At 36.0% G+C, this 72089-nt stretch overlaps 4 protein-coding genes and 2 pseudogenes across 10 annotated transcripts; 1 reads left to right on the plus strand and 5 right to left on the minus strand.

Moving 5' to 3' along the window:
* Positions 1-619: 619 nt before the first annotated feature.
* Positions 620-5205, minus strand: LOC148863717 (auxin-responsive protein IAA32-like). 6 transcript variants are annotated; one of them, XM_088981449.1, is made up of 5 exons: positions 3351-5205; positions 2002-3242; positions 1430-1663; positions 1229-1333; positions 620-818 (listed from the first exon to the last, which is right to left on the minus strand). In XM_088981449.1, the coding sequence occupies exons 2-5, from the start codon at positions 2126-2128 to the stop codon at positions 799-801; spliced, it is 486 nt and encodes a 161-aa protein (XP_088837575.1). In that variant the 5' UTR covers positions 2129-3242; positions 3351-5205; the 3' UTR covers positions 620-798. The 6 variants fall into 6 exon arrangements, with proteins under 6 accessions (XP_088837575.1, XP_088837572.1, XP_088837574.1 ...); XM_088981446.1 differs by having other exon boundaries at positions 620-841; XM_088981448.1 differs by having other exon boundaries at positions 1229-1337.
* On the minus strand, positions 2320-10094 carry LOC148863718 (uncharacterized; annotated as a pseudogene).
* A 17134-nt stretch (positions 10095-27228) lies between these two features.
* On the plus strand, positions 27229-35061 carry LOC148863719 (uncharacterized). Its single transcript, XM_088979920.1, has 5 exons — positions 27229-28063; positions 29170-29319; positions 34281-34376; positions 34504-34659; positions 34746-35061. The coding sequence occupies exons 1-5, from the start codon at positions 27509-27511 to the stop codon at positions 34878-34880; spliced, it is 1092 nt and encodes a 363-aa protein (XP_088836046.1). The 5' UTR covers positions 27229-27508; the 3' UTR covers positions 34881-35061.
* Positions 35062-37105: 2044 nt separating this feature from the next.
* On the minus strand, positions 37106-45968 carry LOC148863720 (uncharacterized). 2 transcript variants are annotated; one of them, XM_088981709.1, is made up of 11 exons: positions 45374-45960; positions 45194-45271; positions 43530-43611; positions 43266-43427; positions 42940-43160; positions 42686-42788; positions 39568-39668; positions 39288-39462; positions 37825-37995; positions 37600-37700; positions 37106-37422 (listed from the first exon to the last, which is right to left on the minus strand). In XM_088981709.1, exons 1-11 carry the CDS (start codon positions 45680-45682, stop codon positions 37339-37341), a joined length of 1587 nt encoding a protein of 528 aa, XP_088837835.1. In that variant the 5' UTR covers positions 45683-45960; the 3' UTR covers positions 37106-37338. The 2 variants fall into 2 exon arrangements, with proteins under 2 accessions (XP_088837835.1, XP_088837834.1); XM_088981708.1 differs by having other exon boundaries at positions 42940-43427; positions 45374-45968.
* Positions 45969-47435: 1467 nt separating this feature from the next.
* On the minus strand, positions 47436-60263 carry LOC148863721 (UDP-Glycosyltransferase superfamily protein). Its single transcript, XM_088978499.1, has 5 exons — positions 59989-60263; positions 59074-59916; positions 52318-52426; positions 50402-50537; positions 47436-47910 (listed from the first exon to the last, which is right to left on the minus strand). Exons 1-5 carry the CDS (start codon positions 60084-60086, stop codon positions 47795-47797), a joined length of 1302 nt encoding a protein of 433 aa, XP_088834625.1. The 5' UTR covers positions 60087-60263; the 3' UTR covers positions 47436-47794.
* An 8746-nt stretch (positions 60264-69009) lies between these two features.
* LOC148863722 (nicotinate N-methyltransferase 1 pseudogene) lies at positions 69010-70303 on the minus strand (annotated as a pseudogene).
* Positions 70304-72089: the final 1786 nt, after the last annotated feature.

Genomic DNA, 72089 nt, shown 5'->3' on the forward strand with positions numbered 1-72089 from the left:
ATTTCATTGCAAAGAACAAAAATGTACAAAGATAAGGGGATCCCTTATCTTTGTACTTGATAAAAGACCGTGATTATACATTCCATTACTCACTTGATCCATTTGCCATCAAATTCAAAATTTTCTAAGGTTTTCTCTATGAATCCATTCCAACCAGCCATATGCTTTTTTGCAACTCATGACCCCTTTTCTTCCTTTATTCTTATTGATCATTTCATGAGGAATTAAAATATTATTAATAATTCACCTTTCCAACACAAAGGCACACAGTCCGTTGTGAAGTTGAAGTACCCATTTTACAAGTAGAACGGCACCCGCATCAACGCAATGTCTTGAATTTTTACGTGGATATTTTTTTTTTGGATTCCCCTATAAAGCCAGAAAAATATGATAAAAGAAACTATTAAATTCACAGGAGATTGTAATTGGCAAAGCATTTATGGTTTCGGTATCATAGATTTCTCCTTTTTTTTATTAGGAACTGAAATCAGATTTGATTTGTTATTAAAGGATACGAACAAACTGTCAAACAAGAATTAGGCAACAGTACGTATGATAGCCCCAAATGGTTGAAACTTCCAAAATTTAAAATCTTTAATTTGTCTTGGAGAGAGAGAGATTTTAACATAACTTGATATATTAATCATATTAAGTGACGGACATAAACATGATGGTTTCATATACGACAGGAGGATTTTTTTTTCTTTTCAATACAATGAAAATATGCCTTCGTAAAAAAACAATGAAAATAGAAAGATGGAGACTTAATTTAACCCTTTCGTACAATCTTCAGCCTCTTCACACAGTCCACAAATTCCCTGTCCAGATTCATCAAAAACTCCTGTCAACAAATGCGGTGAAAATTCAACATAACGAGTACAAACTCCACAAATTAAACAATTCTAGCCGTACAATTTCGTGCTGGATTGAGCTTGCCATCACCGTCCACCTGGACCCCACATTGTTCTTCATGGACGGTGATCTTGGCGCCCTTATGCAGTTATACCCTAAACCAGTACGGCTAACAACTACCATTTCCCATTTCACATTGCAGTGTCTGGATTGTGGAGGACATTTACGTTCTGATTCTAGGCAATATGAATACAGAAATAGGTGTTCGTATTCCCATCCGCTCAAAGATTACATCCACCTTAACACAGTCTTTTGAAAGAAACCGAGAAACAATAACTGAAATTCAAACTAGCTAATGAGAAACTGAAGATCATACTTCCAGGGCAAATCACCAGCAGTCCTCCAGTTCTCATCTGAGTCTTTGTAAAACAAAGAAAACTTTGAACCATCCTCAAACAATCGCAACCCAGATGCACAGTGTCTACCTGAAACGAAAAACGAAACAAAAAAAAAAAAAGCTTCATTCCAATCATATATCTCTACGGAAGGATCATGTACTGAGATTAGTACTACTTACCAAACATGTATTCCAGTTGAATTGCAAGGCTGGAGTAACTGGTATGGTCAAGCATGCTAACTTTCCTGCCAACAACAACACCTTCCATGTTTACCTTCACATAAGCCTGTTGTTCCTTACTGAGCACTCCCTCCGCTTCATCGCTGCAATGCGTCATCATTGGACGTCCCAAGTTCGAACTTTCTGTGTGCAAATTTAGTTGCAATTGATCACCACATCCTGCACTGCTTACAACTGTTCCACACAAAGTTTTTAGTCAGCACAGTTGTTATGATTACTGGCACCTGCTGCTGCTAATAGTACTACCATTTCCAGACGCTAAACTAAAAGAGAATAACCGTGCAAAGCCACAAACCAACATTATTTGATTCTAGTTGAGATGAGCAGCTGTTTATATAGCATATACTGAATGAATTAGCCAACTAGCTTATACAAAATCCTGATGTTAATATTCCGAAACCCAAGTAAGAAAGCATTCAACCTATAAGGAAAAAAAGATATCCAAATTCCACCTCCAGAAAGTAGATATCTAAGAAGCAAATGGGTGTAAACATGAGAAAATAGCTGCCTACAATGTCCTGACGGTCCTGACAAATAGCAGGACTCTGGATGGAGAGAAGTTCCGAGACTCAAATCCAGATCAAGAATCATATTGTTCTCCTCTGCTTGATGGAAGCCAAAAGAGTTATGAGAACTCATCGGAAGAAAGCAAAAGGCTCAGCAAATTCAGAGAATGAGCGTCGTAAAAAAATCTCATAAACCATATATTTATGAGACATTTCTAGGTGCATATTTATATCGCTTTCAGCAGGCAATAAATCAGAGCTTGCGCTCAACAATGGGGGCAAGTAGGACCAACAGAATGGACGCCCACCGAGTAAGCCACCTCCTCACCCATCATCAATCATTGATGAGTGCTTATCTTTATCTGCTGCATTCAACATGCAATAACACGAGCACCACAAGAGGGATTGGCCCGACTGATATTGCCAAAAGTGGATTTTGATCCTGCAACCCATCATGGAAACAAGGATTGACATCTTAGGTTTAAAAGCAGAAGCATCCGACAAACTCTGATTATGGAAGAGACTGAAAAGACATTGTAAAGGGCTCATTTGAAGAATGAAGAATTTATTAACATGGAATAACAAGATTACTCCATGAAGTATAATACCCATAATTTAATTATTAAAATACTACAATAGTCCAAAAAATAATGGAATAGCAGCATTTTCATCCATGCCAAACAATAATTTATGACCCTGTTCCACTGTCATAGCTGTCATTAGACAAAATGACATGAACCATGTGAACTTTCCCGGGGAACAGTTCATAAGCACCAAAACTTACAAACTGCTCTGTGCAGTGACCAAGCAACAGCACTAGCAAAAAATATCAGCTATTGTAATGGATGACTGAATATAAGAACATTGAAAAGATAAAACATTAATTGACGAGTAACTCGTTTGATAGCGTCATTCAAAATTCTTGTAAAAGTAACAAGGGCCATTTATGGCGAAGTTAGGAAGACGTCTTGTCCTCGCGTGAGAACTGAGACCTAGAAGATACATTTTCCTCCAGATTTCCAATTTGAAATCGAACTGTCCTGAAGGTAGCGCAGACTGAGATTCACGCAATCTCATTATTTTGTCTCTTAACCTCTGCATAAACTCCGAATTGGCTCCGAGGCTTTCCTTGACAGAAGGAGCTGGAGCCTCCACCAGCTTATCTGCTTTTGCAGCTTCCTCAATCAGGGCAATTAGAGTCCTTAAACAATCCTTTCTAATTTCTATCATCTTCCCGATGCTCAAACCTGAAAAAAACATATATACATATTAAAATGGTAAGCCAGGTACCTTGTCCCCATTAGTGACACCCAAAGAATAGTAGAAAGGAGAAGCAACAATAAATATACATCTACCTCGAAAGAGAGAACCAAAGTAAGCAACAACATCTGGCACAAGCACTCCACTTCCTATTCTTGTTTCTTGTTCTTATTTCCTTTTTCACATTACGAAAAATTGTAGGCGGTCAAGATTAATGTAAACAAAAATAAATAAATAAATAAGCCAGTCAACAGGAAACCTTTCAACATGTCTCAGTGCAAATGCAGGAAAGGCAAAAAGAGGACATGAAACAAAGTACAAAATCATTAGCTCAATAACACTTTCTAGTTTTAAGTGGTAAGTAGGGTTTCACAATTTAATCTTTCATCTCCACAGTCATCATCACTGAATTTTAGGGGTAAAACAAATAGCTAATAAATTTGGATTAATTATCTAAGATGGCATTTTAACCCCATATAGTTGCAATAAGGCATGGATGATGATGATGATCTAAGATGATGTTTGGATAAGCTTTTTTTAATATAATTTTGTGCTTCAGGCAGCAAAAAAGAGATTAAGTGTTTGGTAAAGCATGCTTTCAAAAGCAGATTCCTTGAAAGCAAAAGCCTAACCAGAACAAAAAGCATGAAGCAAATACTAGGCTACTTCGTGTTTCAGCTGCATGCTTTCAGCCAAATATACTTTTCACAAAACACAGTAAGGCATAATCATATGCAGCTTTACCACATGTGATACAAACATGAAAGGTGCAAATGTGGCAAATATATGCCACATGGCAAAATATATACCACGTTTATGTCTAAATATATAACACATAACAGAATATATATATATATATATATATATATTATGATGTGTGGCAAAATTTATCACATGACAAAATATATTCCTAGGACTGTCAATTTGTCAGGTCTTCCTAACAGAACTGAACTGGCCAAACTGATTATATCAGTTCTGGTTCTGTGGCTTTGTCTTGATTAATAATTGGGTTGAGATCGACTCTTGCTATTCCAAACCGATTCAGACCCAAAACAATTGTGGTCTCGCGGTTTTCTTGTATTTTTTGTTATATTTTGTCATATCCAAAAGGGTATAAGATAATCTGGGTTAAAAATACTTGTTTCAGCAACATATAAGCAGTTTACTCTTTTACTGTCATTTTTATATTATGATTATATTATTAAAAATAAAGTTTAAATTATTATTATCATAGATAATTATAGATCCCAAGTATAATCAGGTCAGACACGATTGTCCACCTGATTAATAATTGGGACGGTTCTGGGTAAGAATTAATAATCGGTATGCCACATGGCAAAATTTGTGAGTTGTGACATTAATTTGTGCCACATAGCATAACTATGATTGCTTTTTACAGCCCTTCTGTGCACCACATGGCATGTCCAATTTAATGCCATGTGACATCTTAAAAAGTATAAAGACTTCCAAGACATGTGGATCTGCCATGTGGCAAGATGAGCAAGACAAGTCATTTCTATATTACAAATTTCAAAAAAAAAAGGTCGATACAAAGAATTTATGTCACATGTGGTAAAACAATCTATTGTTTAGCTTTCACTAAACAAATATGCACGAGTCCCGCTAGCATATCATAACCAAACACTTATTTGTGCTTTTACTTTCAAAATAGCTTGTTTTGAAAACAATATTTACCAAACTGTAAAAGCATATAGTAAAAGCACAAAAACAGCGCAAGGTGCCAACTGGCCGGTTGGTAAGGTCTCCCGCTAGTTGTAACGAAGACTTGAGATTGATTGAATCCTGCTTGGGTTGGGGGTCATGGGTTTGGGGGATGAACTACCCCTGTTGTGTAACCCCATGACATGAAAAGAAGAAGAAAAAGAAGAGAACGCAAAAACAGCTTATTGGTTTTGTTCTTAAAATTAAAAAAAAAAAAAAAAAAACACACAAAAGCAAATGCTTATCCAAACACAATGTAAGTCATTCCCTGGCCGGAAAATAAACAGCTCAGAAGATAAAGGTAAAAATTGCATTTTAACTTGCCTCTCGCTGGTTATTGTAAGCTCATCTTTTCCAGGATGATCACGTTTCCAACCAATTCTCTTAACCGGCAGAATGCATGCTTTGAAAGTCCGAGTTCTTTCACAGTTACATGAGTTTCCTGTTCTTGGGGTGCCACGCATCACCACCAGGAGAAAAGACAACCCTTGTTTGCCACCTCAAAATCGGCCCCTCACCAGGTGGGACATCAAAGTCCTTTTTCTTGTCTGGCACAGAGGTCTCATCGAACTGTGGGAGTCCTGCCTCCATTATTTAGCACATTCCAGAACCATCTTATCCTCAAACTCCGTGAATATATATTTGATAGGCTTCTTCAGGTTCAAGTTCTCTCCTTTCACACATATCCCCAAGCTCATTGTACTTTGCTTCCACCTTTGTTTTATTCCATCTGAAATCATAACAAATATAAAAGCAGTTTTGCAACTTCCAAGGGAACTCTACCAGAAAAGCTCATACTAAGCCAATACCAGATGACATACTGCAACAGAATCCTACCAATATTCCTAAAGATCAATTGAAATTTATGGGACAAAAATGCTTGTTATAGAGCATGAAATGACACATAAAAGCATGAAATTGTTCTGTCTATTTCTCTGCATTGTTTTAATAATAATGAGGCAGCCATTACTACTGATAGTTAAAGATTACAAGAGAGTTTCAGCTAGAGTCAAAGTATGAGCAGCCTGGTTCTTTTCTCTATTTACAAAAACAAAAAAGACTTTGGTGAACTTCTTTAACAGCTCGATGATCTTCGATTGATGAAGGCGTTCTATCTATTTAGTGGGGATGACTCGGGTTCTGCAAAAAGGATTCCAGTTGCTTGGAGTCACTATATACTGCGACCATAGCTACATTCTGGGTTGAAGCTGCCTCTAGACCTGCCACAAGGGCCCTTAGTTCTGCATTGTATGGATTGATATAAGTTTCATTTAGGTTCAAAGTACTTACATGCTTGACAATGTTGGTATTTTCTTAGAGAAACTTGCTGCTTTCAACTGCAATTCCATTTTGAATGGAAACAGTTAATTTTATTGATTGTGAGAAACTTTCTACCACAAAGCAGCTACCAAGGCAAATTGTTGCTAGCATATCACAAAAGGTGGGGCCTTTATTTCTGAATCTACAAGTAGGTGTTTGATTTTAGGACTTCAAGAGGAAGCATGAGCAGTAAGAACAAAAAAATGTGTTCATAGATCATTTCAATATGCCTAAAATGCAAGTCTAGACAACGATTGCAGCGCCTTGAGAACCTGTTGCAGAGGGAGATTCCACCAGAACAAGAGGTTTTGAAACTATGACAGGTTTAGAGTGGGTTTTTTTTTTTTTCTAACTAGGATCGGAAAGAGTTAGAAACTGTGGGGGCTTCTGAGGTGGTCATAAGTAAACTTATTTCAACTTCAGATGGCCCATGCCACTTCTCGCATTATAATGACTGGGCTTTGGGCCTATGCCACTAAAAACATTAGATTTAATATGTAATATTTAATATTTATATTCTATAACATATAATATATGTTATAATTTATATAAAATATAAAACAATTATATAAAATAAAACACACACACATGTATATAGATAGACAGAGAGAGAGAGAGGGAGAGAGAGATCTGGAAATTTGCAGGCCAGGCTGGGTCAGTCTGGAAATGATCACCCTTATTAAGGAGGTTAAATAAATAGCATTTGCGAAAAGCAGCTGATTCAGACCATGGTTCAAAATGTCCACATATTTCTTAATATTTCCACAACATAATGACATATGTACATTTTCATGGGTACCAACAAAAAAATATTACTGGAATTGATGTATTTCACACGCCACAGTACACTGTGTATTGTGTAATACACAAGATGCTATTATAACCAAGGTTCAAAATATCAAGACACCTGAATATGACTGGAACGTGTGTATCAGGGGTTTGACCAACATGCATCCTTTTTTTAGGTTTTTTTTTCAAAATTTTACAAGGGGGCGGTTTTAACAAGGCCTACCCCTGAAAATATTAAAATTTTAAAGTACTTAACATTTCATGCATCACGGTATCAGGGTTGGGACCAATATGATACGATACGCCCAATTCACCCCGATACATGACAAAAGCTTATAGAAACAGTAGTTTGGACTCACTCCATTACGTTGTTTTGACTCTGAAAGCTTATAGGACAACTTTGCAGCATATTATTTTGTCTATTAACCTTTTTCTCAGCTTTGCTTGATGGTTTGGATTTTGGAACAAGATAATAATTTAAAAGGGTGTACATTTGCTTCTTTTATCATTTTATAAACTATCATACTCTATTTTGCATATTTCACAATACTTTCACCATGTCTATAATTTTTATCATATTTCTACAAGACATTTCCAACATGTTTCCTATATTTGGATGACCAATACTTCAACCAACACCAACATTTTCGTGCTGCTAGGCATTTTCTCCTTTCCTAGCAACTAGGAAGAGGTGCTTACGATGTATCATAATAAATTCCCTTTGATCTTGCTAGTGATCATGATAAAAAATTCAAAAGAATGCAAGTTAATAGACATTGGACAGATATTGTTGCTGACATATTTATTAAAAAATGTAATCCATGAAGGAACTTATAAAAATGAAAGAGAAATTTTGTTCCATTTTGCAAGCTAGTGAACAATACGGTGTGTTAGCAAGGATCAAAATATTGACATGCACCGATACCAAAAATTGGGAATCAGTGCATATCGATAGACCGATACATTTTTTATTCTATCAGCCTCAATAATTCTCAAACAGGCTTAGAGGGATACCTTCTATCATCCCAAATGTTCAAAACCCCCAAACCCTGTGTATTTTAGTGTATCCATGACCTTGGATACAGACACATTGATATTTTGATTCTTGGGGTGTAGCTCAATTATTGGCAGCTTGAGGTACCCATTTCACACTTATCCTCAATTGCCCCAATATATTTTTTATTTTCCTGATCATATTCCCGTATTTTCAAGCGCCGTCCTAATTGCTCTCCAACCATATTGTGACTACCTTAGAATTCCCTTCAATGATGATGTGTGTGTACTGTGTAGCTCAATGGCTTTGCTTTTCTAAGACCCATCAGGGCAGCCATAACCATAAGTACTGCTCTTGTTGATTCTCCCACCTCAATTGGACCTGAGTATACCTCCATTGTATCCCTTCATTATTTCTGATCACGACTCCAATCTCTGACATCCCCGGGTCGCCTAGGCTGTAGCCATCAAAATTAATCTTCACAAAGGGCAACGGTGATGGGCTCCAAATAGCAGATTTTTGCTTCCTTCCGGTGGAGGAATCAACCACCGTTTTCCAATTTCTACAGATATCATTTATGGAAAAAGGACAATAATTCTAGAGTAACCTAGGTACGAACACCAAATTGATGTAATAGACAATGCGCAGATCAGAAAATAACAGGGATAACAGGGATAACAAACAATTTTAAAATACCGGGGAGGAGCATATATCCCAGCTGAGCATTTCCTCAAGAATCTCCTCACACTCCTTAGCATCCTTGAGGTACCCTTCTCTTGCGGTCATCCATGTTAAAGTACTCATCCTTTACCATTCTCTTCTCGACGATCTGCCTCGCATTGTACACATTGTCAATCTCTTCATCGGTGTCATACAGCTCCTCAAAATCCGATTCGAACTCTTTGTCCTTAACATCGTCCAGAGACTTCTGCCGAAGCTCCTCCATCAATCCGTCGTCGGTCTCCTCGTGATTCCCACGTAACCTTCTGGTGAGGATAGCTTCCATGATCGACGGCAGCGCCTCTTCATCCCCCTTGAAATACCTCTCTATCCGCTGACGGAGCTCTGCATAAATTGACAATGCAGTCACAGAAACCCAAGAATCAAGAACAGAAAACAAAAACTTCACTCGGTTCTTTATTACTACCTTTGTTGTTGATGTCTTCGACATCAATGGAGATCTCTTTTTCCTTTGGTTCATCGATGTCTTTCTTCTGTGCCTGGGTTAAGCTGGTTTCAGAAACAGGGGGATTTTCATTGGAAGAATCATTTTCAGATGAGAGGTGGGAGGGGGAGTGGAAGAAATAAGGTTTGGTCTGAAATTCCTAGTGAAAAGAGCACGCTAGTGTATTGAGATGTGCATTTAAGCAGATATCGTCTCATTGCTTGGGGATTTCGTTAGGGTTTAAGCGGCAATGCTCTCTCTCTCTCTCTCTCTCTCTCTCTCTCTCTCTCTCTCTCTCTAAATGCAAAAGAGAGTCGCGGGAAAGACCCAACGTTTTGAGTAACAACTAACAAGTTAGAACTTAGAACCCGTTGGCGCAGGTGGACGGCCCATTAAAGAGGGTCATGGGCCGAGTTAACAGTCTCGAGTAAGCAGGGGCCCAGACCGGTCCACAATCTGGGCCTTGGCCAAGCATCAGGCCTTCCGGGCCTAAAGGTTGCCTAGGTGGGTCCCCAGCTCACAAAGCCGAAAGCAGCCACGGCCCCACGGAAAAGCCCTCCCGAAAGGGCACTCAGGATCTCAGGCCTCGTTTTAAGGGTTTAAGCTTTGGTTGAGTTATTATAGTTGAGCTTCTTTCCACTAACTGATTGAAAAAAATAGTCACTTTTTGACCTCTCCGGATTTTTCACCAAAAAATTGCTTTCATAGAACTTTTGAGTCTTCTCCACCTTGCAAGGGCAAAAAGTAGCAATGTGAAAGCATTCCCAAAGTTAAGATTTTGGGACGGCCTAGGAATGTATGGACGAATTGGTGGAGTTCATATCTCCACCCCACAGCACATTCCCGCATCATCATCGGGAGATGTTCCCAATACACGGCGGGGATATGCTGTTGTGGGGCGGGATGTTGTGGGGAGGAGATGTGGTCTTGAATTGGTGAGCCCAAAATGAGTAAATGAGCATAAAACACTCATTTGAAACTTCATGAATAGGTGGGCTCAAGGGCCCAGATGTGAACCGGGCCAACTGGTTGGACCAGTGACATGATGACCCAATGACCATCCGTGGTCCCGGTTAGTGATCTGTTTTTATGATCAAAACAAACGAACTGCCTGGCTAACCACAGTGAGCACTTCAGTTTTGTAACAACACTAAAAGGCTCAGTTTGAAAAGAGTACTGATGCAAATATGTACAGTACAAACACATAAAATAATACAAAATATAAGATTTTTGCACTCTACATATTTGCATTTGTACTCCTTCCAAACTGAGCCAAATAAGCATTTCAGGCTTTTTTTTCGACTCCTAGTTGGTTAGATGATCCACCAGATTGGTTTTTGAACGCTTCAGGAGGCCCGTCTTGTTAATGGCAGACTAGCAGTTAGTTTCATCTTTGTATGGCAAAAGATTGCTTCTGTTTTCTTATCAAAAACATAGAAGCCCTTAGGGCCTACCAATCCCAAATGGGCTCACTGGTCAAATTTTAGTATATGAATCACAGAATACTTTTTAGCCCAATGTAACGTCCATTACCATTAAAGGACTCTTAAGAAGAAGGCCCGCCCTCGTTGAATCGAAATATGCATATGATCAGAAAGTACTGTTTGGTGCTACTGCAGTAGCCACAGATTATTCACTTTCCTGTGTCAACTTGTTGAATAACTCTATTCCAAGCAGCAAGCTCTTGGGAGACAGAAACAGCCCCCCCACCCCCACCAAAGCGGTTTTTTGATTCAGATTCTTTTCCTCTGGATCGTAACCCTGCATCTTGATGTTGACTTGCACAAACTCCATAATCCATCGATTTCGGATCTTCTGTCCATATGAATTCTATTCACGTCTATTCACATAACATCACAGTTATACATAAAGAATCTCATCTACCTACATGGTATTATACACTGGGAGATGTTCCATTGCACAGGAGTAATGTGTTGTGGATAAACGTGATCAGAGTTTTTATGTGCAGGAAAAACGAAGTCAGATCCAAAAGAGTCGAGAATAACAAAGCTTTTTGGACGCCAGTGAGTCGTCGTAATCGAATAAGCATGCTTCATTGGTACAATGTTGGGGGACTTGGGGGATGGTCCCTCGTCCCTCGACCAGCTGCTTCTCTCTCTTGTCTCAAATATCAATGCCTGCAGTCAAGGAAATTTAATTACATCGTCAGCGATGTTTCTGTGTCTTGCATTTTCTAGACGGAAATGCTTTGTCTTTCTATGATTGTTTGGCTGTGACATACTGACTTGTGATCAACTCCATCAGAAGAAGTAACGTAAGAGAGATATAGAACTTCAATGTAGCAATCTTCTGATTCTTCTCTGCTTTACACGGTTAATAAACTTTTCCCTTTAAACTTTTTTAAGGGCAACTTATTTTTCTTTGTAAAAGGTAGAAAAGTAGGATCGTTTCTCCAACTTGAAAGTAGGAAAGTGTCAAACTATGGAACTTCAAAAAGAAGAAAAAAACGTATAACTCAACACTTGGAGTAATCAGCGCTTCAGAAGGATCCCACATTTCTTACTCATTTTTCCTATCCACTTTCTACCCTGCAGTAAATTGGTGTCACACATCTCTTAACACCCCACATCCCACAACACATCCTTGCACTCCCAACGATGGCATCATCATTTTTAGTATATCATCCGGAGATATTCCCAATACATGGTGGAAATGTGCTGTGAAAAGTTGTGAGATGCCCTCTTGTGGGGCACAAATGTAAACTCTATGAGTAGAAATCCCCGTTGCTTATGCACCTTTTGTATTTCTTTTTTCCTTGTAGCACTACCTTCAAAAAAGTTTGTTCAATTAATTAACTCCACCAACTATTTCAATAAAATCCAAATCCATACTAAACCATGAAAATAATACATGAATATGTTAAAAAAAAAGAAAAAAACTAAATAATGTTTATTAAAAGTTCATTGCTCTTTTTGGCAGTAAATGCTAGTCTGGAAGTGGAAAAACTGGAAAAGAAAAAAAAAAAAAAAAGGAAAAAATCATTTCTACAACAGAAGCACAAAACCCTAAGTTAGGCTTTCTGCTTTGCGGCCTTAAAGTGTTTTGGGTTTAGAATAGCATTTTGAAAAGTAATTTTTGCCAAAGGTTCAAGACACTTTTTTCTGGCTCAATTTTATTTTCCAAATTCCATAGCACCAAAGCAAAAAGTTTATCCAAACAAAAGATAATTATTCGTACCACTGTAAATTAAATTAATTGCAAAAAATACTGGACCACTCCCAAGAGACTGAAACAGGTGAGTGAAGGAATAGCCCAACTTTTGTCTTTTCAGGAATCTGCTTCAGAATTTCAAAAGCAAAGGACGACTGGTTTCAATTCGGGTATCACTCACCACTGGGTACAAATTCTGCGCCTTTGCGACCTTGTTGGGCTCATTTCTTATTTTACGTCTTACATTACATCGTAGCAATGTCCAAGAAAATACATTACAAAATACAAAAAAAAAAAGAAAAAAAAAACAAATGCCTTTTTAGAGTTCAGTCCACTAGAATTTATAAATTAATTTTTCAAGGCTGTCGTTTATTTTGTCGATGTAAAAATATATTGATGGAATTCAACATCAATCGATTTAAGTGAATAAATTATTATAATCAAAGGTGTGATTATTAATATAAATATTTATGTCGATTTATTTTACATTGATTATTAATGTAAAACTCTACTATAAATAAAATGTTACATCAATTTTTTATATGAAATTGCACCCCACTCAAACATCGATAAATATGGACTAGGGTTAAAATTTTACACCAACCTCTATTTATATAGAAAACAAATCAGCCCAAATGTACTAATCACCCACCCACACCCCTAAACATCGTTCATTCCCCGTCAATTGAGAATCTCTCCCCTCTACGCTGATTCAACCTTATTATCTCCGAATATTCTGAGATGGACTGAACTCAAATTACCCCCAAAAACAAATAGCACCTCTGAGCCTGGGATATATATAACTTTCTGGTTCCGTGCCGACTCTGCATTCCAGCTAATGCGTTCAATCACGCATCCAACAGCCGATAGGTGGGATCCAAAAGCTAAAGTAATCAACATATAATTAATACTCACACGTGTGATTGATGTCGTATTATGATTTTTGAACCGCTGTTGATTTAGATGGTCGGACTATTCGGATCTAAGTAATCGATTCCGTTTTACTTTAAATTTGGTCTTTCGCCATTGAATTGGTTAATAATTTGTTTAATAATTTTTATTGTCTTTTATTTTAATATTTTTATTAGATAGACCTTCTATTCAAATCGGACGGTCAAATTATTGACCCAAAAATTGATGGTTAGAACAGTTTCAATTTTGGGTCAATTTTTAAATTATTGTATTGTATTGAGCATATATTTGACCATCAGACTCAATTTGAAAAAAATACAAAAAACAAATTTATACTGTTTAAAAACATATAAAATACAAGGGTTTATATTCTCTCTCTCTATATATATATATTTATAAACCTTCTAAATGGAGCTTCATTTTCAGACGCAAGGATGCAAAACAAATTAATGCAGGGACCCAGTGAGAGCTTTGTTGCATACTTTGGCCTCCACTCCCAATTTCTAAACCTCGAATTTAAAGAGTCGAGAAAAGCAAGACAATTTAGGATTTGGTTCGTGATTGGAATTGGAATTCGAATGGTTCATTCCCCCACCTGTTATGTTTACGTGAGAATTGAAATGGGATTCCTGGCGATACTTGTTGATTCATCTACAAGTCGAAATCAAAATCCAATCAATCACAAACCAACAACTCAACTCCCATACTGCACATTCAACCAGCAATCTCCAACAACCAATCAATCACAATTCAACCAACAACCTCTCAATTTTAGCAATTCACACATCCAACAGCTTCCAAACAAATTGTATGAGTATGACACGAATTTGAAAAACAGATAAAAATAAGTAAAAAAAAGAATGATCCGATACTAACCTGAGGTGATACTGGTTGTATAGCTCAAATCATAATTATAAATAAATAAATGCAAATTTTACGTCTGATTAAGATTTGTACTGCAAACAGGGCCTTAGAGGGTGCTCTCAAACATATATGGTTTTACTTTTAAATACAAAAAGAGTTGCCACATAAGCATAAACAATTAGGAGAAATCTATGGTATTGGAAAGACATAATACAAAAGGGCTCCGACCAATCAAAACCTAGTTTAGATCTCCTTATAACCACTTCTTCAAGGTACATCGCAGCAGCACATTGTAAACATCTCCCATACTTAATCTTTTAATTCATGGGAAGATGTCTCCAATGCACCGCTGCCAGTGCTATGAGGTGAATGTGGAAAGGATTCTGTGAGGTGGAAATCCAAATTCATCAAAACCACCCCATGAATTTGATAAATAACCAATCAGTTACTATTTTGTGATACTGATTAATTGGTAGGAGCTTCTCTGTTATCATAGTTGAACCCAAACAATTATCTATATTCTATAATTACATCTCCGCAGTCGGTTCCTAATTTGACGATATCCAGTGATCTCATTTGATACCATTGATGAAACCAGTTCTAGGAATTTCAACCCTATTTCAACCCTATCCAGTGGATATATACTTTTCCCTACCCCCCTCCCCTATGGGGTGGGTTTTTTTTTTTTTTCTTTTTTTTTGAATGATGAGTTTTGGGATTCTACAACCCGTACAAATATGGGTAGGATATAATATTAGGCTAAGCCCAATCCTCCCCAACCCACATATTTTTGGAAAGCATGTAAGTTTTATGTAATACATGTTGAATTTAATAATGTTTTCAATTTTATGTAAAGGGCAATTGATAGCTTGTGTTTTTACATGTCTTAATCAAATAATTGGAAATTTTGTTGTTTATTTGTGTTATTTTACTAAGTTATTGCTTATATATGAGAGGAAATAATAAGAAATTATATGTGGATTCTAAACCCAATCCGCCCCTACCCTTGAATGTAAGGCATATAAATTTTGTAATATACTACCCCCCCCTCTTGTTATAGGACTGGGTTATACACCAAAAATACCCCCATCAAAGGGAATGTGATGAGCTGATCAAAGGTGAATTCATTTTTATCTTCTATTGCGAAACCAGAAAGATATGGTATCAAAAATGCTTATGACCAATGCATGAACTTGGATCTCTTCCAAATAGAAGTAAGGATTAAAGAAATTGTATCATGTATCGTATCAGATAGTTTTTACATGGATATGGATACACTTTGGAAATGCACAGAAACAAACAAAATATATATAAATTATTGGACACTTTAGGGAAAAATACATAAATTCCATAAATATGTAAATAACACTAAGCTTAAGGTCAAAATAGTCACAAATATGATATAAATACATAAGAAATGTATACTTTAATAGTATATATGAAAAAATATATTACAATTAATAATGTATAAATATCATAAAATTTTGTTGAATAATCCATCAATAAAGAGTCAAAGGCACAAAACATATGCAACTATTGTATTTTAATTATTATATAAATTATTTTCTATTTTACTATTTTTACTTTTTAACATTAACAAAATAGTTAACTAAATACTAAATTTTCAAATGTTTGGTAAACAGCATTTTGTATTTTTGTAAACAATAAATATGTTATTATAGATATAATTTAAAATATCAATTAATAGTTTATAAAAATATATAATCTTAAAATACATCAAATCTATTAAAATTTCTAAGATACATATCATGTGAAAATTCACAATTTTATTATTCCATTGTTATAATTATTCTATTATTAATATTTTTATTTGTATAAATTTCTTGAGAGTAAAAATCATTTTTTATGTAATTGTTGATTTGATAGGTTAATTATTCCATTACTATTTATAAAATACTAATTTTGAATATTATTCCTTTTAATTTTCTGTTTTGTTAAACATAAACATATGCTATTTGTATGGATTGCATGTTGAAATAAAAGTTATTTTATTTCATTTATTATCACAACTTGTAAGTTGATTTAGTTGCTTAAGGTTGTGCTCAAAGAAGGTACTAACTGTTATGAAAAAAAAAAAAAAACTATAATTTCTAATGAAGGCATGCACCAGCTTTTGTATTGTTCATACCGGTATGTACTCACCTATACAACCCGATACAACCAAGCATGTCATGCATGACTTAGTGGATACATTATGTCTCCTTTGATTTTTGGTAAGTTATTTACTTGGGTAAATGCAATTATCTGGGTAAAATTTTCAGGAAACACTTATCTGAATAAGTTCATTTACCCATGTTCTTTTATTTCCTAGGTAAATAAGGTAATGATCATTTTAGTCACAAAAATCCATTATTAAAAAGGGCATTTTTGTCCCATTCAAGTGTTAGCAACTTTTGCCCTAGATGAAAAAGTTATTTACCCACCTAGAATATGGGTATTATTTACCCAAAAAATAAACTTTCCCTAATGGCCACATAAATCTAAAAAATGAACATGGGATTCTTAGTCAATAGAAACCAAAACCCCATTGACCAACTTTCCCCCCTCTCAGAATCTAAAAAAAAAAAAAAAAAAAACCCTATAAGTAATAGCAAATCCCGTGTTAATGTGACCCAATATAAATATAATCATATTGATACTTAAATCCTTGAATAAAAGCTATGCACATCTGAGCCGCTCATCACCTATACATTTAAGATCTATTTGGGTTACAGTCAAAATCGGAATCAAAATTGGTTAAAATAAATTTTCATTCCTAGTAGAGGGGGAGGAATAACCATTCCCATTCCCTCAAATGGAAAATGGAGATAGAATTATGACTCCGCTTAACGAAACAGTTGAATGAAAATGAATAATTTGGATTCTATTCCCGCAAACTAGATGGACTCTTATATTAAATTTTGTTTGCAGAAGATGGTATTTATTAAAATTCACGAGGGTTTTGATCCATGAAAATTGAAAACCCTTTCGGTAGAATGTCTTTTGGACGGCAGGAACCCTAATTTTTTTCGCTGTGTTGAGGGAATCCGGGGCGAGGACCAATTATTTTAGGACAAAATCCGCGACAGGGGCATTCACTACAGACCACAGTGACACTCATCAATCACCACGACAGGGGCATTCATCACTCGTCAGTTCTCACAGTGACAGGGGCATTCACCAATCACCACCCTTTTTTTCCTTCTCAAAAGTGGGTCAAGGATACAGCATCTGACACGATTCAGAATTCAGATCATATCGTCGCGCTACTGCCGACTGCAGTGGTGACGATTTCGCCAAAGTTAGTGATTTGACCGCCAGAACTGAAGGAAGACTTGAGGTCCCACAACATAGCAACATCTATGGGGAGGTCCATCCTCTAATGATGGAATCAATAAATTTCCAATTATTACATAGTAGAAAAGAAGAAGATAAATCAAGAGGTCTATTATGTTAAGTTGATTTCTGTCTTAATTCCAGATAATACGTCCTTCTGGCTACTGGCTTCTTCTCTTTCTTCTCTCCTGAAACTGGTATGGGCCTTGATTATTAGGTTTTAATCCGACAAGACCCAATTATAATTGACAGTATATTTTAATCTTTAATTTGATAACAAATCTATTTATTTTTTAAGTTGATACATCTGGACATTTTAATATGTTATTACAAGAAGAAAATGGTATTAGGAGGGTATCATTGTAATATGCATATAATTGGTTTGGTCTTTTGGTTCGAAACAATCTAAACTGATCCCAACCCAATTATAATTGGGACATATGATACAGACCCAAACCTAGGGCTGTGAATGGATTCTGAAAGTCTAAGATCCAATCTCATTATTCTGAATTTAGATGACGTGTTTATATAATTAGATTAGATTTGAATTTTGTAATCTAATCTAATTAATAACTGGATTGGATGTGGATTTGTTTTTATCCGATTTGATTAAAATTTGAGTTTAATTATATTATAATATTTATTAATTTTAATATATAAAATTTATATAATTCTATTTAAAATTATAAAAAAAATATTTTATATATTATATTATATATGAAATTATATATACAAATTGAAAAAAAGTAATTAACTTTTTAGTTTTTCTATGGACTTGAAAAATAAATAAATAGAGTTAAATTAAACCCAATTTCAATTTAAGACCATTAAGATGTGAATTCGAATCCTAAATTGTCAAATCCAATCAGATTTTTGATCCGATTTGAATGTCATTTTTCAAGAATTAGGTCAAACTCAGGTTTTGCTAAATCCGATTCAAATCCAATCCATTTATAGCCCTATCCATACCCTAAAATCAGACTTGACCTTAGGATAGGCCACCAAAGGTTTGAATCTTAAGGTTGGACTTGAGTTGACATTCGACATGACCCAACTTGCCCTAATTGCGCTCCTAGTTTAGAATAAATTGCATTTGCATCCCTAATAGGAGTATAATTATCAATTATAATTGGGTATGGTCCCACAGTCCTGATTTTAGACCCTACATCTAGTTGGGAATTGGCTCTGCACTAGGGGTGCAACTTAGGACCATCCTTGTTTTTTTGGCAATCAACTTTAAGATACAAATTTCAAGCTTGGGCTTGACTCAATTGAATTTATGAATCTTATTTTTGTATAGTTATTTTTTGTTGGGCTTCGTCAACAAATTTGTGTCTGGGCACGCTTAAATTGGGTTGGATTCAAATTGGGTCAAGCCGGGCTCAAGCTAAATGAGTTCTCAATCTAAGCCAAAAAATCAAGCCACATGTGCAAACACACTCTCGCCTAATACCATTTTTCTTGAAAATATGAATTTGGCAAATTTGATGTTTCTTAAAGAGCAAGGACACTCTCGTCTGTTGAATTGTTAGAATTAAAAAATATATATATTTATTTCTTTATTTAATTTTTCACCGAAAAAAAAAGAAATATTTGTTAGTTAGTTATATTCTTGGGAAGCAAGCAATATAAACCCTAACTAGGTGGAGGGGCCGAGGATCCTTCCATATATATCTATGGAACATATATTATTTGGCTTCTAAAAAAAATTGTTATCCGTTGTGGGTAGCAGCGATCTTTGGTGAGAATGGAGAGACAGCAAGAGGTGTAGTTTTGATGCATAGAGATCGCTTAATTGGCCGGCATTCTTCATTGAAGTTACACACCTCTTCCTACCTGTTTCTCCCCTCTCGCTTCTCTCTCATTCATATCCCCCCCGATCGACCTAGGACAATGAGGTCAGGCGTTGCATGCATGGATGAGTTCTGGGATGATATGTGAAATCATGACATCGTCAACATTCAAGACTGCTTGTGTGGTTCAATCGTCACGTACAGCAGATAATTAAAGTAGTTTCGAATGTTGGAGTTAGTGCATCCTTAAATTATATAATATATATTCATGGAAATACATAGAAGCCTTAGAATTAATAATCATTCACTTGTTTCAGATTTTTTCTTGTCGTGTAACATGGAGGGAAGTTAACATCTTATGTAATTTGTTATTACCAAATTAAAATCTGATCGATCTTTTGTTATGGCCTTCAAGTTTCAAAGAATTCCTTTCTTTTTGACGTGTGATAATGTCATTGCTCGATATCTAAAATGTGTGTGTGTGTGAGAGGCGAAACACTACTCCAATAGGTGTTTGCGCCAAAGTGTATATACTAAAATTGGTGAAATTAAGAACCCACAAACCCGTTAAGGCTTTAGAATTGATCGGAAAGATGATGGGTCTTTCTTTATGAACGACAGACAATCAAATGATGACTGGTTTGGAAGTGGAAGAAACTGCATTAATGGAGGGCATTTGCCTGGCTTCTTCTCTTGAGGGCAACGCATGCAATGTCTATTGTTCAGTTCCTGGTTGGATGATTCTAAGAAATCTCTTTGACAAATCCACATTATGAATTATACTACAGGACTCATATTTATTCATTAAGTGCATTCAATCTGGTTCAAGTCACTTACACTTCTAGCTAGGACCACTATTGAAGCTGCTTACGTACTTATGGGGAATTTGTGTCTGGGCCCGTTGAACTAGTTTTAACTGTCGGTAGCCCTATTAGGGCAGCCAACTAACAAATATGCTGTCACGAGTAAGATTCCTTGGTCCTCTATTTGTTTGGAATGACTGAACAATATAGCCCAAAAGGCAATTTCAGAGTATATATATAATGCTTGTTTCTATCCGTGCTTAGAGGTAATCAAAGACTCAAGAAGTCAACAAATCTGCTTTTGCTTTTTGTAGCTTCTAAATTCGCTAATAAACAACATTAGCCAAGGGCCAAGGCCATAAGTACCACCCCATCACATTTATCAAGAAATCCATTAAGAAAAACACAAAGAGTACAAACATACAAGACAAAAAACTATCGACCCTTTTTCTCTCTTCACCTTTTCCTTGTTAGTAAAAGAATAAGGACCTTGTGTTTACGAATCTTCTTCATTGTAGTGTTTGAAATAAAAATAAAATTCCCCATAAGTCATAACCATAAGACAACGCTTTGGGGCCTCTAAAAGCATAATTTTGGTGGCCTTGTTTTTGACTCGGGCCGGACATTCCGACCAACGCGCCGTCACCCGTTTTATGTAATTCATCCCCCCGTTTCGGGCCCACGCACTATCTATTCTTGTGAGAAGCCTCACCGACACCGACACCGACACCGACACCAAGCGCCAGTGCTGGAATCGGGTTGGGTCAAAAATCACACACAAATCACCTTGCAATGCATATACAACTGACATGGGCCTAATCCAACCAATGAGGCCAAGAGGGGGTGGTGCAAATCAAATCACAATTATAATCATGATTCCGGGCTGACATGGGTCATCCAGTGAGCCCAAATGTCCTCATCCGAATCATCACTCCAATAAGAATCATCATTTTCACCCAAACAATTTCTATTTACGCGTGACCATCCAGGATCGGGTCAAGGTCTAAAAACCGATAGATGTCGGACCCAAAAACGGTGATTTGCAAGAGTCACCGTCGATGAGGGGCTTTCGGAAGAAAGTACTTTTATAATTCTGAAGACGGGAACTATAATTAATTAAAAGTGAAGCCTACATGGTTATGTTATCAATGCCATTCAGAATGTTCTGGTTGTGAGACATTTTTGAAAACCGCGTGGAAATGAAATCATTTCATTTGTTCCCCACATCGACATCGTTTCTTTTCTTGGTAAATGTTTTCTATGTTAATCTTTCACATTAATTTATCAACTAATACCAGAAGTCAAATTCAATCTTCAGCCATAAATTGAAAGATTCACTGTATCAACAGAACCATCCTTTGGCTAGTCAAAACATTTGAATTGGGATATGTATTGCGATTCTATAGTAAGAATTGTAGCTCCAATGAGCTGATATCAAAGATTTCAATATGATAGTTTTTTGGGGGATAAGTGGACTGCAATCCACCTCAAAATTTTGAAATTGCAGCCCCTTTTAATCTATTAATAATGCCCCTATAAATCGCATCCTGCCCATAAATTTAACATCAATTTACGGGCAGGATTCAGTGTACCCCTAAAAATCTTAATTTCACCATAGGGGTTGATTGAATATAAAACCCCTTTTTTTTTAGTATTTTTGTGAATACGTTCCAATCTCTTATAGGGGCATTTTTAAATGGTATCCCACGGCCCGCACCACACTGAACCCTTTCTTCAAAATTGATGGTTATGCGAATCAAATTCATATCCCTGCTAGGACAAACCAGCTAACTATTAACTGAGCCACTCCTCAGTTGGTAGTATGATGGTTTAAATACATAACCCTACAACTAAAAAGCCTCTGATACAACTGGTTGGTAGGATCTGCTGCTGATTGTAATGGAGACTTAGAATGAATTCTGCCTGCACCTGTGTGGGGGCAGAGGGTTTGAACTACCCCCTGTTCTGCAGTCCCCTTGGAAGTTATTGGAACGAAAAAAAAAAAAAACACAAGCCTCTGATGCATCTATTTTAGCCTAGAAAGAACAGAGAACACATTTGCTGCTTGAAGCACTGCCCTGTGAGTTGTGACCCACTAATGAAACACAGACAGGTCAATAGTGGAAATAGATTCTTAATATCACCCAAACTGTTTCATTGGGGTCTGAAGGGAATCACAGCAGATGTGAATTCAGACTTCTTAAACTCTGAACAAGTGAATCCAAATTAACTACACTTGATGATGTTGTTAAGGGCTGCTGGACCAATGAAAACACTTTACATCATTTTGGAATTTTGAATGGTTGTGGGGCATATCTATTTGATGATTGACATGGGGCATTATTATTGGTTAAACAGTCCCTAATGCAGCCACCAATCACAGCTAATCCGGACTTGAACAGAGATGCCAGCTAGCTTTCTGGTAAGGTTTCTAGAGGGTTGTAGTAAAGACTCAAGATCAAATTCCGCCTTCCAGAAGAAAAAGAAAGATCCAGTCTTTCGGGGTTGGGGGAGAGCTATCCATTAGCTTGGGTGGCCAATTTAATTTTCATGTATGATGCAAATTTACAGACGTAATGTTGCTCTAACTTTTACAAACAACATTGCATACGTACGGGTATGGCACAAGACTGACAATAGTTTTTGTTCTGCAACTGTCTTCTCAGTTCTAATTAGTTTTTTTAGGATTAAAAAATTCCTCCTAATTTGTACTTTTTCAAATTTGTTTTGGAAATTATATATCGTTAACTTATAAATTAAAAATATAATTAACATAGAAATAATGTTATAAAACTTGGATCGGATTAGACAGACAGACCGTGGTTTTTAATCCAGTCCGAGTCTATAGAAATAGTGTAGATTCATAAAATTCCATGATAGATATTATTATATCGAATAAATACAAATATGATATCCGAAAATTTATGTCCAATCTAAACCAATCAGGAGGATTTTATTAAGAGTTCGTTTGGTTCATAGGAATAGGAGTTTAGAATCAGAATCGGAATGAATCATTTTGATTCCAACTGTTTAGTTGGATAGAATCGAAATTGCATTCCCATTTTTTGTGGAATGAAATTCCCTCATTTGAGAAAATGGCTCCTCCCTTGGGAATGAAATCCCATTCCAATTTATTTCAATTTCTATTCTAATTTCTATGTGAATCAAACAAACTATGGAAATCATTTCGATTCCAATTCCAGAGGATTTTGATTCAGATTCCAACTATAAACCAAACGAACCTAAAATTTAATAGTAGATTTTAATTGGTCAAAATTCTTTTAATACCATGTCTTTCCCATATCATTAGAAAATAATTAAAGTGGTAATGATAAAAGTAAATTTTAGGGAAAATTTCACTTTAGTACCCTGAATTTTGGGAGTTGTGTCAAGTTAGTATCCAAAGTTTTTAACGTGTCACTGCAATACCTAAACTTTCAAAAAAGTGTCAAGTTGGTCTCTACCCTTAATTGATCGTCAGTTATCTGTTGAAAATGTCAAAACTACCCTTTAAAAGAAGACACTATTCATTATCGTCTACCTTAAGATTGAACCGGTTGAGGTGTTTGAGATTCTAGACTAATGAAGTTATTGTATTCTACCCTTAGATCTGAAACACACTCTTGTCTAATTATTTTTTTGCTTTCAATTATTGTTTCCCTCTATCATATTTCATGTTTTTCTCTTTTTCAAGATAACCGGTTTAGTCTCAAGGTAGAAGACAATGAATAATATTTTCCTTTTTGATATTTTCAACAGATAATTGACCGGTCAGTTAATGACAGATACCAATTTAACACTTTTTAAAAATTTGAATACTGTATTTAAAAAGTTCAAATACTAACTTAACACTACCCTAAAATTCCGGGTACTAAAGTAGAATTTTCCCTAAATTTTAGGGATCGAATATATGTATGCCGTATGGGGCATGTGGCCTTTGGACAAAACTAACGGATCCGGTCTAACATGAAAGGTAAGCGGAATTTTTTGTTAAATTTGTGTTTGTTCAAGAAAAACAAAAAGTATGAAAACAAAATAACATGGTTACAACTTCCAAGTCCAAGGATTTTTCTTTGGTGTAGTAATCGAGATGGGTGTTATCTTTAATTTGTCAATTTAAGCAGCTGTCGGTAAACGATTTTTCTTTGCATTTTGATTTGTCATTTAAGCAACTAATTTGGTATACTTCTTGACCCAAGTAATTATTATGACCCGACCGGCCCGACCCTACAGAAGCCCACCCCATTTTATTGTAAGTCAAGTTATGTTTGGTATCTTTCATCTCAAACCGGGTAGGAGTAGGACGAAGATCTAACCAAATGCCTGAGCAACCAGACCTGCCTGAAGATATTAGACTTTGCAATGCAGAAGCAGGATTTCAGAAAAGTGTGGCTATGCTCCAAATTCTACAAAGTTGGCAGACTTTGGTACTTGGAACAGGGAAAATGACTTTAGCTCTCTGAGTGTTCAATTTTTCATATGCAATTTCTATGTGCTAATCTTTTAAGCTATGTTTCAGCTTTTCTTTTCCACAAAAAGCCATCTACGTCAGGTCAATTAGGATTGCAAACGGTATCTGTTTGTGCAAATTTGTATTCGAATCCAATCCGGTGTTATACAATGTCAATGCCATTTTTTGTTGTTTTATTGATAATATACGATAATTTAATTATTAATAGATTTCAATATCCAAAATCGATCTGAGTCCAATGAATATGATTCAATTGGAATATCATACATATATTACCTCCTAAATTTCCTAACTGTCTAAGATGAATTTGGAATCTTGATTTTTTTTCGTTAGGTTAGCTTTCTTTGTTTTCAGTGTAAATCCCATTGATGGAGATAAACGCCACCGGTTTAAAAGTTTACTATTTTAGTGAACTGTTAGGAGCTTTTTTATGGATAAAAAAAACTCAACCGAAAAGAAGTTTTGCATTGAAAACAAACTCGGGTAAATGTGAATTGGCCAACTGGGGGTGAAATTTTAAGTTGATTCGCATTAATGCTCCTCTCACCATCCTCACATGACATTGTAGCCATGCATTTGGAGCATCTCTCCCATGAATGAATAACAATCAATGTTTCTAAACCACTGTTGACCCTGATAATTAGACTATTTGGATCGGAAATTATTCAGCAATTGGTTTCATTTTATTTCAAATCCGGCTTTTGGCTAGAAATTGTTGAATTGGTCAATGAATTGATGAACCGTTGATCCATTCAATAGTTTTTATTTTAATTAATTTTTAATTTTTACTTTTTTTTGTTAGATAAACTGTTTATTCGAATCAACGGTTGAACTGTCAACTCAAAAACCAGTGGTTAGACCCATTCCGATTTCAAATTGGTTTTAAAAACATTGATGACAATATACATGTATGCAAGATGTTCTGTGAGGTTATAGTATGAGGAGCAAACCTAAACTCTTTCAATTCTTTCAATTAAGCTTTGTTTTGGGATTCGCAACCCAATATGACTGAATAATTAGAATTGTAGTCAAATTTCCAAAATTACAGTTTACAAATCTGGGAGCAGGATTACAAACAAAATCTAGAATTATCCTAAATTATAACAATATTATACATAAAATCTGAATCAGTATCACCACTACTACCATCACCATCATCTAAGCCTTAAGCCTTGTTCCAATTACATGAGTCCTGATTTCACCGTTCTGTATTTTTCGATGCTATATCCATTTTCGACTTATGATAGCTTAAATAATTTCTTACTGATTTGATTTAACCAACATGCAGTCTGTTCCCGAATCCCGACGCTTCAGGCGCCTTCAACTTGCAACTAATCGCTTCTTCTTCTTAAAGATACTGCGTATTGCTCTTTCAATTTATATATGAACCAAACACCTCAAATCAAGAATACCACCTCCAACAAACCATTGAATTTAGGCCCCACAGGTTAAAATTCTTACCTTTCAATGTGTATCGTTGAAGCAATTAAGGATTTCCATGGTGCCCAAGAGCTTTATTTTGTATATTGGTAAATTACTGATAAAGCTGAATTTGAAACCAAAACAACCAATCAGGAGAGGGGAATCAATCCAAAGCGTTTCGTGTGGATTTTCCTTGGTTAGAAACTTCTACCCGCCATCGCCAGGTCCCTTTTATTTACCTAACTATGGTTAGAATTTCTGTCATGACTCATTGACTCATGACTCACCTCCTATCCCCAGTCCGAGCTGTGACTGTACTGTGTATTATTAGTCACAGTTCCATGCCGAAAGCTGTCATGTGCGTGGGGTTAGAGAGGAAGCCAGACTGCTGGGTTTTTACTTTTTAGTTGAGTTTTTTTGAAGTGATTCTAAGATACCAAGAAATAATAATAATAATAATAATAATAATAATAAACAATTACATATAAATCTGATTATGTATAATAATGAGAAATAAGGACTGGAAATATAAGTGATAGGGGCCTCTATCACTAATACAGATTATACAGTATATGCTTTCCAACTAAGAATATATATATATATATAAGTCAAAGTTGAACCCTTGACATGATTACTACTACCATTCTCTCTCTGGCCCATGGAAATATGGGTTGGAGTTGGAATGCAGCATGCTTAGGTACGACTGTTTTGATCAGATGCTCCTTATTATTTTTGGGCTTTCTATACACACTTATCTAATTTAGTCCAGGACTCTAATAATGGTGGGACCCATCAAATATTGGCCATTCTCCATTACCCGCAAATCCAAATTCTCAAAGTCTCATCTATAACTATTAACTATAATGGCAGAGTTGAACTTCACTCCATAATCCACGCTACCAGTGCAGTGCGTCCAAGACTCCTCTAGAAGGCCACGTTTGTGGTTTTACATTGGCCTAAAAGTCGGTCAAAAGAAGGAAAAAAAAAAAAAAATCATTTGATATCGAAATAGTCTGTTCAGAAAATGTAAGAAAAACCCTCTCGAGTCTCGAGTTCTTCTCTTTTACAAATTAGCCAAATATTAAAGTAGTGTTTTTTCAAAGGTCCTTTTAAAAATGGCTTTTTTAGAAGTCTGTTTAGGCCAAAATGTACTGCCAAACACGACCTAAATAATCTTATAAACTTCTAATCAAGAAGAAATTTGAAAATCCACCCATGACCCCACCGAAAGAAAAAACAATGAGAAGGAAAAGCAGAAAAAAAAAAAAAAATGAAGAGGAAGAGACGGTCATGGATTATGGAAAGCAAATTCAGGATCAGTTTGAAAAGACTTTCTTTCAAAATAAAACGCAACTATCTGAAGTTATATACAAAGCTTAAGTGACGCCTCCCTATATTCTCTCTCACAAACTAATCGGACACCGAACGCTCTCCACTGTTCTCCTCCAGTCTCTCTCTCCTCTTTCTCTCTCTCTCTACTTAACTTCAATTATGGTGGTCGTTGTTGCAGAAAACCCAACAACAGCAGAGCAGATTAGATTCAGGAGACCCAAGAACCAACCCATCACAGCTCCAGGTCCAACCCCACAAATCTCTTCTACCAATCAGTGCACTCGCGGTAAAACCTCCATTTCTTCTCTATTCCTGTCCACATTCACCTCCAACAATAACAGCAAGAAGAAGGGTTCCGACATGTCTTCGGCATTGAAGGATAAAAAGAAGAGCTTTACATCTGCGACATTCAGAGGTCTTGGATGCACATCCACTTCACAGGTATCGGCACCGGAGGCTATTCGGTCTTCGGCAGATTGGCAAGCGAAGAAGGTGAGGAAAAAGAAGCAGAGGAACACACAGAGGAAGAAAAGCCATCATGTCACGGAGACAACGTCTATGGGGAATCCAACTCCTGTTGTAGTTGTCCCTGATGTTTGGTGCTCTCCTGGGATCGGTTTCGCAGCCGATGCTGCGCCAATTGATTGTGTTGTGTCGAGACGTCCTGTAGCGGGTAGAGGGAGGATTGATGGCGAGAGGATAAATCACAGAGAGGTGTGCCTTCTGTTTATGTTATTCGTGGCTTTTGTTCATATTGGGTTTTCTTTTCTTCCGCATTTCTTTATCTTTTTTTTTCCCTTGTTTTCTTTTATTTTTTATTGGTTTAAATGTTTTCAGGAGATGATATGCTTTCTGTTTTTTCTTTTTGGTAAATATTAGTAGAAACAATTAGGAACGTGCTGTTCATCTTTTTCTTCCGTTCTTTTTATTTTCCTTGTTACTTTTGGCGGATGGTTCGTATTTTCCATGGAAGAGTATGTTGATATTCTGGAAATTTTAAAATTTGAATTGGGTTTTTGGGGTTTCTTGAGATTCATGATCTTGTTTTCTGGTTGAAGTAGCTTTCTGGGATCTTCATTTTGGTGTCTTTTTATTTCCTTCTGATTCTCACGTAAGATTTACTTATTAGATAGATTACCAGTTTGAGTTTCTACATCTTTATTCAAAATGGGTTCTTGCTTGTTGGAATGATTTTCAATCATCCAGTTCTCTGGGACCTTTACTCTCTTTTCTCCCTTTATGTCATGGAGTGCTCATGAGGATCTGACTTTCCTTCTTTCTTTCCCCGTGAAGTTAGTTCTAATTTTCTGAATTGTGTTTGGGTATCCTATTTATTTGTTACTCTTCTTTTTAACTTTGTCCTTAAGGTAATTCCTTAAATCTAAATGCAAAAGTGGCACAAAAAGTCCCATAGAGACGAGAATGCCTGGTGCTAACAGTTACTAGAGCTGGTCCAACTAGAATTTAGAACGACATCCCTCCCCAGAAAAGCATCTGTAAGCACTTACATATCTGAGTTCTTTTTCCTTACCCAAAGAAAAAAAAAAGGGAAAAGAGGAAAAAATGTTTGAGCTCCTTTCTTATAGTGGACTAATGTATTAGTAGCTATTTCATCTTGTTTCTCAATCACCTCCAAGATAACTTGGTCTTGGACAAGTCTTGGATCATGCAGCTATTCCTTTCCTTTGGTTTTCAGAGATTTGTGGAACTAACTTCATGCACGTGCCATATAATTAAGTATATGCAAATGTTACAAGCATGTTCGTGCTTATATATACTTTCATGAAGGATCTGAGACTTTTATTTGGTGTCTTTGACAGCGTCCTTGTAATGCAAGGCGAACTGCGCCCCTTGAGCAAATAACTGTACTGGATTCTCCACCCACCTTTGAAATGAGATCTGGATCCGATGTATTTGGAGCTAGACACTATCGGCATTTTCGATATCGTTCTCCAGGAGGGCTTACAGAGGTGTGCTAACGTTCCTTTCTGATTAGTAATTATTGTTTAAACATAATTTCTTTCATGGCAATTGAACAGATTTCCTGTGTTAATTATGTTTAAAAGATTTACTTTTTTTTAATGGTCAATGCTCAAGACATGGTTTGGATTTTCTAGGTCTAAAGGTTTTCAAGAGTGAAGTTCAGTCATGTTGATCCCCTTGGACCAAAACAAGATTTTGTTATTTCAGCATCCAAAAATAGAATAATGTTTTTTTGAATATATGAATACCTTATATAAATACCATTGAAAACAATTAAAACCTATTAAAAATGAAATTTATTATTGAAATTTTGGTTGTACCAAAATATTTTTGAAAGGTAACATCTCAAAATATTCCAACATATCCCAAAATCTCTGCCACCTGAAATAAATCTGTATGAAATATTCATTTTTAGCATTTCTGTATAGGTGAAGCCTTTGTTTGCCTTTTGGTGACTAGAATTACACTGCTGAGTGCAAAAAGACATAGATGGGAAAAAGGAAAAATAAAGAAAACAAAAGTGTTTACAGAACAGAAAATATCCATACAAAGTATTTATAGAAGATAACAGTAAAGTAAACCATTTTTGCTACTGAAATTTTAGTGTAAATTCTTTATGCAACACATTGACCAATTGTGTCCTTGCCATATCTGGGCAGCATAGCTGGTGGCTAGATTTACACCATTGGAAGTGCAAAATTACACCCATGAATGGTAAGACAGAGCACCATGCTCCATCAAACTAAATTCTAGAAGAACTCTTATGACTTGATAACCCTAGTCAAACTGAACTGCTGCTGCAACCGAACTCTTCATAAAATGTTGTTTAACATATACATCTAAACTAATTCCTTGAGTTAAAGAAGTCCTTAAATGAGATCTGATCTTTCTATACTGGATCATCTTATTTGAACTTCTTCTTGGTAATTCAATTTTGGTAGGTCAAAACAGCTCCTACATTATTGTTTGGGTCCCTATGCTGCTATTGTTCAATATCTATAGTTACTTCTGTTGTGCTACTCCTAATTGTTAATTGACCTTTGTTTTGTTACCTTTAATGATTTATAATCACTCTGAATTGAGGATAATAATATGTTTGAGAGCCTTGAGAGTTTCTCTTCTCTAGAATGAAGAAGAAAACAAATAAATTAGTTTGATCATTTCATGTCAGCATCTTTATTTTGTGCTTTTTTCCTGGTAAGTGACCAAGTCTACCCTGTTACCTTATTAACCTTGAGCATAGATATATGTTATGCACAGTGAGCCAAGAGTCCATTAGTTGTTTATTTTAATGAGGAAGGCAAAAGTCCATTAGTTTGTCTTCTTAAGTTTTTGATTGAATTTCTTCTTAAAAGGGTTGTACAACTAATATTTTAGTTGACCAAATTAGACCCAAATTGTAGGATGATATATGTCAAATGGCTAGAGTTAATCATGCTAAAAGCTTGACGGTCACAGTGGAGTGTTATGGCAAGAAGAATGACACCCCAACTTAGTCATAGAAGTAATCTATCCAGCAAGTCAAGGCAACAAAGTATAGAATGTCAGAATCTATTATAGGTAGGATGGCACATGACTACAACCACTGGTGGCATGTGAAATCCTTTTAATGAAGAATGGAGAGGATTTAAAACTGTTAGAGAATAAAAACCTATTCGGGAGCTGTTCAACCTAAAAGCTTAAGCTGTCAGGTGAGGTCCCTGAATAGGTTTTTATTCTCTAACAAAAACATTTCAGAATCATATGGACAATCTCAAGATGTGAATGCAGAGTGATTTTCAGGTGGATTAAACTATTTCTTTTCATAGCTATGATCTATGGACATGGGAAGGAGTGGAACATATCAATACACAGAGGGTGTCAAATACAGTAAACCCCAAAAATCCAGAAGCATGGACATGGTTGTATATGTAAACATATATATACATGTCCAGACATGTATGCAAGTACGTGATAGATGTGTCCAAAAGAAATAAATGTAGTGATCACAGCTGCAGATGACACTCTTTTATGTACATATTATAAGGTTATATAATAATTATTCACTAGAAGAATGAAAACAAAATGCAAGAATCACTTAAGTAACTGGTGTAGACCTTAATGCTCCAATGGAACCTTTATTCCTTAAATACATCATACATCTGAAGTGCCATGCAAACTGCAACATGACATTCTTATAAACGAATGTGCATCTCCTACTAGTTGAACTTTAGAGTAATGATAAATTATCAAAGTCCCGGCGCCCTTGTATTGGGTGTATACTCAATCCAATTGCGTCTTCCTTTTTTTTTCTAGTATTTGTCTTTGGCCATTTGTGATCCAGCAACTCCTTGGGACATTATACCCTGAATTGCAAGTACAGTACTATTGTTCTGAAAAAAAAAATCCAATAGTGTAATTTCTGAGTTTTGTATTCTCTTTGAGTCATTCTTGTTCTGTGGATGGCACAATCTGTTGAGGTTTTGGTTTCATCACATTTCTTTAAGTTAGACCATCTGCTGGAGTGAACATGCAAAATTTGTTTGCCTGATATATTCTATTCTAAAGTTGGGACTACATCCAAATCAAGGTGTTATTACTATCAGATTGAGAAGCCATTTGACCATCGCAACCTTAATAGGTATGGGTACCATTCAAGAATATGTAGATTTCTATTAGAATACAATTACTATTCTACTACTACATTTATCCATATTATTATTGTCTAGTAGTGATTGCTGATTTGTTAATGATCAAAAATATTATTCGGTCATATCTATTTACTTATTGTAACAACAACAGTTAGTTTATATAAAAAAGAATACCACAAATACAGAGAAGTGGTTTTCTTTCTTAAATATGAAAAGACATGCTAGCTGTTGGCAAGTGGTGTGCATTTGAGACCAGTGGTGATTTAGGAGATTCTTCTTTGATATTCAGTCATTGTTTAGCTCAAGACGTTGGTGTGCATTCTTTCTAAATTTCAACTTTTTATCTCATCTTAATGTGTAAAAAAAAAAAAACACTTGCCAAACTTGTGGGTCATTTAGGCTGTTTGAGAAGAGTACAATGGACAAATGCCGGCACCATATAATATCCAGTACTTTTGCACAAAGTGGCTGCTCTAAATCTTGAACCCAAGTTCTCATTGCTTTTTGCTGGAGATTTTAGCATTAAACCAAGCGATTGGCCCCCTGTTATAAGAGACAGACCGTAGTAACAAAAACGTCCTGATGTAAGCATAAATGCACAAGGATGGGTTCTCAGGATGGCATTTACTGAAAAGTTTGTACAGTGTGTGGAATGCTAAAGGGGGCCTGCAAAATTTCCGTGTATCTTATCTTGTTGTGGAAGTTTTAGCCTAATATGCAGTGAGCCAGTGGCACTTAGAAATGTGGTAAAAAAGCTTATCCTGTCAAATTAAGTGCTGTCATTTGTAGGATAGGTTTCAGATGCATGCCCTGTTCGGTGGTTCACCTATCAGGTTGACAATATAAGTTGGCCATTCCATACCTTCAAATGAATCCAAAAGGGATCTTGTCTCAAGTTCTTTACTGTGTGTTCTATAGGAAGCATCGAGTTTTTGGCTCCTGAATATCCAATTGACTGATTAATTCTTTATAACGTACTCTATTTTTCTTTGACAAATAAACTAGCAGCCGTTGACGTTTTCCCAAAATTTTCCGTAAACCTCTTTGGGATAAATAGTCTTTTCTGTGCAATTCCAAATGTGAAGTAAGTCTCCGTATTTTATTGGTGAAACTTAATACTTGAAATTCAACAGATCCCCTGTTTTCGTTGTCTTCTTTTTCTTTTTGCGAAATAACTGAGATGAATGAATTTTTTTTTACCATAAAAAGAATTTTCCGCCCCCTTTCTTTTCTATAGATTTGAATTTTACCGATCAGTAATAATAATACTGCCAGTTATTTTATTTTAATCTGGTATACACAATAATTTGAATTTATTCATTTATAACTTTTTCTATCAAATTAATCAATAATCAACCTAATACTTGTATATAAATTTTTGCGTGCATGTTTAGATGCACATGAATACATATTTATACACGTAGATTTCCATCAGATTGATGGATAATCTGATGGAATCGCCCATGGTAAAAAGAGAGGAAAAGATGCAGTTATATGCTACTGTTAAAACTTGAAAAACTACCTTACAATTTGTCCAGCATTCACAACCCAGACTCAACCCTAGTGAAAATAAGAGAAGATTCAAGCAGAAAAGGGTATGTTGAATTGTTATTCACAATTAAGGATGATCTCCACCTGCAAGCGCTTCAACTACACTATGCAAACAAGAAAGCACATCTTGCTGGATGATCTCCACCAACCAACTTGGAGGAGAATACAAACATTCCCCAGCCCCCTGACTTGCAGCAGCATGGTCCAGATTGGAAGTTTAGAATATATTACATTTTTTGATAATTAATTTAGTATACATGGTATAATATATTTTATATTATATAATATTTATAATATATGCATTATATAAATGAGATTCATATTTCATAGTATATATGTAATGCATATATAGTATATCTATGCATAAGAACATTATATATATATACACATAACAGCAGTCATCTTGACAAGAAACAAAAGATTCTCAACTTCAGTTTCCATAGAGGTAAATTGAATAATGGTCTTGTGCATATGTTCATATTCTGTTGTTTATGCATGTAAATATAAGCTTACATCATTATAATGTTCTTGTTAGTGGCCAATGTTAAATCAATTCTTCAAATTCTGAATGAGTAAATTCGTGGACATTATTCAGCTTTTTGCTTAGCTTATAGAGATGGATATTTTTTAGAACTGATTTAGTCCTGGTACTAAATCTTGTCTGCTTCCAATTGGTTTTAACTTTTAAGACACATGAATGAGGGAAATGAATGTGCAGTTTATTGATTGTTGAGTGCTTTATTTTAAAGTCATTATGTTGGATGCAGATCATGATGTTTCAGAGCCTGTTATTGAGTGGAAGATCAGATGTATATGATCAATACAGGGATTGGCGGCTTGATGTTGATAATATGACATATGAGGTATGATTTCGCCCTTCCATCTTGTCCCTACTATACTTGGTGTTTCTGTACCCTGCATTCAATGATACTGGTGCAGATCACTTTATCTTCCCACTCGTGTGACTCTTTTGACTGGTGATACAAACAGGAGTTGCTTGAGCTAGGAGATAGAATTGGGTATGTGAACACTGGCTTGAGAGAAGATGAGATTTTTCGCTGCCTCAGGAAAATCAAGCATTCCTTTATGGATGATCTGCAATCACATATTCCCACGGAAACAGATAGGAAATGTAGCATTTGTCAAGTGCGTCACTATCTTTAATTCTTACTGCTTTTCCATCTCCTTCTTTTTGTGTGCTTATATAAAGATGTTGTTTGTATATGGTTCAGGAAGAATATGAAGCTGATGATGAGGTGGGGAAACTGGATTGTGGTCATGACTATCATGTATTTTGCATAAAGCAGTGGCTTCTGCAGAAGAACGCCTGCCCCGTCTGCAAGGCTGCTGTATCAGTTCAATACTAAGATTAGAGGACTTTCTTTGACCTCATTATCACCACGGTTATTTCATCAGTGTTTTATTATCTCCTCTATTACTTTGTTGTACAGTTTTAATGCTCTGAAATAAGCAAGCATTCATTCTTTGTTGTGTAATTCCCCTACCTGTTTGCCTAATATAATATATTGGGTTTCTTTGGGAATCAAACTATTGAAAGTTTTTTGCTGTTGCTACAGTGCTATCTATTCTACCATTCCATGAGCAATATTTTTGCAAGCATTCATTCTTTTTCACTCCGGTGAAAAAGTTGCATGTTTGCTTATGATCAAATATCTCAAGCTAAAATGTCAAGCTTTTAGCTTGAGCAGTTGAGCTATTAACATCAGATTTATTGACCTAGTAAATGATCGGATGGTTTCAGATGAATAATTTAATGTATCAATTTGAACGCTAGATAAATAATCTACCATTACCCTCAAAGCTTGTATGCAAATCGGATGGTCAAGAATCAACCATGCTGATTTTTAGTATAGATCACGCTAGATAAATTGTCGGTCCTGATCACAGTAGAGTAATTTTGCTACTAACGTTAAGCTAAAATTAAATACTTAGTCCCATCTAATAGATTATATGGATAATAAGTTGATGTGATGACTGCAGCTGAATAGTTTAATGTCATCATCCATTTGGACAATGAAACTACACACTGAATCAGATAACTGAAAATAATCCAATCATATGATCATTTCTTGTTTCCGCCATATTGAATCTCTTATATTTGACCATGGTGTATCTGATCATATGTGAACGTGCAAATCCGTGGTCTATGACTCGAGCTTCTTGCCAACTGTGCTTCAAATTTTGCCTCTGGTTCTCTAAAACTAATGTCCCTGGTTACAAATCCCAATACCTCTTGCCGTGAGAAGAGGACAAGTCGGAAGTCGGAACAGGGGATTTGGTTGGTGGCATTATATTGCTGAATAATGCATAACGGCATACTTGTGATTTATGGGGTCTATTCATTTCATGGCATAGAATGTAGATCTAACGATCAAAACTTCAATGCATGACGAAAAATCATGTTTTCCTGTTTGCTAATTTGTTATAAAAATTGTTAATTTTAATCTAATGGGTTTTATCATGTGTTTGATATAGTTCCATTTATTAAATAAACGTTTATACTTGATTTGTCTTTAAAACTGAGAAAGGTACTTGATAAACCGTTTATGGACTAGGCGCTATTAGACACCACATCAGTGTAATAGTAGATAAACGCTCAACCGTTGGGAGAAGTATTAAAATGAAGCTTCCCCAACGATTAATGCACACAAATCAAAACCCACTTTTGTGAATATCAATAGGTATGGATGAATATGATGGGAAAATGTTGATTTGGCGATGATATGACAACGTTTTGATAAACACCTATCAGGCTATCACGAAACGTCCACGGAATAAAACACATACTGATTAATTACATGAAAATACACCTGCACATTGGAAAATTACTAAACAAGTTTTGAGTTTTTAAATAGGAGTTTGTTTACACTCCATAGAATTATAAGAGAACATAAAGGCTTGAGGCGCACTTTGCTTGTGCCTGTGTGATTCACGTGAATTGGCATTTATTTTTTGGCGCAAAGCTGAATTATGACCATTGATATTTAAAAAGATCCAACGATGGCATTATTAAAAAATTAATAGTCATTAACTATTAATTAACTTTTAACAATTACAAAGTTTGAAATTGTGATTGCACATAGAGTTTTTCTTGAATTAGCACCTTCCTCTTCAAAATGACTCTCCAAAAATTATACAAGGAATGTGAATCAAGCACATAAATATACAAAAAAAAGTTTTTCAAAAAATCACTCATCTCTCTCAACCCGATTTGCTATTCTTGTAAAAGGTTTCTTCGGAGACTCTTCAACTTTGCTAATTGTAAATTCTCGCCCAATGTTTTGTTGTATCCTAAGAATGAATTTGCCTATAACATAATAGCAAACTCAGTAAAACTGAATGGGGCAAATTACATTATAAAGACCATATCTTTAGACATGTTTCAAAGCTTCTCCTCCAAGTTTCAATGACCCCAATTCCCAAAAGAAATTATCATTTCTTCTAAACACACCTTTTTACTAAGTCATTGGGCTCATTCCCTTCAAAAATCTTGGGTTACATAGATACTCCATGAGGATTGAAACAACCAAAGATCGAACCAAGTAAAATATCTCTGTAAACTAGACCCATATTTCTGAGAAAATGTTTCACATTTAAAATATTGATAGTTTGATACAGCAGTGATCTAATACATGCCAGCACCTCCTTTTTTTGTATCGTTCCATGTACATAATAAACATGATCAGAATTTTGGATTCTCCATGCCAGTTCGAGTTCTTCATCCGACAGATTTTCTTTGCATGACAAGAGTATGATATAAAGTACTCTACATAGATGAAGTGTGGAGAGATGGGTAATAGACGATTATGTTTCCTGGGACGTGTGCTGGAAAATCATGTCATGACGACTTAGGAACTTAATTATGCAAGGATACACTTGTTCCACCGCCTGAGTGCAAGTAAATAAAGAAGGAGAGAAAACAACAAATGAGAACCACCATCCGACACTCGAAGAAGCAATACTAATTGAACAGAGCTTTGTCCTCCGTATATTATATGTAGTATATTCATGATGTCGAGTCAAAAGTCAAAACCTTTGAACTTAGGAGATGATTAAGGTACATACCAAACGCCCTCCCACCAAATCATAGTGCGCATAGTGAGGGCCACCTACTTGTCCAAGCCTTTTGTATGTAACCAAATGCTGAGGAATGATCATGGCAGTTTCTGCTCCACCAAGGCATCAAAGACAGCAAGAACCAGGAAAAGAATAAAAAAAAATGCTTTTGTAAGGTTAGAAGCCATAAGGTAAGAGTATGGTTTATTTTCCAACTGTATGTCTATGACCTACCATAAACGGCTTCAGGTGGGCATATCAGGTCTTGGTCTCCAGCAAATGCCAAGACAGGGATGTTGCTTTTGTGTAGATGATCCTTGTAGAAGAAAGTGCCACTCCTGTCACGTAATCCACCCTCTTGGAAAGCTGTTGTTAGCTGCAAGAGAAGCTTAGCAGGTACAGTACCTGCCAATTGTGAACAAGTTAATAACTAGTATTGGAAAGAGGGATGGAGAGGTTAATTTAAACTAGTAAATTGTAAAAGAAGAGCTAATAATTCAATTCTAATACAAAAGTGGTTAACAAAGGAGATTTAGACACTAATGACGAGCATCATAGTAGGAAAACCTAATGAATGACCTGGCATTTTTTAAGCCTAAGACGGATTCGGGCAAGTTGGTGATGCCTGTATTTTCTCTATTCCCAAAGGAACTTTATTTTTCGGGTAACTCAACATGTTATTAGGGAATAACTTAACCTTATTCCCAACTATTGGGGAACTCATAGCACTATTAGTACAAATAAATATAATAAGGCTCACCATTTCTATGTTAAGTTTGCTCCATCTTTATTGAAATTGAATAAGGTAATAGCAATTGTCACTTACAATTACTAATGAATTTCTGACCAGAAACCTAAGGGTCCGAGTCTTGCCTTGCACTCAGCACAGTTAGTCACCTGGTGGATTGGCTCATGATGATTACTGAGCCAAGTAACTACAGATAGGGGAGAACATTGTATGGTTCATTTATAGCAATGGCATCTTGCCTCTTCATTGCAATCTACGTATATAAATGTTAATAAATTAGAACTGTCTAAGCAATAGAATGTGCAATAACCAAAAAACAATTAACGTATTCATTCAAGAGAAAGAAGGGGATAATCCTGAAGGTGGTTAAGTCTCTTAGATGTAGTAGGACCTTAAACCCAGATAATATAATATAATTACATGAATTACCAATGGTGATTTTCAACAATTATGCATATGTTCTGTTGTGCCAAAACATGTTTAAAATTGAGCCCTTGTTTGGTCTGGGCACCAAAAATATAAGTATATCAACAACGCAAGAGACCCTCATAGGGGATAGTTCAATCAAAATTCATATGAACAGCCTGATTCAGTGACAATTTTAATATTTAAATGAATTTTCTTTATTTTTTTCTTTGTCCCACCTTCCTGGGGATACAATTGTCAATGAGTATACAATTGTATGCTCCCACATCTTTTTACCACTTTTCTGGGGATGCCAATATAGGGTTCAATGCAACTGTTCTGAATTTAAAACAACTGGTCACATTCTCCCTTCTTTCTTCAATTATCCAGTCCAGTTTAAATGTGGTATCTATTCTTCATGTCCTATCACCTATAAAAACAAATCTAAATTTTAGCCTGCAGAACATATACAAACATAATGCACTAGCCTGAACGATCACCGAAGACATAATAGTCAAGGAAGGACAAGCATTTCTATACTTACAAAAATTGTTCAAGACAAGCTTTTCAAACAACTCAGGATGCATCATGTCCTCAGCTGATATCTGAGCATTAAGCCAAGATAGTACATAAGGAGGACGACAAGAAAGGGGATAAGCAGCTGCTAGCAATGCCCCCAGGGGAATAACAGGAACATTAAGAGCCTGAGCAGGATCTGCCTACACATCAAGGTGCACAAGCATTACGTTCTGATCCAGTGTTCAATGCTTAGTTGACTATCACAAAGAGCTGTTTGACACAATATGGTGCCTCGTTCCACTTACAAGGGGCAAGAGTAATTTGAGTGATGATCTTGAAGGTGTGTAGTCGAGTGATGATGCCAAGGTAACAACTGCTGCCAATCCAGAGTCTCTTCTCTCAAAGCCTTTTTAAGAAATAAAAATCCATAATGAAGTTGAGACAGAAACTGAAAATTCATAACCAAACATGACTAATCATGGAACTGACTGCATCCATAACTAAATACTGGTCATTGCATTTAAAGTCTAACATACTAAAAGGAAAACATAGAGATGAATTGAAGTATCTCACCCCCAAAAAAATAAGCAAAAATATTTTATCCAATTATAAATACCAACATGGGCCTGGAAAGCATGCATGAAAGTTAACTTTTCTCAAAAAATAAAGAAAAGAAAAGAAAATCAGTCTGGCACTTTAAATAACTGAAATAATCAAGAACAAACAACAATGCTACAAAAAAGTTGGTTGGAGGGGAAAAAAGACTGAGAAAAACCTTCTCCTTAAAACTGCACCACCATTCAGTAACTATACTAAAGAAATCAAAGCACATCGTGCTTAAAGAGTCTTATGGCACAGGAGAAGATGGCTAAAACCATTACTCAAAAGAAGAAAGCAACCAACTCTAAACCAATACCTCAAATAATTCCCAACCCACATCTGACACTTGACATAGACAAGTGTAATTTACAAACTATGAAAATTTGAAGTACCATCAACCTAGAAAACAATATCAAGAATTTACATATCTGAGCAGATTTATGAGAATTCCCCAAAACGAAATTTGTCTGAGGTTGGAAATTGTAACAATACTAGGAAACAAAGCGAAAATGGAAAATTTTCTTAATGAATTTTAAGAGATCTTGTGGGTTGTCTTAAGGAATTAAGCACAAAATACTGGAATTGTTGGTTCCTTAAAACATGCAGAAAGAGGCATTGGATCCAAATGGACAGGTAGGGAGTAATAAAAGTTTTGGCATATTGGTGTGTGCCTAATTTGAGAAAGGTATATACAAGTTTCCCATATCACTTCCAGCATATGATAGATTCTTTCAACAGCTGAACCATTCCATAAGGTAACTCAACCATGCCTTTTACATGTATATATCATTTTGGCTGCACTATTCTTCTGATTTATTTTTTGATCCATAACTAAAAATTAATTTGTTAACAATGAAATGAAGAATAGATACAATGCAAAAGAAATTAGGACATTTCAATCCTTACAAAGAAAACATGAAGCTCCCCCTTACTGCTTTCCTCAGACAAAATAATAAAAGACTAAGAAACTTTATTCTGATGGGTGTCATAGCCAAACTAGATTCGTATATTCACTCCTTCCCTAGCTAGAGAATTCCCAAACTATTCTTCCGGATTTTTCTTGACAAAAGTTGAATTTATTATCTAAAATACTTGGCATGTTCCCATATGAATATGCAACCAAGTATGACTTTGATACACTGTCATTGAAACATATAGTCAAATAAAACCCAGATTTAAGACATTTTACTTGTTACTAAGTTTCTAAAAAAGATAAAAGGCTACAAAGAAAATGATACATCATTGGCATGGTATAACGATGAATTTGAGAAAGGATATGCTTAGTATTCTCATTCATACATCTGTGTCCCCCTACGGCTGTATAAGGAAAACTGATGTGAAGATATCCAATCCAAAAAAGAACCTGGCGTGAAGATTCCATGTTTTATTGTTTGATTATACAAAGGAAAATAGTGGGGATGTCAGCCCCAAAAAGAAAGAGAGTACTCTTCTTTTTATCTAGATAGCTTGTGTCAGACAAGCCTTCCCCTTCTTTCTCACTTTTTATACCAAAACGGTGTGACCCCACTTCCCAAAAATTGAGAAATGCAACCTACCTATTTCCAATCCCATCTCATAACATCCTCACAAACCAAACATGGGAAGAGAGGAGTATTCAATAATATTCCTTTTTATCCCTTCCCTTCCCACCAAAAAAAAAAAGCCCAAGGGCACCATATAGGCCATGTGTGCAATGTGTGCAATCCTGGTCCCTCCAGATGCACTTTTAGAGATGAAAGAGGATCAATCCTAGGCTTATACTCAGGCCCCATTGGCACGATATAGGCCATGGAAATTTAACGAGGCAGAAATAATGAATGTACCTCAAGGAATGAGACTATCAAGGCCCCTTGGCATTAAAAATTTGATTGCAGAAGGCGATTCATAAGTGGTGTTGGGTTGGCTAATAAATGACAACTTTGTCTCATAGAACTTCCAATCCATCATGAGGGAGATGATTTGTGAAAGGATACTATCTAGAGCTTTAAGTGGATAGCAAGAACTGCTAATGCAATGGTAGACAATCTAGCAAAGCAAGGAGTTAATAGACAGCAACTTTTTTGGGTAAAATGGGGCTTTTAATGTAAACCTAGTTAGGTAAATGAAGAAAAATATAGATGTTGTTTAGGAGGGTTTGCTTCCCTATATTTGGGGTGCTTGGCCCTTCTTGTAAACAGATATTCTTTTATCATTAATAATTCTTCTGTTATCCATCCAAAAAAAAATGTTTACTAGAGAGTTGGAGGTTTGAGTTCCACAAAACTTATTTTCAAGTCATTTTATTCATGCTATACAAATATACAATATTGGATTCTTTTTTAGTTTATTTTATTAATAACATATAATATTCTAATTATTTTGGATTAATATATTTATAGTATTCAGTATCTGAGTTCAATCCAAATCTGATCAAAATCCAATGGATAAGATTCAAATTGAATGCCAATGAATAGAATTTGGATCTAGCTATATGTTTGCAGCCTACAGTGATCTGAAAATGAGGAATAGGCATTTAGGGAGCAATAACAGGGAGTAATGAGGGGAAGACTGGAGGACTGCCACCAGATTCCTTTGAATAGAACTAAGGGAGACACCTTTGGGTTCCTTAACTACTAACATTCAAGAGTTGACACTAGCATTTGTATGTTGAACAGAGTAGGAAGATTTAATGGGACCAAACAAATTAACACTTGCTACTCATAACATATGTGGGGAAACTTTTTTAAAAACAATTTCTTCCAAAGATTGACAAACCTAACTAAGAATATATTACTATTGGAAAATCACATCAACAGGACAAATATGGCATAGGACAATACTTACCTGATCGTGATAACATTGCATATAGCAAGATACCGCCCATGGAGTGACCAATTGCTAGTAATTTACCATCCTTTGATTTGCTTTGTGCCCTTACATACTCCATCTATATTGACAGAATAAAGCTCATTACATATTCATTATGTGGACAGTAGCAAGTAAAGTTGAACATCTATTTAGCATATAAAATTGGCAAAGCAAAAAGGAAAATTTCTCTTAAAGTTAATAGCTTCTAACACGAGGAGAAGTCACCTCACCGCTGTAGGAACATCTTCTTCCAAGTAGTTATCAAAGTCCCAATCAAATTTCACAATTAGGTCAAGCTGTTTCTGAAAATCTTCTATCATTGTCCAAAAACGCTCATGCAAGTCAAACAACTGTGGTGATCGTTGGCATTCTCCAATAATGTTTACAAGTCTTTGACTCAAGTCCTTGATATGACTAGAAATAGCTGAGTTTTTCCTTGCTTCCAGTAAACCTGAAACTTTTCCTCTGATCTCATTAAAGCGTTGAGATAATTGAGCATCTGCTAAAATTTTGGATATTCGATCAAATAACTTAGCAAACATAGCCTTTGATAGACCTTCATCAAGAAAGCCTGAGAGTCTTTCTGACAAATGTGTAAAAGTTTCTGTCAACTTTTCCACCAGTTGTGAATCATCCCTGATAGTCTCCTTTCTGTTTCCTTTGATAGCAGTAATCTTAGAGTCTACCAAAGCAATGGGATTAACAGTTCGGTCCTGTTCTGCAGGAAAAAATCACTTATCAGCACCTTTAGCTGCAGATTTTATCTGCTTAGACAATACATTGCCATTGGAAGACAGCTCAGTTTCCTTTGATTCCATACCCTGTTTGCTCAATCCAGCACCTCGAACTTCAAGAATCCAAGTATCAAATCCTTGGCTTGCCATGTAACGTGAAAATGAAGACTGCAGACAGTTCTTAGACATTACTAAGATGTTGAAAAAAATAAATGCAAAACTCTAGTTTTTTTCTTTCTTTTCTTATTGCATAGATAAAGAAAAATGATTGAAAATTTTATACGATAACAAGATAAAAAGCGACTCAACTAAACAAATTAAAAATTCCACCTTGGAAGGATCAAATCTAAGAGAAGTATTGAACTATCAAGAACAACCAGACCAAGAAAACAACTATGTTATTCTAGCTCCCCCATCCTTCTATCCTTGGAATTAGGCACTGCTGACCAATTGCTACAACCCACAAAAATTCCCAATCATTCAGATTATAGACTCAGAAAAAGAGGCAAATGTCACCCCCCCCCCCCGAAAAAAATAATAATAATAACAATAACATCAATAAATGCAATATCTATACATCTACATATGCCATATTCAAAGGGTTCAACAGTCTCACACTATCAGATTTAACCACCTCAAATTAGAAGCCTTATTTATTAAATATGTTTGCTTATGACACACAATAGCTAATAGAGACAAAATTAATAGGCAACTCCAGATTCTGATCATTATACAGCAATTGCTTCTCTCTAAAGCCTTTTGGACTCCTCCCAGACCTCCATAATAGTCTCCCAATACAGCTTTATTATAGCTCTTATTGGACAATTATTCAAACTTACCTTATAATCCTGTTCAAATCTACAGGGTGAAACTTCCCAAATCCCTTTACTCATCCAATAAAATGCCACTCTCCAACTTTGCAAGTTCTTCTACCACTACATCTAGTAAAATGAAAAGGAAAAAAAAAAAGATATTCAAGATAGCATGTTCTTCCTCAAGCAATTACTCATCCTTTGCATAGACAGATCTTAGATTTTATTGAGGAAAGGATTATCAACCAAAAGAAAAAAAAAAAAAAAGAGGAAAGGATAAACATAAACATAAACATAGAAAACCGTACTTAAAGGGATCCGGGAATGGACAGTACACAGCATGAAACTGGCCCAAACAAATACAGAAAATAACACTACAATCAGCAAGTGGACTGCAACCCAGGGCCTGGGGTCCTCCATTCTAAAACAGACACATTTATCCCTTGTTTAGTTAAAGAGTCAGTCAAGTCATTGGTTCATCTAGTGGATACCTAGAGGCCAATGCCTTGGCTTCTCTGATGTAGTGTCTAAGAGGCAAGGCCGTTCATTTCTAGAAGAGAATCACAAGACCCAATTGATTACCACTCCACAATCCCCCACAACATCCAGAGAAGACTATCCTGAAGAGACAGCAAGTTCATTCCTTGAAGGGAGAGAAATTCAGCACTCAGTGTATCCTTCCCCAACTTACCCCTGAACTGGTGAATAGAGCAACAGCTGAATCTTTCTTTTTAAATAAGCAACACTCATTAAAAAACACAATTGTTTTATTAAGGATGAAGAAGGATACCGCTGCACATTTGAAAAGGATTGGAGAAACACCCAATTTGAAATGGTGAAAGTGCATTAATTTTTTTTTTTAATGAGATTAAAAGAAGGTTAATTTTTTTCCAGGAAAAAAAAACAATAATATTGTATAATCAACGGAATAAACTTACCTCAGGAGAGAGATCATATCCAATGGCATTAGTCCCCACCCCAGACAAAAGCAACAAGGGGTGATTTCTCGGAGGCGCCTATTGACGAACACAAACCGATAATTCCGGAATCAAAACAAAACTCGTACGAAAAAGCGAAACAGAAAATGTTAAAGGAATCGAAGCGATGACAAGACTGACCTTGGGAGAAGGAATGTAGCGCCAGAGAGCGAGCTTCCACTCAGAGTTTGGGGTAGAGACGTAGTGAAGCTCGTCGGCCGTACATACGAACGGTTTGGTGGTCCTATGGGCGTCCACCTCGCTTTCAACGGAAGAGAAAGCCTTTACTCTCGGCCCTAACCTCAACCTTAACGACTCCATACGAGTTGCATTTCCTCCATACACGGCGATGTGGGACTCAGGCTTCGAGCTCAAGGGAATCGGGTTAAGGTAACAGAAATTGGAGGCAATTTGCAGTACCGACTGGAGTTCCGACTGAACCATAGTCATTGATCCTCCCACCTTCCGACTTCCGTATTTCAAATTGCTCTTTTATAATGATGAATTGAACTCAATGCAGTTGTAATGAAAGCTTGAGAGAGTTCAGACATGAACCACCATTTGGTTCATTACTTCGTTTAATTGATCCTTATCCATTCCGCGTTGTTCTTGAACAAGAGAGAACTTAGGAAGTTGAGATCGACAAGCAATCCAACTTTGTCGGGTGATGTTGCGCGCGCTTTAAAACCGATCAACCACCCCCCGATTCCCGGACTGTCGTATAATCTAATTGAGTAATTTCTTTCATGTTTGTAAACACATTGTCTAGTCAATGGTGGACCTGCATAATGATGTGACACTTTTAACCGTTGGATTGGCGTCGGATGAGATTCAGGCCAAAACAATGTTAAGTCGATTCCTTCGTCATGCATCAAAAGATCTATTTTAAACCAAAGAGAGCTTTGGAGTGTGGACGTTTGAAGCCTTGAAGGATGAAGACTCTAATCACTCTATACTTCTATTATTCTATAATCGAAATATTACACGTTTGTAATATTTTTGTGACATTTGATTTGACTGCTTTTTATTTGGTTATATTGACAAAATATAACTTTTTGTGATACTTCAGCAACGGGGCGGGGCGGGGCGGGACAAGGTTATCCCCATCTCCATTTATAGAGGGATCCCGTTTATAATGTTTATAATTTTATTTTTACTTTTTTATTTATATAAAAAAATAAAAATAAAATAATTAAAAATTACAGTTTATTAAAAAAGATTCAAACATATTTCATCATATTTTTAAAATATTAATATATAGACGTATTTATACATATATAACATATATATATTAGTGGGGATCCTACAAGCAGCGAGTGCTCTCCTCGTCCCCACTAATGGGGATGAAAATTTCCCCATCCCCAACCCGATGGGAGAAAGTCATTTCCATTCCCACTCCATTCGAGGTGAATCTCCACGGAAATCAGAAAAATGGAAAAAAATTACCATCCTTACACTTGACTGCCTTATATTTGCATATAATGACAAATAACCCCTCTCGTCAGCATTTGTCGATACAACATGTAACCCACTTGCTTGTAACATGCACTGTTGTTGCTCGACATTTTTAAAACCATTTGACTTTGACGTTAATAAAAGAGATATTTGTGATCATAATCTTCCAACCAAAGAGCAGCTGCACCATTAAAATTGGTCCATCAAGATCAGTCCACAATTCCTAAACTACCAAAGTTATGTGGGATGATCAAGGCTATAAAAAGTAGTACATTTAGGTGGTCTCTTGATATCAAGGCTATTAATCCTTGGTAAATCAAGATCCATGTATACGAGAGTTTGCCGGTTGCCAACCTAACCCTTCTCCTTCATCCACGCTGGTCTCTGCAATGCAAATTTCTCAACCATCCAAATGGTATATTAAAATTCAACTAGTACATTCTATTTAAAAAAATGTATCGGTACAAAAATCTAGAGTAAAATGGTCTCTCAAATATTGATTAATCAATCTAGGCTATTCAAATGATCCATCAAGATTTCAAGTAATCTTACCCTTCTAGTTAATGCACCAAAATTTTTACAAGTTCTAAACCAAGTGAAAGTGATCTGCCTAGAGTAATGAATTAATCTCTCTAATTGGCATACTAATGTGTCAAACCAAGCATCCAAATTATGTACCAACATTTCAATTAATCTCGATCGTTCAAGTAAAGCACCAAGTTTTCTAGAAAATCAAAGCCAAGTAAAGTGATGCACAAAATAACAAGATTAAGATCTGAGCCATCAAAATGTCCCAAGATTGGTCGATAAATCTCGGCCATCAAAGTGATGTATCAACATTTCAACTAATCTATGCCATCCAATGGTGACTGTCTGACCCATGGATTCCTTCCAGATAAAATTGTCTAAAGCAAAAGAAAGTTTGTCAATCTGATGATTACAACTGGATATTAAAGTTGATTTTTTTTTTAACTTTATCTCTGGATTTAAGCACTCTCGGCAATCAAATATCCATGGGTGGTGCAAAAGTGCAAAAGATCAAGACAAGTATGCAAAGATTGGTTATCAAGGAACATGAATTCCTCTATAAATCCGTTTATAATCCTTCTAGGCTGTTGATAACTTGACGAGTGAAAGAATGCGTTGCGCAATCTCGACAGCAGCCTCAGGGCGTGCAATCTTCATAGCCTTCTCAGACATCTCTGCCATTTGACTTGCATTTCCTGCCAGACATTATTAAAAGACTATGTAAGATTTCAACGTAGAAAGGGCACATATATTAAAAAGTACTTCAGCCCAGGGTCAGAATTTTTAGGCCCAAAGTACAGTTGGGGTGGGTGCGAACTCAGAATTGATACCAATTCACGGGCGGGTATTGGTGTATAGAATTGGGGGGTTTTTGACATTTTGAATGTTTAAAGATATGCAGTGGAATTCAGAAATCTGCATTGGGTCTGTCCGTACCTTTCCCGTATTTTAAACCTTCCTGATGGGGCATATATAAATCTCAAACTAGCAGTAATATGACTAGATTCATTCTCATAAACAGGGCTGCTCATAGCTGGTTATGTCTACCCCACTGACCCTAAAATAAATCTAAAACCAACAACTGAAATGTTTGAATTGTTTGACCTCAACATTTCACGTTGGACTAGCCAACCAGTGGGAAATAATTTTCCTATTGTTTCTTCTTAGTTAAACAAAACTGCATCACCATTTCTTCTTCTCATTGAAAATAGATTTGTTTATTTTTTGCAAGCTTTGAGACCAAAACATGTTAAACAATGACAAAAAACAACATTCTAGAAAAGTTTACTTTAAAACATGAAAACAATAATAAGGGGAAAACAATACATTAGCATGTTTAGACCTGGCTACTTTAGGGTTTACTTGCATTTTCTGCTTCATAAAGATATACTTCTCTCCAGAGACAAAGCAGCAGTCTCTTTTTTCTGATTTTCTGACTAAGACCAAATCCATCAGTTTTTATTAAGTTGTAATCAAAACTTTTGTCAAGGCTACTCTGCTACTTTTAATTTGGAACTTTACCGTTTAAGGCCATTCAATTTACAGACCTTCATGGAAGTATTCCAAATTCCTAATACCTAGAACTCCTTTTCTGAATTAAACTTGCAATTCTGAAAATAGAAATAAAAAAAGGTGGTAGCTGGTTTTAAAAGATTTCAAGCTGAAGAACTGGCTACAGTAAGAGATCCCAACCACTAAAAGAGGCAGACACTACAAAACTCAAAGAAAAAGAAAAGGTTAGCAACGTTTCAACTTAAGAAGCTTGCTCATTTTGAACAGATATATTCACATCATAAAGCTTATAGAAGAAAAAGGATGACAACAATACAACATTTCTATTCTGAAAATAGAAATAAAAAAAGGTGGTAGCTGGTTTTCAAAGATTTCAAGCTGAAGAACTGGCTACAGTAAGAGATCCCAACCACTAAAAGAGGCAGACACTACAAAACTCAAAGAAAAAGAAAAGGTTAGCAACGTTTCAACTTAAGAAGCTTGCTCATTTTGAACAGATATATTCACATCATAAAGCTTATAGAAGAAAAAGGATGACAACAATACAACATTTTTCCAATTAATTTGCTAACAAGTAGGAAAGCTGCAACATCATCACAAGATTAAAAGTAGGTAATCCACAGCCACTAGATGAGGCAATAGGATTGAGGAAGCTATTTTAGCTACCACTAGTGGAACTGGAAATGTGACTGGAATAGAATATGAAATGAAGTAAAAATAATATGTCAATTTCTTATTTTCAATAGAAACTTCTATTTTTATTAAATTCAGCCTTTAGTTTTTTTTCTCTAAATAGGTTGCCTACTGGAAATGTAGATTCAAGAAAAAAAGACTTAAAAACTGTCTTATAGATTTATAGTAAATTTGTTCACCAATGAGAAACATGAAACTTTATTAGAGGAGTATACTTCGATGTATTTATGGTTTATTTACCCATAACATAACCATGAGCATGCCCATCTTATTCATAAGGCCCCATTCGTTTTTTGAGAAATAGGAGGGGGGAAAGTGATTCCCATTGACCAACATTACAGTGTTACTTGTATACTTTTTCTTCTAATGAATGTACACTTTACCATCGAATACATGCATATGTACACATGTACGTACATAAATATGCACACACATACATTACTTGTATACTTTTTCTTCTAATGAATGTACACTTTACCATCGAATACATGCATATGTACACATGTACGTACATAAATATGCACACACATACATTACAACCATGCATAAATAGAGTATTTTATGTAGGAAAAGCATATAAATGAATAAATGATCACATAGACAAAAGAATTGAAAACGTTAGGGGGTTTAGACAGAGCCATCACAATATTAGGAATCATTTAATAACTATGACGAAGCTCTAAATATTATATAATACCTCACAACGGCTTTAAATATATTAAATCATAGATATAAGCACATAAACACATATACACAAAGGCATCTCAAGGTGTGAGGAACGTGCTTTATGATTTGAAGCAACTCAGCAAGCAATGCTTCTATTCTATTACTCAGAGCATCCATCATTATCAGAAATAATTATCAAAGAAAATTAATATTGATTAGAGAGAGAGAGAGAGAGAGAGAGAGAAGCTCAGATGAAGGGATCAAACTCAACAGTAAAGTCCAACCTACTAAAAAGGCCAGAATTATTTTACATACCTAGGATCTCTTCAATTGCAATTCTAAGAGTAGTGGAATCAAGTTCATCTTCTGTTATAACCTTTGAGCCTGCTAAATCTGCCATGATGAAGGCATTTTTTGTTTGATGTCCTTCAGCGACATTTGGGGATGGTATCTACAACATTTGAAAGGAAGGCCAATTATTTCATTAAGCAATACAATGAACACAATTAAATTATAAAAGACAACTTAAAATGACAACAAAAACACCTAGAAAGTAAATATCAGCACACAATGTGAAAATATTATGTTACTATATATGAAAATAGAACAACAATGACTGGTCAATTCAGTTTCATTACTTCAAGCAAAAATCATTGCTTTGGAGAAAAAAATTAGTATATTTTTTATTGCACATCTTGTTGGTCTTTCACATGATTATATTAAGAATGAAGAGAAGAGGAGGGCAGACCGGCAGAGAGATATCCCTCACTGCATAAATACAGGAATACCTGTAAAACGAATACATATTAACAGTGGTTTACTTTGAAGCTTTGAGCCCCATCAGTTGCCTTAAATCCTTAACCTTCTTTTCTTAACAGTTGTTTCATCAATAACCTATCCACTATTTTTCTCCTTTAAGTGTTAAGAATTATCTGCATATTCATTAGAATCAGCTCAACAAAGAGGTCAAAACTGCTGGCAGCTTATGATGTAGAAACATAGATGTTTAGTGCTTCTCATGGCATATGTAACACCAAAGGTTAGTAATTAGTAGTTTAGTACCAACACTTATAGGACAGTGCATATGCAGATTTATAAACCAATTGGGTCAGGTGGTCAGCACATATCTGGATGCAATCTGCTACCCCATATTGTAGAAGAGACCAAAGCATAATTTGATGAGCAGCTTGTCAGGCAACTCCATGCCTGCTGGTGTTGGTAGGATTCTGATCAGATCTGAGGGGAGCCTATCAAGGGTCTTTAGTGGCACAGTTGGGGATGCTACCTCTAATACAAGTGCCGGCCCTTCTCGCTAACGCCCATACTGCAAACATGTTCAATCCCTCCTCTCTCTACTTAAGGGGATTTGGCATTTTGGCTAAAGTTATCGGATGGAGTGGCAGATATAGGTAGTGCCCTTGGAAGCTGGCAGAGGCAGACTACCTTAATGAAATCAAAGACATCTTGTTACCCATCTTTCGAAATGAGGTGGACTCCTATAGTGCTACAAGATTGCAGCTGGCTTGCTAGATTGGGTGAAGGGGTTTCTTGTAAATTGATAGCTCTATGATTTATGTTGTTGAGGGATGTTTCTCTTGTTTTCTTTTATCTGTTGTACCTCCTCTAACATACATGTCATTTTGCATGATAAGAAATGAATGGTTATATTTCCCTCAAAAACGTATAAGCCTTTCCACTGTCTCTGTGTAGCAGGCACAATTACATTGACCCAGATCTTAACAATTACATTTGGGGGTTAAAAATATGGCTGCCCAACCACATGTTGAAAGGACAATTGTAAAAATATCATTTTTATCATCATCATTATTTTATTTTGCAATTTGAGATTTTGAAACAAGCATTTCTTCAATGAAGAATCAGGAACTGAAATTTTGGAAATTAGATGCAATTTCTTTAGAATACTCAATTAGCTTTGCTTTATATCCAACTGACCTTCTACATACCTTACAAGGTTCTCCAACATAATAAACATGTACAAGATAAGTAGTTCAAAGTTTGTAGGTTTCCTTTTCATTGATTCCTTTGTAGAGCTTCTAAGTATGAAACAAAGCACCTCTTATAGGATGCTTTAAAATAAAAATAGAAATTTCTTTCCAAATTCTCAATTCACAATTTGTTAAATGCCACTCATGATTTTCCTGCAAAAACTATAGATTCTGCTAAAAATGCACAAGAGAAAGAAAAGTATTAAGATCCAAATGCAGGCCTACCAGGATAGAAGGTTTCCCAGTGGCCACAATCTCAGAGCAAGTCATTGCACCAGCACGAGACACAACAAGATCTGCAGCAGCATATGCCCAATCCATTTTATGCAAGAACCTTCAATTACAAAATGAAATTCAGATTAAAAAAAAAAAAACATAAAAAACATAACACTGAATAAACAATTCCAATACAATTATTTTTTTTATCAGAAACGATAACTTTAATTAGAGATAAATTAAACTGAAATACAGAATTCAACCCTTATCAGAAAAGGTTGATCCAATAAACATCAAACATTACAGCACTACCCGATAAAGACTCTCCCTTACAGTCCCTTGTTTTGCTAGGGCGTCAGCAAAACCATTGCTGATCTCCTTACCCACTTGAACCAAACACCCACCTCCCTTGTTATGCTAAGAATTTCCCTTATCAGCTGTCTATATTGCTAAATTCCCAGCTGCCCTGATTGCATCCACCCAATTACCAACTTGGAGTCTCCCTCTATCTCAATCTACTGTAGCCCCAATTGTTTGGCCAGTTTTACACCTTGATGTAGTGTCAAGATTTCCGCTCTTAAGGATGCTCCAACTCCTATTGGACCTGAAAACAAAGCCATTATCTTGCCTTCATTATCTCTGAAAACACCTCCTATACCAGATGGGCCTGGATTACCTATAGAGCTTCCATCAAATTTCAATTTCACCCTTTGTTGTGCCAGTGGGGACCAAACTTCCTGTATCATAGCTTTGGAAGTAGTAGTAGATGCCACAATACCCCAACTTCTATAAATGTCTTCAACTGAGAAATCCTTAGAAAGATAACAGGATTTCAACCAATGGATAACCTTAGTAGTTATTCCTTCCACAACCTCTTCCTTGGATCTACAACTGCCTTTGAAGATCCTATTGTTTCTTTCCTCCCACACTGACCACAATACAGCAGCTCTAGTGGCTCTCCACATAATCCTTCCACAAACCGTTGGTTGCTTGTAAAAAGCTGGATCAAAGAGGTTCACCATGCTCGAGGAGGGAGACCACCTGCAGCCAAAGAAAGAAGAGAACCAAGACCAAATAAAGAACACAAAGGGACATGAGATTAGTAAATGTGAAATTGTCTCACCAGAACCCAAACAGAGGCAACAAACATGGGGGGAGAGGCACATATTTGGCCTCTTCTTCTGCAATAAATCCAAGGTGTTGATTTTTTGGAGTACCACTTCCCAACAAAAGGCCTGAATTTTAGGGGGTACAGGGCTACCCCACACCTCCTTTGAAGGAAAGTTCCCTACAAGATTAGAGGTCTGAAGCAAAATGTAATAGAAAGAAGAGCAATTGAAGAAACCAGAAGGGGAAGGTTCCCAAATTCTGCTATCTCTACAGGACTGATCAAGAAAGACTTCCCCTAACTGAGTGATCAAATCATCAACCATCCCCATTTCAGAATCCCAGAGATCTCTTCTCAACCCCAAATCCTAGGAGTTATCAACAAACACTGAAGAGATCACTTTTCTTTTGTTTTCAGACAAGGAGTAAATAGAAGGAAATCTATCTCTAAGGGAGTTTTCACCAACCCAAACATCTTCCCAAAACAAGACTTTATTTCCAGCGCAGACATCATATTTGAAATAAGGAAGCATAAGAGGCAAAATACCATAAATAGCTTTCCAATGAGAACACTGAGAAGCCCTAAGGTCGAGTCCTACATCCCAGCTGTTATTTGCCAATCCATGAATACTAACAATCACTCTAGACCAAAGTTTGTCCTGTTCCATCGGTAGTCTCCAAATCCATTTCCCCAGCAAAGCTGTGTTTCTTAATCTTATATTTCCTAACCCAAGGCCTCCATCATCCCTACTCCTAGAAACCACCTCCCACTTCACTAAGTGATCCTTCTTAGTATCCCCTGGTTCCCACAAGAAATCCCTCATTATCTTCTCTAACTGGTTAGCTACTTTCATTGGTACTCTAAAGGTAGACAGGAAATAAACTGGTAGGTTGGCTAAGGTTGACTTGATTAAGGTTATCCTAGCCCTAAAGAGATGTAATTCCTCTAACAATTTGCTAACCTCTTGGAGAATCTTTCAATTATAGGGTACCAAAAACTCTCAACCATTGGGTTCCCTCCCAGTGGTAGCCCCAAATATTGTAAAAGCCAGCCCCCTACTTCACACCCCAAAATCCTAGCTAGGGAATCCACCTCCTCTCCCCCTAAATTGAGCCCTACCACACAACTTTTTCCCCAGTTCACTTTAAGATTGGACTTTCTTTCAAATTGAAGCACTAGACTCTTTAAGTTCCGTAATTCCCCTTCCTCCCCATCACAAAACAAGATGATGTCATCTACAAATTGTAAGTGTGTGACCACCACCTCCTCCCTACCAATCCTCCAACCTCTTATCAAATCGTTAGCATTGGCCCTTGAAATCATGGCACTCAACACATCAGCTACTAGGGTAAAGAGGAATGGGGACAATTGATCTCCTTGCCTAATACCCCTTTTTGCAGGAAAGAAACCCCTAGCTACACCATTCAACAATATTGAGAAATGACATGAAAAAATGCATCCCTTTACCCAACTACACCATCTCTTCCCAAACCCTCCCTGCTTGAGAACCTCTAGTAAAAAATCCTAGTCCACCATGTCATATGCCTTTTCAAGATCTAATTTGCAAACCAACCCCTTTTCCTTTCTCCTCCTCTTCACCTCAACACATTCATTGGCAATAAGTATTTGATCTATAATTTGCCTTCCTTCTACAAAGGCCCCTTGATACGATGAGATTAGAGACGGGAGGATCTTTTTTAATCTTAGCGCTAGGACCTTAGAGATGATCTTATACATGCTTCCCACTAGGCTTATAGGTCTAAAATCCTTTGGTTAGAGAGCGTCCTTCTTCTTAGGAACCAAGGCAATAAAAGTTGCATTTGCTCCCGAGTTAAATTTGCCTCTCTCATAGAACTCTTCAGAAACCTCCAACAAATCCTCTCTAATTATCTCCCAACAATCTTGATAGAAGGCCATTGAAAAACCATCAGGCCTAGGAGCTTTAGCTCAAATCCATGGAGAATATTGCATTTCTCACTTCTTGGGCCTCAAATCTTTTTTCCAAAGATTCCAATAAGACACTATCTTCCACCCTCCACTCCAAGTCCTCTAAGCTCTCACTAGGTCTCCTTGGGTTGTCATACGCTAATTTGAAGTGATTAACCAAAGCTTGAGCTATATCATCTTCCCTTGTCAGCAATTGCCCATCCCACTCCAATTTTGAAACAAAATTCTTCCTTCTCCTCCCATTTGCCAACGAATGAAAAAACCTTGTATTGATGTCCCCTTACTTTAGCCATTTGCACCTGGATTTTTGCCTCCAACTTATCTCCTCCTTCCTAAGAAGATCTTTCATTCCATCTTTCCACCCTACCCTCTTCCCCCAGCCTTCTTTCAGCTTCTAGTCCATCTAGCTCTTGCACTCTCTGATTGATTTCCACTTTCCTTTGCTCTAATCTACCAAAACCTCTTTATTCCAAATCTTGAGTCTAGCTTTCAAGAGTTGTAGTTTCTTGTAAAACTTATACCCCTTCTGTCGGAATTCCACTTAGTCCACTTCCCACCATGCTAGATGTAATCCTACGACTAGGGTTATTGGACTTGTTCAAGAATCTTATTACGTTGAAATCCCCACCCAAACACCAAGGGCCATCCCACAAACCCCTAACGGCTGCTAGTTCTTCCCAGAAACCTTCCGTTTCCCTGTAAGAGGTGGGACCATAGACATTAGTTAGCATCCAAGCCCACCCATCTTCCTTTCTCTTCAATTTTATTGACACCGAGAAGTTCCCAATTCATTCTTCTTCACACTCCCAGTCTTCATTTCTCCACAAAGTAATAATTCCCCCTGAAGCTCCTCACGATTGTGCAAAGGCCCAACTCAAATTTCTTGTTGACCAGATGCTCCTCATCCATTTCTTGTCCACCTCAGTCAATTTTGATTCTTGTATTAAGACCACATTTGGCTTTTCTCTTCTCAAGAAGTCTTTGATCACTCGCATTTTCATTAAACTCCCCAAACCTCTTACTTTCCAGCTTATTAACTTCATGGACAAACATTTCAGGTATCCCCAACCAAACCACCCTCTTTACTCCTTTTTCTATCCTTCCTACCCCCACTCGCTTTATCATAAACCACCCCATTCTTCAACCTCTCCACCTCACTCAGCTTTTTTTTCCTCTTCTTAGAAAGCTCTCCTACCTTCTTACTAGACTCATCCACCTTCTCATTTCCTTCTAGTTTCTTACCTAACCCCTTCTTCTTCTTTTTCCGTTGTCCTTTGATTTTCCACTATATCCACTTTTCTTCACTGTATTGGGAAATTGAATAATCTCCACCTCAACCCTACCCTCTTTCACATTCAGCTCCTCTTCCATTCTGATTCTAAATAGTTCCAAGATCAACTCCCAAATTTTGTCCCCTAGTTCTCTTTCTTCTGCTTCTGAATTTATCTCCCCCACTACCTCTGTCACTTGTCCTGAATCAAACGAATTGGCAGACTTTATAGCTGGGCCGGGGTCACCTGTAGGCCAGACACACACAGGACTTGGGGAAACAGAGTTAGTAACCAAAAACTGAACCTGGAAACAATCCAAACCTTGGGAGGAGGAAGACACAATATGAGTTGCTGGAATAGCCTGAACCCCTTTTGTTTGACTTTCGCTGGGAATAGGACCCTCGAAATCAAGATCTGGATTGATTGCAATGGGAAACGGGCAGTTTATAGCTCTGCTTGGAAGAACCAGATTGCCAACACACACCGTACAAGCACCCATTCCCTGGTCTTTACAAAAGATTGAATCCCCCTTTCTCCCTGTTTCGGCTTTCTCCTCACCTGAGCCTGTTTTCTTTCTTTCCAACTCCTTTCTAGGCGGAACCAACTCTCCTGGAAGTGTACAAGCCTCTTCTTTGAAAGTAACTTTAATCCTGGGTCATCTTCCTCCCCAAACCTTGAACGACATTTACTCTATATACTACCATAGCTGGACTCTTCAACATACAACTCCTCTTTCAGAGACTCATCATCTACACTTACCCAGTCTGAAGCAGAATCCTCCTCTTCTAACCTTGTTATATTATATCTCGGATTAGGTTTATCTGGGCTAGTGGAGTAAGAGACCAGTCTTGGCTGCCATGCTAAAGTCGGACCAGACATTTGTTTTTCTTTCGAGCCAGTTGCAGACCAATCTGAAGAGGACAAAGATATACCACAGCGAATGTCCATAATCTTTTGAGCCTTGAGAAAAGTTCTGAGCAACTTGAGAACAAATGGTTTGACATTTAATCTTTATCAATATTCACCTTTAATAAAACCATAAATCAACATTATTGTTAAATGATAAAAAAATTGTCACCAGCAATTTGAACTGGAAGTTTGTCCAATGATAATAAAACATTAATAAGATAGTCAACAAGATAAAGTCACCATCACCATGAATATAAGAAAGGCAAGATAATAAGAAAATAGAAACAAACAAAACCCAAGAGGGAAACCTATAAGACCTTCAATAAACCGTAAGAGAAAAGACAGTTTTGGTTATTAATATAACATGATGAAGTGACTGAGATCCATTTGAAGGACTATGTAAAGTTAAAAGCATCTCTTAGAATTAAATAAATAGATTATTGTTATTCAAGTTTTGACTTTTATAATATTGGTGATTGTAGTATAAGATGCTTGCCAGAATTTGTTCTTTTCTTATTATTTTAATCTCAAGATACAACTGCTTGGGGTTTCAAGTAAACTAAATAAACGGTAAGATGCACATAATAGGATGAAAAATATACCATATATTCTCATCTTTCATTAATGTGCAGGGTCCATCATTTAACCTTTTCCTTCTTTCAAAGGGGAGGTAGGAGATTGGCCAGGACTAGGGCTGCAAGTCGGGTTGAGGCCAACCCTAGCCCAACCCTAAGTTCTAAACCCCAACCCTAACCCTAACCCAACCTGACCAACCCAACCCTAACCCTAACACTATCTAAATTCCTTCAACCCTGTCCCAACCTAACCCAACCCGATGGGTTGGGTCCCATCCCTTAAAACCTCATAGAATTTCTCGATTTTAGATCTTAACTCAATTCTCACTACATATATTAATCTTATGTTTCATTAATATTTGTTTGTTGACTTTTTTTGTTCTTTTGGTACAAAATTCAGAAAAACAAGTATCAGAAATGACTATAGTTTATTATGAGTTGATTTATGATAGATCTTTCTTAGGTGGCAAACAACATATAGGAGATGAAGAATAAAATTTTCAAATAAACATAAAATAATGTTATTAAGGTTTAGTCTTTCTTATTAGAATTAAGTGAAGTGATTATCTTAAAAGAAATACATGATACTATATGGTGGGGGCTATACAAATATCATGCATCTAAACAAATCAATGTATGTTATATATTACATATAACATATATTTATATATGACATGTACTATAGAGTCTGGTTCGGGTCGGGTCGGTTTGGCTAAGGAGTAAACCCTAACCCAACCCGAAGTAAAGTCGGGTTCATGAATTTCAACCCAACCCAACTTTTTCGGGTTGGGTTCAGGCAAACCCGGCCCAAGTTGCAGCCTTAGCCAGGACTCAGGATCCAGTTACTTCACATTATTAACATAAAAACCAACATTACATTAATAGCTCAAAATGACAACAAAAACCAAACTAGAAACAAGTTAAATAATAAATAGTAGGAAGAAAGAAGACTTACGGCCTTAATAGCAAGCGGGGATGATTTTTAACAAGGCTGTCCATCTCATTGAAAGTTTCAACCCCTGTCTGCCATATGATGAAAATGTTATCATTTTCCGCCAACATCTGATAATAGAGGTTCAGGATAGCAATGTTAATAGCATTGGCACCAAAAGATCCCCCAAGAACCAATATAACCTTGGCTTCTGGATCCCAAGTCTTTGCTGCCTTTGGGAAGAAATGCGTTCTAGCAACAGCCTTCGACACATATCGCCTTAAAGACGACCTCACTGGATTCCCACACACAACACACTTATCCTTGGGAAAATATACCAAAGACGAATTGAAAACAACAAAAATGAGATCAGCGAAACGCGAAAGGACCCGATTCGCGATCCCCGGCATTGAGTTTTGCTCTTGAATCACAACCTTTAATCCTTGGAGAGCTGCAGTGAGGCACACCGGGAAAGAGACGTAGCCGCCGGTCCCGACGACGATCTGGGGGTCGAAATCGCGCAATACTTTGCGACTTTCCAGCATAGCTTTGATCAGACGATACGGGAGGAGAACATTTACGGGGGAAAAGAATGGACGGGCCAACGGCACGGCGGGAATAGTAACGAAATCGTACCGGGCCGAGGGGATAACAGTACTTTCCATTCCATTTTGGGTTCCAACGAAGAGAACTCGGATTCTAGGGTTAATGCTCTTCACCTCATCGGCAATGGCAACGGCAGGATAAATATGGCCACCGGTCCCACCGGCGGCGAACATGATCCGGAGATCATCATTGGTCTGGCTTGGAGGAGAGCGACTTTCATCCGTCCGATCTAGCGCTAAGCAGCAGAAGAGCTTGAGATTCCTAAATTGAGAACAGAGACGTCAGCCAATACAAAAAGAGAAATAAAGAAGAGAAGACTAAAGAAGTACCTGCCTTGGTTTAGCAGAGGCTTTGAGAGGAGGAAATTGGAGAGAGTGGTAATTATGTGAATTGGAGAAGCATGGAGAAGGTGAAAGAGTAAGGGAAGCCATTAGAATCGGTTCCAAAGCTCTGCTTCAGCGTAGGCATCAGTAGATTCAGACAAAGTTCGGTACTAGGGAGTAGGTACTTCAAGTTCAGACTCTTGACTATTGAGTGTGTTGGTGTTTTCAGGGAGTGAGAGAGAGAGAAGACCGTCCTCTGCCTCGTGGGCCGTGGAATGAGGTTCCAAGCCCAGTTTTACATAGTTAAATAGTTAATCACGTTTTACACGAGCCCGGATCTCCTGCAACCAAAAACCACTCACATGTCCCCAACGTGCGGCTAGATTCTAATATTTTCACATTGTGTATAGGATTTTTTTAGGAAAAAATTCCGATTAGTACCTGTACTTTGCACCATTCAGTATCGAACTTTCAAAACATGATAATTTAATAGCTGCCGTTAATTAGTTGTTAAGTGATATTTGAAAAAATACAAATATCCTTGAGTCTCATTTAATTTTCTTTATCAACTATTCAAAGATTCATAAAAAATTTAAGGGTCTCAAATACTTACCTTTTCTATTCAACAAAGTTTATGTCACCACTCACCAAAATGTCCACTCAAATATAACCCCAACTTTCTTGAATGGAAAATACAAAGATTTGGGACTATTAATTTTTTGTCAACGTTTAGATGGTTAATAAAGAAAATTAAATAACACCTGAAAGGCATCCATGTCTTTTTCAAATGTCACTTAACGATTGGTTAATAGCTAGTTAATGACAGGTATTGGATTTTCATGTTTTAAAAGTTTGGGTACTGAATTGTCGCATTTTAAAGTTTGGGGACTAAAGTGGCACTAGACCCAAAGTACAAGGCACTAATCGGGAATTTTCCTTTTTTTTTTATGCTTGCAAGGAATTTTGTGGCATTTTACATGTAGCGATTTATAAAATTGTCAATAAAATACAGGGAATTAGTTAAGTCGGGCTAAGGTCAAACCCTAACCTAGTCCTAAGTCTAGAATCCCCAACGCTAATCGACTAATCCTAACCCTAATTTAAATCTCTCAACCATAAGCCAACCTAATGGTGCGCTATCTGGTGCTCCCTGTTGACGGATAGTTCGGATGCTAGACTGAGTAGGTCACCTAGCTTATAGGGTTGTTCACAAATAAATTCAAACTGATCAAACCAACCAACCTGGCCGACCCAACCTGATTTGGTTGGTTTTTCTTCACCACTGATCGGTTTCGGGTTGGAAAGATGGGTAAACCGATTATTCGATTTGGTTTCGGTTTTCATGTGAAACCGAACCAAACCGAATACAGTTATCTATAAATATATTCTCACAGAAATATTATATATAATATGTATATTTTTATTTTAAATATATATATATATATATATACATTGGTTTTAAATATATATATTTCTAAAATGTATATTTCAATTTTAAATATATTTCCAGAAAAGGTATTCTAGAATATTATATACAATATGTATATTTTTGAAATATATGTTTTTTAAAACTGAAATATATATTTTGGAAATGTATATATTTAAACCAAAACCGACCCAAACCGACCAGGTCAATTTCGGTTTAATCTTAAGGTAACCCAACCAAGTTGGGTCAGTTGAAAAAAAGCTAGTAAATCGACCCGTGAACAGCCCTACTAACTGAGTTGCAAAAGAAGAGATCAAAGTGTTCAGATTGCTTGACCCGGGGTGGGCACTCCAATGCTTAAGTTAGCAAAAAGTTTTGAGAGAGCTAAAAAGCGAGAGTTAGAGAGCTAGTGAATTGTGAGAGCTAAATCGTGCTTACCTTTTTTGAGGAAGGGGACGCCTTTATATGGGCAAGTTGTCTTGAGGCTCACGAAGCGCATCCGAGATCTCTGGCTCGTCTAGTTTGGAAGTGGTTTCAAGCTTGGAGGTGGACTCTGCGTAAGCAGGTAGTGCTTATCAAACTGCCCCCGAAGTGGGTAGGGTGATAATCAACTTTTCCAAACGTGGCATCATGATCCCAGGGAAGTCGGAGACGATAGCCTGCTTAAGGAGGAGGTCGCCCGGCGCGTCAGGCAGGTCGCCAATTCGGTTCCAGTTAGGTCGACAGGGTCTTGGAGGAGGTCGCCCCTAATGCTGAGGTCCCTAGCTTGGTTGTGATGAGGTCGCCACCCGAGTCTTTGTTACGTCGGGGAAGGTAGGTTGCCTCTTTTGATGACCTAGTCCTGTCAAGATCTTACACCGTCAGGTCAGCAGCGGTAGGTCGCAAAATGGGTCTCTATCAAGTTGGTAGAGGTAGGTCTCCAATTGAGTCTTTGTCAGGTCGATGGAGGTAGGTCACCAACTGGCTCTATTAGATCCGCGGAGGTAGGTCGCCACTTGGGTCTTCGTCAAGTTGGCGGAGGTAGGTCGCCACTTGGGTCTTCATCAAGTTGGCGGAGGTAGGTCGCCACTTGGGTCTTCATCAAGTTGGCGGAGGTAGGTCACCATCTGAGTCGCCGTTAGGAGGTGGAGGTGTAGGTAGATTGACCATCATGTCATGCAGGTTGCTACCTAGACCTTAGTTTGGTCGATGAGACTTCGGCGGGAGGTCTCAAGCTCAGTCCTAAGGTGGCCACCCTGATCCTGACGAGGTGTCTACAGGTCGGCCATGGTGAGGTGGTGAGAAAGCACCCTCAGGACATGCAAGGCGCATCCGACATGGTTCTGAATAGGTCTCCGTCATCTTACTTAAGGCAAATCATTGCCTACATAATATCGAGATGTCATACAACGATTCTAGAATCGCCACATGGCATGCTATCACTAGAGGGCAAAATCCGCCCTCGTCACAACCCAAACACGATAAATAGAGTGGGGGGGTGGGGGGGCTAGGTATGCATATGATCAATATTACTTCCATGACGAGCTGGGATGTGTGCGAGCTTTGATACTCGGAGGAAAAGTGTTCTCCAACAGATAATTAATAATTTCTAAAGCATCTCCCTACATCTGAACCTCATCCAACTGAAAAAATAATAATAATATTCAAGGCTTCAAATAAAGCCAAAGCCTCACCCTCAGCATCTGATCTTGCATCAATGTTCAAGGAACGAGCATATATCATAGAACCATTGTGATCTCTAGATTCCATTTAGAAAGCACCAAAGTTTAGTTTCAACGATCCCACCGGGGGCGGGGGCCTAACCCAACAGTTTGTTTCAAGTCTTGGAGGAACAAAAGATAGAGGACGCATTTCACATCTTTCCTATTTTCAAGAGCTTTTAGGTAAGAAGCTGCTTCTTTCATTGATAATTCGATGAGGATCAAATCTGACGCCCTTCATAACTTAACTAAATGACACCTAGCCTTCTAAAATAAGGGCATATTTAACCAATGTCGACAAGGAGTAATCTAAAGCCAAAGGATCATTACGAGTTCAGCTTCTATCAGAGCAAGTTGATGTTCAGCCCCTTGCAATGTAGCATTGAGAATAATTTAGAGAATTGGCCGGTCCAGACCAATCAAATCCACCACAATAAAGTCCTATTTTGTTGGACTGGTCTAATGACAGTTACAAGCAATGTTTTTAATAGCAGTTTAAATATGGAGTTATATATGTGTTTATTTTGTTTATTTTTATGTGAGTAAAAATAATATTGTTATGTACACTTATTTTTTATTTAATATGATAAATATATAATATTATACATGCGCCCAAATGTTTGTTTTTTGTAAAATTTATGTATTTTTTATATTTCAATAATTTTTATTATTTAATTATGACATTAAAGGTTGACAAATTTGACCCAAAAGCTGAACTACTATCTCCACTAAATAGGAAAATAATTTAATTTTTTTCAGTTTTAGATTATATATTTCATTTTCATCATCAATAAAAATAATTCTTCTTTGTTACACTTATTTTTTTAATTTGATTAATAAAAATATCATAAATGTGCCTTTTTTTTACATTTTTGTAATTTTCTATATTTATTTTTATTTAAATATTTTCTAGTAGCATTTATTGGTAAAAATTAATTAAATATGGGATTTAATAAGAGAGAGAAGGGAGTTAATACCTTAAATACAAGTGTTACTAAGAGATGATTAAATGAGGTGAAAAGAATTAATTGAAATTATGTTTTCGACCTTCATAATTAGAGATGGACTAAATGACAAATGTAGGCATTTTAGTCAAGAAAAGTTCCACACCCTCATTCATACTTTTTATAATAGTACTAGTAAAAGTGTATGTGCATTGCACGTGGCAATATCAAATGATGATGATGATAATAGTTAGCAACCAAATGAATTTACTGGTTGAACCATTAACCTATTTCACCAGGAAAATGGACTATGATTAAGACATTAATTAATTTTTTTCATTGTATTTTAGCCATTCTATCTTTATTAACAATAATTCTTATTTTTCAAACATATTTTTGTTTAATATAAAGAATATATAATATTAATGCATGTTCAATTTTTTTATAAAATTTATAAAAAATTATATATTTTTATTTTTTATTGTTTAATTTATGAGATAATAAAAATTACTTATTTACCAAGAGGAATTGCAATTCCAATATATTGTTTGAATATTGGTTTTTAATATTATAGTCAAATCAAGTATTTATTTATTTATATATATCATTTATATATAATATATATGTTATTTATTATTTATTTATAAATATGTTATTTATATTGCATTTTTGTAAACTTCTTATATGATGAAAATAGTTGAAAAAATACTTATATTTTTTGTTTTTCTTTGTTTCAATTATTGTATTTTCTTTTTCTTTTTAATAATTTATTATTATTTTAAATTAAACCGGGTCATATCAGATTTGGATATCCAACATATTGATCGGATTTAGATTTGAATCAATATTTATGAGATCTAATCATATCTTTAGATCAAATCGAATTCAAATCTAATCCGATCTATTTGCATCCCTACCAAACCACTTGCCTACAATGACCTATCTAATTAAATCATTGAACCATTTGACATGGTTAGTGGGGTCATGTGTTAGACATTAATGCTCTTTATTTTTTATTCTAATTTTTATCCTATTTCTACCATTAATGAAAATATTTCTCATTAATCACACTTTTTTATATGATGAATATATAATATTATAGAATGTACCCAAAATTATTGACAAATTTCTACATTTTTCTAGAAATTTATGTATTTTATTATTTAACAATAACATCTATTTGACATGGATAATTTAACCACTAACCCATTTGATGAAGGAAGATTTGGCCCGACCTCGTAATCACTCAACACATGGAAGGCAACAGCTTGGCACAACAACAGTATGCCCATGGCGTGAACTCCAAAAAAGGGAACTCGTGGTCCGAACTCCCCACAAGGAGCACGAGCTCCTCCCTGGACCCCAAGCCTTACAAAAGACAACAACCCAAACTGGCCCGCCCCGAGGTAGTTCGGGCCACGTCTCTATCCGAACTCAAGACTTCACCTCGCACACCACTCCAGCACTTCGCCTCCGAGGCACAGAACTAAACAAATGCACCGTACCTGACACCAAAGGAGTTTGTATCTAGAGGCGGCGCACCTAACTAACTTGGGACCTGACGCTTGACAGCTGCACTTCAACGGACACCTGCCACAGACACCTGCCACAGCCACCTGCCACCGCCATCTCCAGTTACGGAGATGGCTCCGACAAAGAGAGTAGTGGCGGTTCTGCCCCAGTAGAGGTGAGGACCCTGAACTGGCAGGAACGCAAGCAATCATGCCCAACCTGACAAAAGCTTAAGAGCGAGTGCGCGAAGTGGTTATAAAAGGCATTCTACCCCCCCAAGAACGAGGTATGTGAACTTAGCGCCATCTGGTTTATCATCTTGCCTTTGAGGATACTAACTTGAGCTTTGGAGCATTCTCACCGGGTCCCTCCCCGAAGATACTCGCTTTCTTCCTTGTTTCAGGCACCTTCTGCTCCAGCCAGAGGCAAGATCGTTGATAGCTAGGACCGACCGGATTGCGCTCCATCACCATTACTTGCATGGAAAAACCATTTTGCTTTTTCGGTTGATTTTAAATCATATATTCTATTTTCATCATCGATAAAAGTAATTCTGATTTTCACATTTAATATTCGTTACTTAGTTATGGCATTGTAGATTGACCCATTTGACCCAGAATTTTAGATCATTGACTTAACTACCATCTAGATATGGAAATGGTTTCATTTTCAAACAGGTTTTAAATTTTGTATTTCATTTATATCATTGATAAAATAATTATTATTTATCATACTTATTTTTGTTTATATTATTAGTATATAATATTATAAATATTCCCAAAATTGTTTCATATTTTTTGTACTATTTTATTTTTAATTATACATCATGGGTTCACCTATTTGACCCGAAATGTTGAACCACTAACCCACCCCCTAGATAGGAAGATGGTTAAATTTCCATTGGTTTTAAGTTGTATATTTGATGCCCATCATTAATAAAATTATGCCTATTTTATCATAGTTATTTTTTAATATGATAAATATATAATAATAGAAATGTGTCCATTTTTTCAAAATATATTTTTTTGTATTTTTATATTTCTAAATTTATATTATTTATTTTTGACATCATGAAATTATCTAGTTGGCCCAAATGGTTGAAGTGCTTACCCACGACTTAGATGAAAAGTATGATTTCTTTTCTCGGTTTATTTTAAAAATATAAAATTTCATTCTATTAATAATTATTGTGTATGGATTTATTAGTAGAATTTAATGATGATAAACAAAAGTATTTTTTATATTTCTAAATTTATATTATTTATTTATAACACCACGAAATTATCCATTTGACCCAAATGGTTAAACTACTTACCCACCACCTAGATGAAAAATATGATTTCATTTCTATGTTTATTTTAAAATATAAAATTTCTTTCTATTAATAATTATTTTATATGGATTAATTAGTGGAATTTAATGATGATAAATAAAAGTATAAACGTTGGGTTCAATGAGAGAGAATGTGATTTATTTAATGACTTAATGAGAGGTAATTGAATGTACTTAATGGTATTCTTTTAATTACATTTTTTGCCATTCAATGGAGATGAACTAAATTCAAGAGTAGGGGTATTTCAGTAAAAAAATTCCAGAAGCCAATACGGCAATACCTCCTCATTCACACTTTTATAAGTAGTATAAATATATATACCATCCAACTTGGATGGGCAAACTGTGACCCGTGACAGACAAAAATGGCTCGACCTCCAAATAACTTCTTAAAACATTGATTACAAGTTAAATCAATTGGTTCAATTAGTTGGTCTTGCCAATGGTTAATTCAACCAATTAACCAAACCAATAGGCTAGTTCAACTAGTTGACTGAGCTGATTGTCTTTGCCAATGGGTGAACGAATCAATCGTTGCTACCATGGCGTGCCATCTAATTTTGTCTAATATGATTAACATATAAAAATAGACAAATAATTCTTTTTGATGACATATAATTTTGCTTAATATAATGAAAATATAATATGAGAGACATGTACATTTTTTTAATAAAAAATCTAATTTTTTATTTAATTATAACATTACAATTGACTCTTTGGTCTTGAATAATTGTATCAATTCATATGCAGGCGTTGATTATCCACAACCCAACTCAATTTAATCGATTTAATTGACCCAATGAGTAAACCAACTTACTAAGTAAAATGGATCAGGCTATAAATGGGTGTGTGGGACGGGTTCAATGGGTTGGATCTGAAATTACCAACCCTACTTTCACAGAATGACTTTAGGTAGTGTTCATATCCTATGGAGGTAAGATGTCATACCTTGGCCTTGGGCTGTTGTATTTAATTACTAGCCGAAATAGGGTGAGATCAGATGCTCATAAATTGATTGACACTTCTGGTTCTGGTGACATCGGGGCCTACCTAAAACCAAGTCCTCTACTTGATAGAATAAATTGATTGACACTCTGCATTTGCAAATTTCGTCCATGATCACTAAAGTTGACATGATAAATATGCTTATTTTCTCCCACTAGAAATACTAATTGCCGGCATTGGTGGGTTCTATATTTGTACCCGATGGGCCTCATGCGAAAAACTTGAGTTATAATGATGAAATCTTTGGCAAGATCGGGCTTGAACTTAGAACCAAAGGCCCAATACGGTCCTGATCCAACCATTAGTTCATGAGCGCAAGTTCAATTGGGCAAAGTGTTATGGTACCAAGAAAAATTAAGGCTCTATTTGGAAAGAATGTAAATGCCAGTTCATTGTATATATGCATTCTGATTCAGCTTTGCAAGTATTTGGCAAGAATGTATGTATTTTGATAATGGCAGAAAATACATCAATACATGTTTGTCTTCGATTTGAGATAAAGTTTACATCCAAAAATAGATGCAAACTTTTGCACTCAAAATTGATCAATGTTAAAAAAGTATATTCTAATCTTGAGATTCGTGTTTACACCTATTCCATTTAAAAACTGTTCGATAAGAAAGTAATATTATCAATCCAAAACTAAACCAACTTTGCACTTAATGAACACTACGTATTTGTTTTTACACTCTATTAGCCCAAAAGCACAAAGCCCTAAAATTGGGCTTTGTGCTATGATGCTTAGAAGCATTTTGGCTTCAAATACAAAAAAAAAAAAACTTACCAAATGTTCTAAATGATTTTAGTATAAAATTTGGTTATGTTTGGATATGTTGTAAGCCGAAAACCAGGCAACAGACAAGGAGGAATGAGGTTTAGAACTAGACGCGAAGAGGTCGCATGAACTGAGTTGTTTATGAAGGTACTTGCAAAAAATGGTAGAAAGTCTTGAGGTATATCCCTCTGATGCTTAAACCAGTAAATAAAGGAAATATCGTCAGACGAAACAAAGGAAGCTAGGTCAGCAAGGAAGGCAATAGCATATGTACTTTTTCCCAGGGGTCTCTCACCTATTTATAGAGGAGCCCCTGTGTTCATTGAGGAGACCTGGCTCAAGCTTTACAGTGGTTGTCCTTATCAGGGTCTATTGGAAGTGTCTCGATGAAACCGGCTGGTTGGGTAGGGTGATCCGAGTCATCGCCAACTTCCTTGACTGTTCCATTTAGGGACATGTGGTAGTTCGGAACTAGACCGCACGGATGGTCCCCATCATGATAAGCTTCTGGTTTTGTGTTCTTTTGGAGTATAAAAGCACGGAGTATGTTTTATGCTTTTACTATATACTTTTCTAGTTTGATAATTATTGTTGTTCAAACATGCTTTTGAGATTAAAAGCATAAATAAATGTTTGGTTATGCCATGTTTCTTTACAACGTGTCATATGATAAATTCTATGTATCAACTTGTTATTTCTTCAAATTTATAATATAAAAATTATCACATGATCCATAGTTGTACCATATAGTACAAATTAATTCAACGGAACATGCATTTTGCCATAGATGTGGATATCAAACTTGGCATACATTTTGCCATATTCACAAAATTTCCATGTGACATATATTTATGGGCATCATGGTGTGGATATCAAATTTGGCATACATTCTTGCAGATAAGGGCAACTTTTTGCCCTTAATGTCAATAAAAAGTAATATTTTTATATAATTACTAAAATAGGGTGTTTTTTTTTTTGAAAAAAAAATAAAAAAGGGCACTGGTGTTCGTCTTCCTCCTCTGCTCTCTATTCATGCCAATGATCATAACATTCCGATGCTCCACCCCTTTGAACCCATCATAGCCCTCCAATATCGTCTTCATGAACGACACAGATACTCCCGACATGACCTTTTGCATTAGCTCGTTCATCTCCAGTTTGTCTCTGTAGTGTGAGTACGCCGGCTCACCGCTCGCTTTCACAAACAGCTTCCCTTTTGGGTCCACCACCGCCTCATGCAGGATGGGCCACGCCTTCACCAGTGCGTCCTGGTGGTGTTGCAAAATGTACGCAACGTATGATAGACCCTCTCCGTTGGTGACCAGTGTCTTTTTGATCTCCGCCATGGAGTACTTGCGCTCCGAGGAGCCGTTGGCGATGTACTCCGAGAAGACGTCATAGCTAATGAGCATTCGAAGGATGCGCTAGAGATTTTTAGGATCGCCGGTTGGGAGGACACGTGCTAGGATCTCGGAGGCAGAGAGAGGGACGTTGGAACTACCTTGCCAAATGGCGTTAGGGACCTTGAGGCGGACGATGGCATTGAGGGACATCGGGATGCTGATCATGTTGGCGAGCTCCAGTATGGCCAGCCTGGCGTTGTTTTGGGTTTCCGTTGTCTCGTTCGCCATGGCCATAGAGTTCTGCTTATGAGTTCTTACTTCTTAGAGACAACTGTCACTGCTGTTGGTTTACATATGTATATATGTTACTAATTTTTCCACATGGCATATATTTTGCCATATTCATAAATTAGCCACGTGGTATATATTTTACCATGTATGCCACAAGGCATATATTTATGGGCATCATGACCCATAGTTGTGGCATGTGCCACAAATTTTGCCCTTAAACCCTAAAACCCAAATCCCTAAACCTTAAACCTTAAATTTATTGTATAAAATGCTTTTGATTGAATGCATATCCTCTAATGGATAGGAGCAAAGTATTTTTCTCAAAAAACGTGTTGGCACTGCTGGCAGCATGACATCGAGTTGCAAATTGAGAACATGTCCCCATGGACCGGATTGGCTGGAAACAATTTCATGCACACCGGGTTGTGCTACCTATCATGAGTGAAGACGCCAATATTCACTATGGGCCCATATGTACTGAACATTGGCCTATTCATTCGTGATAGGTAGCCTAGCCCAACATGCATGATTTTGTCTCCACCAACTCATTCAGACTCGTCCCCATGAATGTAAGGACCGATTCTTTTGCTCTCAAGTCCGACATTTGAAAGTGCAATAATTACATTAAGAGGTATATTGGTACTGGTGAACTTTTCTTTCCTCTGAACTCTAAATACAGAGAATGTTGTTCTGAACTCTAAAAATTGTCAAATGTCCATTTTAACCCTATATCGGTGAACTTTTTGTTTTTTATGTAATTCAATGAAAAATAATATAAAAAATTAGTATAATGATTGATAATTAATTCTAATTAATACAATTAATTAATAATTACTATATAAGTTAATAGTTAATTAACAAATAATAATTATGAATTAATAATTATTAATCACTAATTATTAATTATTAGTAAATCATTAATATTTTTTTTGTAATTCATTTAATAATTAATAATTATTATTATTATTATTAAATAATCATCATTATTAATTATTAATAATTAATAATGATTATTATTATTAATCAGTAATAATTATTATTAATAAATTATTATCACTAATTAATAGTTAATTATTATTATTATTATTACTAATTATTAACAATTAATAATTACTATTAATCATTACTATTATTAATAATAACTAATGAATTAGTAATAATTAATTATTAATTAGTAATAATTAGTGATAATAGTAATTATTATTAATTAATAGTAATTAAATACACTAATAATTATTAATATTAATAATTACATTTAATTAATAATTAATATTATTAAAAACACTATTAATAATTAATATTAATTAATAATTAATATTATTAATATTAATAATTAATATTACTAATACTAATAATTACTATTATTACTAATTATTAGTATTGTTAATTACTATTAATTAATAATAAGAATTATTATTAATTAATATTAATCATTATTATCACTAATTATTACTAATTAATAATTAAAAATTACTAATTCATTATTAATTAATCTTATTAATTCATTATTATTACTATTATTCGTAATTAAAATTAACAATTATTATTATTGCTAACTACTACTAATTAGTAATTAATAATTAATAATTATTTTATTAATTATTAATTATTATTATTTTTATTATTACTAATTAATATTTAATAAATATTATTAATTCATATTCAATTTGTTATGAATTATTAAATTTAATAAATTATTATTATTTATTTATTTCAATTATTTGCATTACTGATTATAATATTATTAAAAACTATATAAAATTATTGACTATTAATTGTTAAT

Source organism: Nelumbo lutea, chromosome 3 (assembly GCF_056320005.1).
Source record: "Nelumbo lutea isolate HS-2025 chromosome 3, American lotus-T2T, whole genome shotgun sequence".
Taxonomy (NCBI): domain Eukaryota; kingdom Viridiplantae; phylum Streptophyta; class Magnoliopsida; order Proteales; family Nelumbonaceae; genus Nelumbo; species Nelumbo lutea.

What these genes read in the sequence shown, in the direction of transcription:
- LOC148863717 (XM_088981444.1), bottom strand. Translation starts at nt 2,128, where the DNA reads ATGAGTTCTCATAACTCTTTTGGCTTCCATCAAGCAGAGGAGAACAAT. An exon ending in TAGATATCTACTTTCTGGAG is followed by an intron (nt 1,664 to 1,941) that starts GTGGAATTTGGA and finishes TGTGTGGAACAG; the next exon opens with TTGTAAGCAGTGCAGGATGT. An exon ending in GCTGGTGATTTGCCCTGGAA is followed by an intron (nt 819 to 1,228) that starts GTATGATCTTCA and finishes GAATCTGGACAG; the next exon opens with GGAATTTGTGGACTGTGTGA.
- LOC148863719 (XM_088979920.1), top strand. Translation starts at nt 27,509, where the DNA reads ATGGTGGTCGTTGTTGCAGAAAACCCAACAACAGCAGAGCAGATTAGA. An exon ending in AGAGGATAAATCACAGAGAG is followed by an intron (nt 28,064 to 29,169) that starts GTGTGCCTTCTG and finishes TGTCTTTGACAG; the next exon opens with CGTCCTTGTAATGCAAGGCG. An exon ending in TTGATAATATGACATATGAG is followed by an intron (nt 34,377 to 34,503) that starts GTATGATTTCGC and finishes TGATACAAACAG; the next exon opens with GAGTTGCTTGAGCTAGGAGA.
- LOC148863720 (XM_088981708.1), bottom strand. Translation starts at nt 45,682, where the DNA reads ATGACTATGGTTCAGTCGGAACTCCAGTCGGTACTGCAAATTGCCTCC. An exon ending in AAGAAGATGTTCCTACAGCG is followed by an intron (nt 42,789 to 42,939) that starts GTGAGGTGACTT and finishes CTGTCAATATAG; the next exon opens with ATGGAGTATGTAAGGGCACA. An exon ending in TCAAATTACTCTTGCCCCTT is followed by an intron (nt 39,463 to 39,567) that starts GTAAGTGGAACG and finishes CTTGATGTGTAG; the next exon opens with GCAGATCCTGCTCAGGCTCT.
- LOC148863721 (XM_088978499.1), bottom strand. Translation starts at nt 60,086, where the DNA reads ATGGCTTCCCTTACTCTTTCACCTTCTCCATGCTTCTCCAATTCACAT. An exon ending in CCCCGCTTGCTATTAAGGCC is followed by an intron (nt 52,427 to 59,073) that starts GTAAGTCTTCTT and finishes TTGTAATTGAAG; the next exon opens with GTTCTTGCATAAAATGGATT. An exon ending in TGCAATTGAAGAGATCCTAG is followed by an intron (nt 47,911 to 50,401) that starts GTATGTAAAATA and finishes AATGTCTGGCAG; the next exon opens with GAAATGCAAGTCAAATGGCA.